General features: G+C 38.9%; 2 protein-coding genes across 2 annotated transcripts; one reads left to right on the forward strand and one right to left on the reverse strand.

The window, feature by feature from the left end:
- The first annotated feature begins 16094 nt into the window (after positions 1 to 16094).
- LOC114287046 (U-box domain-containing protein kinase family protein) lies at positions 16095 to 23426 on the forward strand. The gene is made up of 8 exons (XM_028230318.2): positions 16095 to 16906; positions 16993 to 17105; positions 17198 to 17325; positions 17410 to 17833; positions 18852 to 18992; positions 19089 to 19631; positions 19772 to 20491; positions 23119 to 23426. The coding sequence occupies exons 1-8, from the start codon at positions 16741 to 16743 to the stop codon at positions 23323 to 23325; spliced, it is 2442 nt and encodes an 813-aa protein (XP_028086119.2). The 5' UTR covers positions 16095 to 16740; the 3' UTR covers positions 23326 to 23426.
- Positions 23427 to 26283: 2857 nt separating this feature from the next.
- On the reverse strand, positions 26284 to 44875 carry LOC114287057 (Xanthine/uracil permease family protein). Its single transcript, XM_028230324.2, has 10 exons — positions 41541 to 44875; positions 40192 to 40289; positions 39905 to 40075; positions 39407 to 39507; positions 38157 to 38292; positions 37957 to 38007; positions 36775 to 37062; positions 32260 to 32494; positions 27751 to 28031; positions 26284 to 26805 (listed from the first exon to the last, which is right to left on the reverse strand). The coding sequence occupies exons 1-10, from the start codon at positions 42214 to 42216 to the stop codon at positions 26587 to 26589; spliced, it is 2256 nt and encodes a 751-aa protein (XP_028086125.2). The 5' UTR covers positions 42217 to 44875; the 3' UTR covers positions 26284 to 26586.
- Positions 44876 to 72089: the final 27214 nt, after the last annotated feature.

A 72089-nucleotide genomic window follows, 5' to 3' on the forward strand; every position in this document is an offset into this window, starting at 1 on the left:
ACTGAGTTTAGAGACTTAGTAAAACTAACCTATAAGGTGTCTAGGTATGAAGCATTACTAGAGGAAGAACAAGATCGAAGTAATGCATCATACAAGCCGTATTATAGAGATCCTAATTATGAGATTGATGCAGCAGTGATTGTAGGAAAAGAACTTGTGATCTGTGAGGCATTAATTCATAAAGACACAACAATAGACCAGCAGTTTAAAAAGAAAGACCTTCATAGGAAATACTTTTTCGATTTAACGAAGGTAGATGACATTTTTCATAATTTGTTTGCGGCAAACTTCCTGAAGTTACCAAAAGGAGTCAAAATTCCGTCTCCAAAGGAACTTAAAGGAAAAGTGTATTGTAAATGGCATAATTCTTGGTCTTACTCAACTAAAAACTGCATTGTTTTTCGAGACAGGATCCAGGAGCAGATTCGAAAGGGGAGTTTAAAATTTCCAGCTAAAGCAGAAAAGGCCATGGAGATTGACACTAATCCATTTCCAGAATTTGGAGAAGTGGCAGCCAATGTTATTGTGTCAGACTTCCAGAACTTATCCTTGAAAGAATTAGAAGAGGTCAATGTGCAAATGCATGTTGCCAGCCAAACTACTGTCAAGCAAGATGCTAGAAATTTACCAGCTTAAGCCCAAAATAGGTAGTCAGGGCCAGACAGTGGCCTTCACAGCCAGCTTCGAAGCTGGCTTCGAAGGAAGAAAGAGACAGTTCAACAACTGGGTTAGTGGGTTCATGGGTACCTGGAGTTCTAAATTGGTTTGTCATGCAAAACAAACCTAGGGAAATGTTTACCCAAAGAAATGTTGTTGGAGACCAAGGTAGAATGGTTAAACCTCTTTTGGTGGCTCCAACTAATTGGGTGTTACTTAAGTATCCAAAAACAAAAGAACCAAATATGGTCCTAGTGATTCCTAGGTCCCAAATGAGGAAGATCCAGCGAAGGTACACTCAGTACCAGAAGGATCTGAAAGAAAGTGGAGAAAGCTCTTCATTGGTCCAGTCAAAGGGCCAGACAGAGGGAAAGAAAAGTCCAAAGTCAGATCATAGTCCAAACTCGACTCCTCAAGACAAAAAAAGTTGCAATAGAGAGCAGTTGGCAAAAGTTCACTCCGAACTAAAAGCCAAAGAAAGATCCAGTTTAGCAGGATTAGAAAGGGCTTTGATGGAAAGTGATAGTGAGACAGAGGGAGAAGTTGGCCTAGGCCAAAGGAAGAAAATGGTTGAGGAGGAAATGTTCGAAGTCTTGATGTCTGAACAGACATTTTTGGTCGAAAAACCAGCAGAAACAGACTATTCGAAGAAAGTTACTAGTACTGAAGTGCTAGAATGTAGCATGGAAGATGCTTCTGAAGTTATTGAACCAGTTGGCCAGGAAAAGAAGCAGGTACAGGCAGTCGTCCAATTTGGCTCGTTTCCTCCTGTGTCAGTGAATATGGTGCATATACTACCACAGGAGTTTCAAGTTGAAAATTAAAACCAAGGTCAGGAGATTGACCTAATTCCAGTTTCTAGTAAAGACTCACAAGTGAGTATGGTGCAAGACGAATCCGAAGTGGCCACACCAATGGAAACTGGAGATGAGAGTGAGGAAGAGGTGAGTATTAACCTCTCATACCATTTCCAGTATCCCACGACATCCATGACACAGCATGTCAAACCCTTGTATATCAAGGCCTTCTTCGATGGGATACAAATGAACCAGGTATTGGTGGATAATGGGGCAGCAGTAAACCTGCTTCCAAAATCTTCTTTGAAGAAACTAGGAAAAAGGAACTCCAAATTAATCCCAACTAGTACAACCATTGTTGGTTTCGCTGGAGACAAAAAGATTGCTCAGGGCATTTTACCCATCAACCTGAGTGTGGGAACCAGGGACTGCATGACGGCATTCTTCGTTATCGACAGCAATGCTAAGTATAATGCTCTACTTGGTAGGGATTGGATTCACACCAATAAATGTGTGCCTTCCTCTCTACATCAGAAGATCATGATGGCTTTGTGCAATGGAGAGACAGAGGAGATCAATGCAGGCCCTCAACCCTTCATAGCTTGTGCAGATTTTGCAGAAACCAAATTGTATACTGAAGGAGTGGCACCACTTAGTGTACTGAGAAAACTTGATGGATCAGCCGAAGTGATGGCTGATGAGGAATTAGCACACTTGAAACACTTAGTCCAAGAAAGTGCTGATGAAGAGTTTGTCGCCAAAGATGACCATGATGCCTGGTTGTAGGCAAAAGAAATCAAAAAAGAAGCATCGGTGAGTCCTCAGATGCAAGACCCTTTAAAAAAAGTGAACTTAGGGGAATGTTCTATACAACAGCCCACCTATATAAGTGCTTGATTAAATGCTCTTAGCAGAGACCAGTTGTTGGTGGTTTTAAAGAGATATAAAGATTGTTTTGCATGGTTTTATAATGAACTATCAGGATTGGATAGGTCATTAGTAGAACATAGGCTCCCTATGAGGCCTAATTTCAAGCCATACAAGCAAAAACCAAGAAAGATGAGTCCTGAAGTGATTCAGAAGATTAAGGAGGAAATTCTTAGGCTCCTCAAGGCAGACTTTATTAGGACAACCAGGTATATTGAATGGTTATCCAACATTATGCCTGTAGTTAAAAAGAATGGTAAAATGAGGGTATGTATCGATTTCAGAAACCTGAATTTAGCAACCCCAAAAGATGAGTATCCTATGCCCATAGTAGATTGTTGGTAGACAGTTCAGCAGGGTATCAAATTTTATCAATGATGGATGGGCATTCTGGTTATAACCAAATCTGCATTGCAGAAGAGGATATCCACAAGACAGCATTCAGATGTCCTGGGAATATTGGTACCTTCGAATGGGTTAAAATGCCATTTGGCTTGAAGAATGTTGGGGCCACATATCAAAGGGCTATGAACACTATCTTTCATGATCTCATTGGAGGATATTTAGAGTGTTACATTGATGACATTGTGGTAAAGTCCCAATCCATGGAGAAACATTTGTTTCACTTGGAAGCAGCCTTTGAAAGAATGAGAAAGTTTAAGTTAAAACTTAATCCTCTCAAATGTGCTTTTGGCATATCAACTGGAAACTTCTTGGGCTATGTAGTACACAAGAAAGGAATACAGATTGATTAGAACAAAGCCAAAGCTATCATTGAAGCCAGACCTTCATCAAGTAAGAAAGAAGTACAAAAATTCCTTGGGCAGGTTAATTTTCTTCGAAGATTTATTTCTAATACTGCAGGAAAAACTAAAGTATTTTCTTCCTTATTAAGGTTAAAGGATGAAGAGGAATTTGTGTGGACAGCAAAGCATCAAACTGCTTTCGAAGGAATCAAAGCCTACTTGGCCAACCCTCCAGTGCTGATGCCACCAAAGGGCGATAAGCCCTTGAAGTTGTATATAGCTGCAGCAGAAGATTCACTAGGAGTTTTCTTAGCCCAAGACAATGAAGAAGGCAAAGAGCAAGCAGTTTATTACCTTAGTAGGTTTCTAAATTCTTGTAAATGTAAATATTCAGCTGTAGAAAAGCTGTGCCTTGCATTGTATTTTACTAAAATGAAATTAAGATACTATCTTTTGTCTACAACTGTCTTGGTAATTGCAACCAAAGATTTAGTTAAATATATGTTACCTAGACCTATGTTGAGGGGAAGAATTGGCAAATTGGTACTAGCTTTATTAGAATTTCATCTAGAATATGTCCCCCAAAAGGCAATAAAAGGACAAGTTTTAGCTAATTTCTTGGTAGACCATCCATGTCAAACAGAAAGCCAAGAGATAATGGAACTTGGTATGGTTAGTGTTGAACCATGGCAAATGTGATTCGATGGATCAAAACCCAATGGTCTAACTGGAATTGGTGTGGTAATTAAGTCACTACAAGGGGTAGAAACCACACATGGTTTCAGGGTGGATGAAATTACTTATTCCAATAATCAAGCTGAATATGAAGCTTTAATAATGGGATTGGAATACTTATTGGATTACAAGCTCGTGTAGTTGACATATTTGGAGATTTTCAATTGGTAGTTAACCAGGTGAAAGGGATTTTCAAATGTCAAAGTGTAAGCATGTTGCCATACTATGTTGTTGCATTACATTTGCTTTCTCAATTTCAGATAGCAAATGGAACTTATGTCCCAAGATTCTTGAATAACAAAGCTAATGATGTGGCTCAAAAAGCTTCGAATTTCAAGAGAAATGATAACACTCAAATGAACATAAGTCAAACAACATATCAAAATGTAATACCACCCTTAAATAAAAGGAATGTGGTCTTAGAAGTCAATCATAATGACTTGCAAGAACAAGATTGGAGGCATCCAATAATGCAGTATCTAGCTGGCCCATCTTTGAAAGCCAACAGAAAAATCAAATTGCAATATATGCAATACATAATGTATGGTAATGCTTTCTACAAAAGTGGGGCATGTGGGTTATTATTGGAATGTTTAGGTCCAAAGAAAGCATTGACAGCCATGACTGAGGTTCATGAAGGCATCTGTGGTGCTCATCAGCCTGGTGTGAAGATGAGATGGCTGCTTCGAAGACATTCTTACTATTAGCCAACCATCCTTAAGGATTGCATAGAATATGCTAAAGGTTGCCAGACATGCCAGAAGCATGGCGCAATAAGACATGTACCCATAACTAATCTGCATGCGGTTGTGAAGCCTTGGCCGTTTAGAGGATGGGCTATGGATATGATAGGGAAAATGCACCCACCCTCTTCGAAGCATCATTGTTTCATCTTAGTGGCCACAGATTACTTCACTAAGTGGGTCGAAGCTAAGCCGTATAAGGTTATAGACCAGACTGAAGTTATTGGATTCCATAAAGATATGATCCGCAGATTTGGCATCCCACAGACTATAACTGTTGACAATGAAACTGTATTTGATGGGAAGATGATAAAGTCTTTTGTGGCAGAATTTGGAATTAGTCTTATTAATTCTACCCCTTATTATGCACAAGCCAATGGTCAGGTAGAATCATCCAATAAATCTATGAAGAAAGGAATACAGAAAGTTGTGGAAGACAATTTCAGGGATTGGCATAACTTACTGTTGGATGTACTAATGGGCTTGCAGGACTTCTCCAAGATCAAGTACAGGAGTTACTCCTTATGCCTTAGTATATGGGCATAATGCAGTATTACCTGTAGAAATTAACATCAAGTCCTTAAGTGTGAGAGGTCAGGATAAGTTAGTTCTTGAGCAGTATCATCAAAGTATGTGCTTGGAATTAGAGAACATAGATGATGTTAGAATTCTGGCATTAAATAACATTCTTTTCCAAAAGAAGAAAGCAACCAAAAACTATAATAAGAAAGTCAAGCACATTAGCTTTGATGAAGGTGATTTGGTATGGAAGACAATACTCCTAATAGGGATTAAAAGCCACAAGTTTGGCAAGTGGTCACCTAACTGGGAAGGACCATATCAAGTTCATAGAGTCTTGCCTTCGGGAGCATATCATTTGAAAATTTTGAATGGATATGAACATCCCAAAAAGATTAATGACAGATATTTGAAGCCTTATCATCCAACCGTGTGGGAAACACAAGGAATAAAATAAGTGCTAAATGAAAAGAACATGAAAACACTCAAATGATAAACAAGGATTTTATTTCATAATGAGTTGAATACATGTAGCCATAGATTGGACCAAAAGTCAGTACAATGTTTCAGTTGTTCCTTTACAATAGATTTTCTACTCTTAAGAGATGGGAACAACTGAATGGCTGTAGCCATCTCCTGTTTTCGATCAGCCAGTCCTTGATTAGTGATCTGCAGCTTAGTGGCAGTTCGATCTAAAGCCTGGTTAACTGCTGTTAACTCTTCCTCAAGTTGAGCTTTCTTCTCTAGTAGTTGAGCTCGAAATTGGGAGACAGAGGAATGTTGTTCTTTCAATTCTAACACTTCAGCATGTATTTGGGAAACAAAACTCTGGTCTCTCAGCAATTTTTCTTTTGCAGCTTTGGCAGCATGACAGATGTTGATGTAAAAATCAATGGTGGCTGCTGCCTGCGATAAATGACTTGAAATAGTCATGCTGGATTGCTCAACAACCTTTCAGCACTGGAGGAAGCCATTCTTGATTATAGGCCTTTGTAAGGCTTTGAAGGGGATCCTCGAGAAGAATGTCAGCAACTCCAAACAGCTATCCAAGTCTAATGTAGGCAAAGAAGTCTTACTAGTGGAGGAAGAGCTCCAAAAAAATTCTAAAAAAGAATCAGCTAGGACTAATGGCTCAGCTTCATTATTAGCTGGTGGAGTGGTGGAAGGCATGTCAAAAAGACTAGCTAGCCTAGCCTCGAAGATGTCCACCTCATCTGTTGACATGAAAGGTACAGAAAGAACTCTGGTAGGAGAAAGAAGTGGCTGCATAGGAATAGGAGAAGAAAGTGAAGTATCCCTAGCAGTCTCCATAGTTTTGGCTACTAGTAGGTCAAGAGAAGAGGAACTGGAGCTAGGTAGAGATAATTGACAAGGAATTGAAGAGCTACCAGTACCTTCTCTATAGGAATCAGCCATCATTGAAGATGAAGTAGTACCTGGAATTTCCTTAGCAGGAGAAGGAGCAGCAAGGCTTCAAGGGAGAGGAAATTGAGTAGAGTTGAAAAATAAATGAGGAAAGTATGGAGTTAAGCCAAAAGAAAGGGATGTAGGAATGCTTGGCCTCAAAAAATGTATGAAAAATATAGGACCAAGGGATGGAAGTATTGCTTGAATTGGCTTTACAATTCGAGGTCTTTCAACTTCAAATGAGATTGAAGGAGTCCTTATTGAAGGGGGAGGTAGAGTAGTTGTTGCTGCAAAAGAAGAAATACAAAGTAATGTCAAGTCTCAGTATCAAGAATTTGAGAAAAGAGAATAGAAGCATGAAAGAAATTACTGGTTTCAGAAGTGGTGGCTATGATTGGGGAACTGCGAAGAGTATAATGTCCAGCGGCTTGTTGTTTTCTTGCAATTTCCCTTTGAAGTGCATCAGCAGCAGCAGCTTCATCCCTAGGCATTTGATGTTGCCTGCTCTTCCCAGCCCTCTGAAATACAATAAGTTCTTTGGAATGTTCTGCTTCCACTACTTTTGCAGATGCCTCGTAAATGGGGTCTCTAGTAAAATCAAACAGAGAGACAATCATTTTCTTCATTTTCTTCAAGGGTGTCTCTTATTCTTTTTCTATCCTTTTTTTTTTTTTCCTGTTTCCTCTTCTTCTACATGAACCTCAGGTGCCTCCTCTTCAGGATCAAGTAAAAGCTTTCTTTTCTTTTGTTGTTGTTGTTTGCTCTTGAGAAGGTTTAAAGCTTGGACTTTTTGGGGAAAATCTCTCTGTGAGGCACCCGCACCACCTACACCAAAAGAAGAGCTATAAGTAAGGACAAGAGCATCATAAAGGAGGAGAAAAGAAAGGAAACAGGGGTACATACTTTTCTTCGAGGCAACTCGAGTAACTCTAGAAGGAGTTGAGACAGCAGGAACAGACTTTGTGGTGACAGGGGCAAGAACTGAAGTGGCAGGAGCAGTGGAAGAGGTAACAACTCTAGCCCCTTTGGACTTGGTTTAAGGTACATGCAATACCATTAACAGATCTTGAGGAGGAATGGCCAAATGTACCTCCATATTGGCCATCCACCAGTTCTTGCACCTTTTCAATATGTTGCCTTGAGGTATGAAGATGAAGTACTTGGAAGTTACTTCTTCCAATCTAGATCTTCGAACCTTCAGATCCCTGCTGGTTAGGCTTAAATTGGTTTGGCTGTAGAGAGGTATTAGGACCCCTTGTGAGAAGCCAAATTGCCTAGCAAATTGGGTAGGACAATAGGGCTCAGCAATGCATTTGTAAGCTCTGGGGTTCATAGTCCCAATGAATAATTCTCTGAGAATCAGAATAGAGGCCCACATGTTTTTGTGTTGGGGTGTAGAGTAGGACCTATCACTCAAAAAGGTCCTTAACCAGGATGGGCCAATGTTGGTAGGTTCAAAAGGATGGAAGCTGTGAGAAGAAGGGGAAGCTGGGAGTTGGTGAAAGAAAGAAAAGTAAAAAGCAAAGTTGGAAGGATAGAGTGAAACATTGGCTAACTTCATGCCATGGGTAGTAGGGTTTGGTTCCAAAAACTTTAGGCATTTAGATTGTAACTTTGTAAAATATGCAAAAAGCTAAAGTTGAAGTATCCAAAATGGACCTCCCTGATTGGCATCCAAGTGTTTTTCACAAAAAAGGGAAACAAGCTCTATAAACATGACCTAGAACATATGGAGCTAAGGCCACATTTTTTTGTAAGACAAGAGCTTTGGCAAGAGGGACAAATTCAGGCATGATCTTTTAAGAAGAGGTGTAGAAGAGGAACTTGCAAAGCCAATATAATATAAAAGAAAAGAATTTCCTATCAATCACAGGGCCCTCTCTTTTATTCTCAGCCTTGACAAAGTCACTATAGGATGAGTTAAGAAAGGGGAGGGAAAAAGGGGTTATGAGGTCAGGATAATCTGGACCAATGGGGGTAACAGTAGGGGACAATCCTAATAAATGGCAAATGTCAAGAACAGTAGGAGCCATCGTCCCATATCTGAATTGAAAGAAATTAAAAGCAGAATTCTAAAAGCAAAGGGCATTAGGTATTAAAAAAGGGTCCTCCGAAATGGTGAACCTAGATAATTAGAGGACGTCGAAGAGGAAAAGCTCTTGAAGATCCAGAGTCCTATCAGGGATGACCCGATCATACCATTCCTTCCACTCTAGTCTCACCGTGGGCCAGCAGTGATAGGGGCAGCTCACCCTCCAGTTTCTCCAGTCAAGACCACCTTCGTAAAGGAGACAATGATCTTCTAGACGTGGATACAGAGCTGGAAGCTCAGTAGGAATCTCTTTGAAGATGGGCCCAAGCACATACTCTTGCTGCTCATGACGACAAGAGATGAAGATGCGTCCGTCAATGGCACTTTTCCCACCAGCCTTGTACTTCTTACATTCTTCATCAATGATCCTTTTCAAGGCTACAGATGGACTCACACGCTCCACAACCGGTATTTTCAAGGAAGAAGAAGCCATTAATGGAGAATTTTTTCAGAAAACAAAGTTAGGAAAAAGAGTAAAAGGAAAGAGAAAGCCAACAGAAGATGAAGGGTTTGTGTGTTAGGAAAACGAGTGAATTCAAAACACTAAATAAAAAGGGTTTTTAAACCTTTGGGTCTGAAAATATACCCGATCGTGGAATTCATAAAGAAGTACTAAAGGTACGGATGTGAAAAGTTTCCTTCAATATTGATAGTTATGGAGAGAAACGCATCTCAAATACTGATGTCAGCTTCGAAATAAAATATTTGGCTTCGAAGCCAAATTTTGGCACCAAAATCAGATAACAAACGGCTTCGAAGGCAGGAAGTTGACTTCGAAGCACATTCCACACCCAAGGATGCAAGAATGCTCAAGTATTTGTTTACTTCAAAAGGATTAAAGACCTGTTTTTAGGTTTCTTAGTGAGAGTAAAATCCTTCGAAGGAAAACTTGAGATACCTTAAGGTTAGAAATTATTTGTTCTAAGTTTCAAACCAATAGTTGGTTTAATAATATACAGAAGAAATCACTTTTTTAGAATAAAACAATGCAATCCTTAAAAGAGGTTTCCATATTTTGAAAAATGTAGACTGTTTGTTTGAAACAAAATTAGTTGATTTGAAATTACTTGATTGTATTAACCATATGTTGGGGAATTGAATATGATCAAATCAAGTTTTAAAGGGCAAAGTTGCTTAATTCGAAGCTGATAGTTGAAGAATCATGATAGGCCTAGGGTCGGTATGTGAGGCGATGATTGTTTTCTTAAAATGAAGACTTCACACTTTGGAAGAGTTTGAGCTGGGATGGAGTTAAAGCACATCAACCATACAGATAAGTTTACAATTGGAGTGGTAAATCAGAATCTGACAAATGAAATTCGGAAAACCCAGTTTTATTGATAAGTGTTGTTTACACAGAGATTCATTTGATTACATTCTCAATTTCGTAGTAATATGGAATGGACAAAGTTACAAGGTTATGGAATTTAATCCAACAAAATTCAATAAATGAATACTCTTTTCCTACTCTATCCTCTATCTTGTCCAGGTTTGGTTTATCTAATTGGTAGGCCCTTAATTGAGAAGTGAGTTGTTGGGCTTTCACTTCAAATTCTATTTGTTTTAGGGCTTTATCTGTGGCGTCCATCTCCTCTTCTTCATGCACTTCGTTCATTGCAACATCCTCGCCATGCTCAAAATCCTGGCTCTTGAAGGGCTCATATTCATCAAGGAGGTTCTCTGCCTCATACTGAACCTGAATTCGAGCAGAGAAGGCTTTATCCAGAACTTCACTAGTAATGGAAGCCTGGAAGTACCAGTTGAGCAGGAGAGGAAGTTGGTTTAAAAAGGTATAAAGCTCTATTTGGGCCACAAGGTTGAGAAGATGACTTTGAGACATAATATCACAAACCCATAGAAAGTTTTTGTGGGGAATGTCATCTCGAAAGACTTCAAAGGATATATGGAAAAAAGCAGCAAGCAAGGTCTGAGCCCTAAATTGCTGATAAGGAGTTGGAGACACTGGGGCCTGGTAAGGGGTGAAGTATTGGCCCTCAGAGAGAGTAAGCCTCAATTCATCAATCCAATTTGGATTGGAAGGCAGAGGGGGAGCAGTTGGAGGTTCTCTGATCGAATCTAGGAATTTAGGTCTGGCCACACATTCTAGCCAATCGGAGATATAAAGTTTTACTTTTTTGGCTAAAAACGCAGGACTGATCCCTAAAGCTTCATCAGGACGTTGAACACTTCGAACCATTCGAGATGGCAAGGTAGAAGTATACAATGCTGAAAGCAGATTGTCCTCAAGACTGCGCATACGGTCAATAGGAATATATGGATATACTACAAAACTGCGTTTGGAATGAGGAATTTCAAGAGGGTCATCGAATTTTGGGAATCGGTGATGAATACGTTCCCTCGTCTGAGGTTGAGTAGGGGTAGGCCAAGTTCTCCAACCAGAGGTCATGGAAGAAGAAGAAGCAGCAGCTTTATCCCATGCGGAAGGCTTTTTTGCAGAACAAGAGCTTCCGATATCCATGATTGCAAATTTGTGTTCCAAAGAATCGTAAGCAGTAGATTCTTGGTTCGAAGGTCGGCAATTTGCGAAAACTTCCATAACTTGTATAAATTGAGGTGGATAAAAGTGGCTAATCAATGCATGAAGGTTCTTTCGAGGACGAACAACATCATCAAATAACTCTTCGTATGCTTGATTAATGTAAGAAAAGACTGGCTTGGCCATAAAAGATGTATCAATCTTTTCGAATACTGAAATAGTGGGGGTGTTCAATGATTAGAAGAGAATTTAATGCAAATGTTTCATTGATGAATGACGGTTGCATTTCTAAAAAATGCAAAGCCTATGCACGTTCTAAGACGTGGGTAAAATATCTTGATCCACTAATATCACCAAGTATTGGGTATATTAGTGCGGGGGGGGCAATATTGGCTACATATTTTGTATAACCCAATCACAGTTCGACACGTGGCAGGATGAGGACAATACGGGAAGACAATTCGAATCTTCAATCGTAATCACACACGTGGCATTTAGTATTGGTTATTGTGGATCTGCATAGCACTAGATCAGCAAAGAGATGCAAAATGACGTGGCTTTAACGGTTACTCATATTTAAATTCAAAATCATGAGGGAAGCCTAACTGCAGATAAGGCATAGTGGAGCTAACTATAAGGCAACATGATCAGCGATCATGGAGAGATGATTCGACGATTAGAAATATATTTTGACGGTTGTCATTGAGAAGTATAAATAGCAGAGAAGGCCCCAGAAAGAAGCCCAGACTCAGATCCAAAGAACCATTTTTTATCTACTTTATTTTCCTTCCAGTTTTTACATTTCTTGTTCTTTACATTTCTTGTTCTTTACATTTCTGTACTTCAAATTCTTGCACTGCACTTCGTTCATAAGAGTAGTTTCAAGTAGTGTGTTGCTGTAACCCTCTACGAGGCTGATTTGGATCTTTGTAAGTCTTTCATTTTACTTAATGAAATGTTACAATTGTTCTTCATATTAATTATTGTTTGCTTAATTCTCCTAAACAAAGCTACCAGTAAAAGTTCTCTTCATTGAGGCCGAAAAAATTAAAACACAATCGTCTGATAATTGGTTGGCAATTAATATTTTATAAGGACTGATTGATCCTTACTGGCACGTTCAAAATTATAATAATAACCTTCGAAAGCCAAAAAATTAATAGATCCCTAGCATTACTCATTTTTTTTTTTTTAAATTCGATATCAATTTTCTCCTTGTAAGAGTTGAAGCTACAACTTTACAAATTAATTTTATAATTTAACTGCAATCAACCTTAACTCCTAAATAAAGTATCAATTATAAAACATGTGTTACGCGTATTCGTGGTTTTAAAGTCAATAATAACGTGCCAATCTTAAAAAAAAGTCAACAATAAGGTGGAATGCGTTGAGTTTAGGTTTATTTTTTTTCAATTAGATGATGTCCAACAAATATGAACATATCCATATTTGGTTGTTCATTTTGTCACATAGTACACGTTCATCAATTGACTATTGTGCTATTGACCCGTTTGAATAGCGCGTGATTTCGAAAGAAAAAGAAAAGAAAATAAAAGAAAAGAATCACATTTTAAATTCCTTGTTTAAATATTTTAAGGCTTCGTTTGATTAGGAAAAAAATTTGATAAAATGTGAAGGTAAAAGAAAATGAAGTGAAAGAAAAGAAATGGCAAAAAAAAAAAATTTCTTTCAAGCATTTGATTAAGATGAAAATTTTGTAAGAAAATATAGAAAAAATTAGTTATAGATAACTCACACATTCAATTTTTCTTGTATTTTCTTATTTTTTTTGTAAGAAATAAAAAATTAGTTATAATGTTAATATGAGTTGTACAAGAAAATTAATTTTCTTATACATTCCACCACTTTCACGCTAAACAAATTCATAGAATTAATTTTTTTTTTTTCTTCTTTTTTTTACTTTTGACCTATTTCATTCTAAGCAAACTAAGCCAGTAGAAGACTAACAACTTTAGTTGGAAATAATTTTTTCTTATATCCTTTAATTGGAAATTTGATCATAAGCCCCTCCTAACTTTCTTTTCTTATTAAAAGGACAAAAAAAAAAAAAAAAAAAAAAAAAGGCATTTTTAAAATCCTCTCATAATTATAAAGTCCTGTATGAATGACAAAATTTATTATTTAAATAGTTTAGTTGATCATTATACCCTCTCTTTTCTCTCTTTCTTTTACAGTACTCTCTCTTTCTCTCTCTCTCTCTCTACCAACTCGATAGTTGTTCATTGCCTCTAGCATCATCATTGTTTGTCAGCGTTGCTTATCCTTACCGTCGTCACCACCTCGATAGTTGTTTATCGCCTCCAGCATCATCATTGTTTGTTAGCGTTACTCATCCTTACCGTTGGTCAACGACTACCATTTTTACCGTCAACCACCACCATATCAAATTTGATACCTACGAACTCAGATTTGAAATCAAGAACTTTAGATCTAAGATAAATGAACTTAAATTTGATAGAAAAATGAGAAATCAAGATATTACAATAAAAAAACTAAGAAATTTTTGTTTGTTTGTTTGTTCATATATCTAAAAGTAAAATTTAACTATAATTCATTCATTTAGTACGTTCTTTGTTTTTTGTAATAATAAAATTTTACTTTGGTTAACGACATGCTGATCTGCATAAAGACAGTAAAAATGTACTCTAAAATACATTGCGAGGATGGATTTACAGGAGAGGGTTGTGTCATGAATTAGAATAAAATTTTACTGTTCGAAAAACAAAGTATCATAAGAAGAAGAGAGAGATATGGAGACATAGTTAAAAAACGAGCATCATGAGAAGGAAAAGAAGAAGAAGAAGAGAGAGAGAGAGAGAGAGAGGGAGAGGGAGAGACAGAGACAGAGAGAGAGAGAGTAAATGATCTCAGATTTGAGGTTCGTGAATCGTAGTGAATGGTTATTTTCTGGCAACAACGATTGTTAATGATCTTAGATCTAAAGTTGTGGATGCAATGAGTGACGGTGGAGATGAAGATGGTAGAGAAAAAGTTCCATAGTGAGCGGTGGTAGCGGCGGTGGTGTCGGTGACGAGCAATGATGGTAAGAGAACAAAATAGAGAGAAGAGAGATTGAGATGAGAAAGAGTGTTTGATTACAGATCCTATATATATATATATATATATATATAAGGGTATTATAGTAAAAGAAACAAATTTTAAAATACTAGGGGTTTTTGAAATGATCCATATAATTTTTGTTATTTTGAAAGTCAAGTTAGAGAGTGAGGGGTCTGTTACCAAATCTTTTTTTTTATTATTATTATTTATTATTAATCTCTTTAAAATTTAATAAATTTGAAAATAAAGAAAACTAAGTTAGTAGTTTTCATTTGGGAATTCTTGATATGTGTTTGGTTTATGAATTTAGGAAGGGATTTGAAAAGGAAAAGAAAAAATGTGTGTGAAATTAGATGATATATATATATATATATTATTTATATTTCATCTACCTTTTTTCTTTCCCAATCCCTCTCCAAATTTTTGAACCAAATACAACTTTAGAGTGTACTCTATGCACATTGCTATGCATTTTTTAATATATGTTAAGTATTTTTGTGACAATATTGTCACCTAATTTCTTGGTAGAGTTACAACAATTTCTTGTTCAACAATGAAGTTACACATTTTCTAATAATATTATGCATTTTTGTGAGTGTTAAATATTTTGCAGTTAAAAAGTATTTTGATGAAACTATATATAACACTATCGCAAAAATGCATAATATTACTACAAAATACATATTTCATTTTTGAACAACAAATTCTCATAATTTAATAAAAAAATTATGTAATATTTGTTACAAAAATACATAATTTCTATAATAATAATAAAAAATTTAATTAGGTGCATATATTACTTCTGTATAAAACTTTATTTTATATATCTTTCTCAAGCAAAAGAAGAAAATAATTCACTCAGTTCTTTTCACTTCTCTCATAAATTATTCAGGTACATTTACACACAAATCATAATTTATGAACTTATATTCCATTAAATCGTAACTAAAATTTTTTAGATTTTCAAGTCTCATTAAATTTTTAATATTCGGAATTACCCTTCAAAGAAAGATTATTCATCATTTATGATTATCTATAAATGAATTTGATGATTTGACATTTATTTTGATTTTCAAAACTTTAAAACATAAACTTTCAAATCGAAAAAATTTAAGAAAAATTATGTGTGAAAAAAAAAAAAACTAATTTTTTTTTGAAAAAATTAAAAAAACTGAATAATTTTTTTGTGCAAAATTGAAAATTTTATATCTATAAAGGAGCATGACAATGGAACATTGATGTGCAAAATTTAAAAAAAAAAAAAAAAAAACCTTTAAAAATGAAAAAAACTGATAAAGTTCTCAGTTTAAAACTAGAAAAAATTGATAATGTTCTCGGTTTTATTAGATAGTTTAATCAAACTAATAGGTAGAAAGACAAAAACGTTTAATCTCACTTTTTTTTTTCCTCAGTTAGTGAAACAATTATCTGGAACATTACTATGCAAAATTAATAATGTTCTTAATTTTAAAAATTAAAAAAAAATGATAATATTCTCAATTTTACTAGATAAGACTTATTGGTTCAAAATTTTTTAAATAAAACTTAAACTATCATAATATTTATAAATAAGACTTTTAAATAACTAATTTATTATTCAAACAAGGAAGAGTGATACCAGTCTGAGGCTCCCTTCTTTTCTTTTCTCGCCAATCTTTTTTTTTTTTTGGTTATTCTTTTCTTTTCTACTTGGCCACACAGAAAACATTCAGTTTATACACACAGTTGCAATTGTCCAAACAGCAATGATAGAGACTCCCTTTGTGGAGTACCTCACAACCCCCTTTGTGATCCATACCATTCATGATGTGGACCCCACACATACATGAGTGAGCCCCACACGTTATGAATGGTGTAGATCAATAAGTAGGTTGTAAGGGTCCTCCACAAAAAGGGTCGGACTCATTTTTCTTGTCCAAAACAAAACAAGGTGTCTCAGTCTTACAGAGTCCACCCAAGAGAAAGGTATATCCTGGGTTGATCCAGGTATCTAAATTCATAGGACGTTGCGCCATCCTATCTCAATTAACATTTAAACGAGCAAGGTTTGAAAGAAACATTCAAGAAAGAAAATACCAAAGAAAATTCAAACCAACAAATCAAATCACTTGAAACCAGTGGTAAAGAAGGATCCAGCTAGCTAACTTGCCTTGGCATCACCGCTCAGCCTTATATAAAAAAGTCCAAAACTTGGCCGTCCAAATCCTAATGCATAAACAAACAAATAAAGCCAAACAGTCCTTCGCTGTCCCACTTTTGAAAAAACCTCACAGGCAAACAGCACTTTAACAGTCCTTTTTTGACAAACCACCCGTTTAACAAATTCAACCCAGTTTACAAGCTTTTTCACACTTCATTCTTTAAATAACACCCGAATTCAAGGTTTAAGGTTTTTTACTTAGCTCAACAAAGGTTGACTTTTGAGTCACTTTGGGGTGCTGGGTCTGGCCTAAGATTCATCTTTCTCACAAATTTTCCGGGAAAATTTAAGGTTTGTGATAGGGGGATGTGAGCTAGCTAGTGGTTCCAGCTTTAGGTAATGGGTACCAGTCAAACAGAGAAGGTTTATGTTGCCATTGGGACTGATCAGAAAGAAGGGTATGCAACCCTTGAATGGGCACTTAGAAAGTGGTCTTCCCAATCAGTCTCCATAGTAATTCTCCATGCTGATAACAACAAATCGAAAGATTTTGTTTACACACCATGTAAGTCATACTCATATATCATTTAATTCCTTAAATTTCTTAAAAGTGTTCATTTGCTCATGAGGAGTTTCATTTGTGTGTTGCAGTTGGAAAACTCCCTGCAAGCTATGTGAGTGATGAGAAATTGGAAGTTCTTAGGAAGATCAAAGAAGGGGAAAATGATAACTTTCTATCTGAGTACAAAGCTTTATGTGGCAAGGTGTGTGTGTGTTCTGAGTTCTTCTTTAATTGCTACATCTATTTATAATACTTGCAAAAAAAAAAAGTTAAATGTCTCTCATATTTCCACAGATTAAAGTTGAAGTTTTGAAAATTGAGAAACATGATGAGCCTCTCCATAAGCTCTTAGTGGAATTGATATCGGGGATTCGGATAACCAAATTGGTCGTGGGGTTTACATTCATGAAGTCCTCATCATGGTAACACACATATTTCTCATCTCTTAATAATTCATATCAATTCTTTTATTGGACTATGGTTTTTAATTTTTAATAATTGTTTAGGAAATCTCGCGGCGCAATCAGTGGATCCTTTTATGTTCACCGGCACAAACCCGAGTTTTGTGAGTTGTTCATTGTGTGTGGTGGGAAATTGCTTTTTCTAAGGGAAGACAATAATGAAGGATTTATAGAGGATGATCAAGGAGTCATCGTTGCTAAGTTTAAAGAAAAGGGTAGTTTCAGAGGTTGGTTAGGGAAAAAGTTGAATGAAAATGGAAATAATGAGAAATTTCATGGTAGCCCATCACCAGTTTCATCTTCAACAAGAAATGGTTTCTCAGATCAATGGGAAAATTGTGTGCAAGAGATTGAAAGTTACTTCAATCAATTGTTGTCTTCAAATTCTGATGAAGAAGGGTTAGAGGTAGAGAATGACACCTTGCGGAATAGTCAAAGAGAGCCAGAGAAAGATATTCCTGAAATTGTGGTAAGTTTTGCTATTATATGGATATTGTTTTGAATTGTGTGGCCACAAACAGTCTTGCTAAATTTTAGAGTTGTTAGGTAACTAATGATGCTTTTGTTCAACAAGTCCACTTAGATTGCTTCTCCCAATGAATTTGCATTCTTTTTTTTCTTTTTCTTTTTTTTATCCAATTTTTTTTTTTGACTTGAGTGGCATATGATAATGATAGAATGCTACATTTGGCCTGTTTGGATGCAAGGCTGCCAAATGCATTGCCAATCCTATCTGCCAAATAACAAAAAACAAAAAAGAAGAAAATGTGGGGGAGTTCATATCTTGTTCTTATTTGCATCCTTCATTTTCTGAAACTGGGCTAATTTATAAGGGTAGGAATTGCCGACACAACACTAATTGGACACGAATTTGGTGGGTTAGGATCGACTAGTCCTCAACTTGAACACAAAATTGACACAATTCGATAAATCCAAAATGTCAAACTTGTGTAACACTAAATTTGACACAATTAACCAATTTAATCTAATTGTTTTATTAATACTAACCTCATTCTATCCAATATTATTATATTTCTCTCAATACATTTGCTCAAATGCACTAATGTCAATTCCTATTTCTTATATGTTATCTTAATATATTTTTCCCTTAATTTAATCAAAACCATTGATTGAAGTCTTTATTATATGTTAAACATATAAATTGCGTTATTCATGTCATATTCAGGTTTACACAATTATAAATAGATTGTGATCGAGTTAGTGTTAGGATAGTTGAAACAATTCGTTAAACATATCAAGTTAGTATTGAGATGCCTTTCAAAAAAAAAAAAAAAAGTTAGTATTGAGATGATTCGAACAGAAATCATATATTAAACGACACAAATTACACAAGGCGCAACATGATCCCACCGTAAGCTCATTAGTAAACCAAATTTCCAACTCTGAAAATTACCCTTTTTTGTGCCTTAAATAACAACTAGCCAAAGTTACTGTTGTTACTCTGCTTAAACACACCCACTTATCAGAGTGATGCAGACAAAATTGAAAGGCTGAAGATTAAAATTACAAGCGCCCAAAATGTGATCCAGTTGAAGAGAAAAGAAGCTAAGGCCAATGTTGAAAGACATGCTAGAGCTGAATGGGCTATTTGCTTATGCACACGCCGGGTAATAATAATCTCATAAAAATTTAGCATTTCGATTCAATTCTTAACAAGGAAAGAAAATGTAATCATATGAACGAAACCGATGTTGGTTTTGTAGGCAGAAGAGATTGAAGCTCAAATAAATGAAGAGATTGACACGAGAACTGATCTAAAGAAAGAGCTAGACACTACAAAAGAAGAAGTATGTGAAATTGGGACTGAAGTTGAGGACAAGAAGAGTAAGCTCAAGTCAATGCTGGAACTCCAACGCGAACTCTCCAACAAACTCCAACTGTCTTCTCTTGCCAAAACACGTGCTGAAGCACAACTAGAGAAGGCGGTGACTGCCAGAGCAGAGATGGTTCGTGAGATTGAGGAGTTGAGGCGGCAAAGAGATGTTTTGCAACGTAGAATTGAGTTCTGTAGGGAAAAGGATGCAATAGGTATGGCTACGAGGTTGGGTGAATTGGGATTCAATGTCTGTAGAGAGTTCACGGCTGATGAGATTAGAGCTGCCACGGATGATTTCTCAGAGCATTTGAGGTTGAAATCAGCAGGTGATTGGACTAATGTGTATCGAGGTCGGATCAACCATATAATAGTAGCAATCAAAGTGTATAACTCTGTCAATGGACTCTCTCAAGAAGCATTCGAGGCTAAGGTAATGCAAATTTTTACTAAAAAGTGCACAGAATGCAGTGTTGGTATCACTGTATTCACCATTGCACTATTTGATTAAAACCACCTACTAACTGGTTTTTCGTGCTCATTTAAATGAGTTTTATATGGATTTTTATGCAGGTGAAGCTCCTTAGCCAAATGCGACATCCGCATATTGTCGCCATGATCGGCTATTGCTCAGAGCTAAGATGCATTGCATTCGAATACATGTCAAATGGCTGCCTAAGGGATGTATTGTTCTCAGTCAGCAGGAGCTCTAGAAGGAGAAACCGGAGTCTCAATTGGCATACTCGAGTACGTGTTGCAGCCCAAGTTTGCTCGGCCCTGGGCTTCCTTCACTCGGCCCAGCCCAGGTCCATTTCACACGGAAACCTCAACCCCTCCAAAATCCTCCTGGATCGAAACCTTGTTGCAAAAATCCATGGGCTTAGGCCCAGTTGGTGTCATGGTGAAGTTGAGGTTAAGTCAGATATGAAGGCTTTTGGGAATCTAGTGTTGCAACTTCTAACCGGGAGGAATTGGGCCGGGCTTGTTGAAGAGGAAATATTGATTGACCGAGCAGCTCTTACTGAGGTTTTGGATGACTTGGCTGGAGAATGGCCACCGGATTTAGCTGTGGAACTTGCCAAGATAGCAATGAGATGTTTGTCTGCTAACAAAGGGCTGGACACAGAGTTGTCGATGGCGATGGTGATGAGAGAGATTGAAAAGGTAAGGAAAAAGGCTGACGATTTAGTGGCGGCAAACGGAGAAGGTGTGGTGGCCATTGAAGGAGGAGGAGGTGCCAATGTAGAAGACTCAATTGATGTACCAAGTGTGTTTCTCTGCCCTATATTTCAGGTTGGCATCTAATATCCCATTTCTATTCTTTTTATGAATAAGTTTAGGAACTGGTTACAAAATCGGATACATAATGTTTTTGAACAAACAAGATTTTACAAGAGTTTTTCTAATAAATTTTGTAAAATCTTATTTATTCATATGTATTCTGTATTCTATTTTGTATTTAATTTATGTGTTCATAATAAACCTGTTCTTTATTTATAGTCAACAAAAGGTGAGACTTAACTTGGGCAACTAACATAGGATCTTTAGCATAGTAACAAATTTAGGAAAATCGAAAATTATTTGGCACTGAAATAATTCATGTGAGGGAGTTATTCAGAAGAATATTGATAATAATAGTTTGGGGAAGAATTTAAGAATTATTTAAATAAAATAAAATAAAATAAAATTATAAATGTGTATTGAAAAACATATAAAAAGAATGAGTTATTATTCAATGATTATCTAAAATAATTCAAAAAATTTAGAAAGTCTGTAAAGAACCATTTAGAAGATTTGGGGGGAAAATCTAAAATTATTGATATTTTAGGGATTCATTTGTCTGATGAAAATGGGGGAATAAATTGGGAAATTTTCAAAAAAATAAAGGGTGCTTAGGCTAAAACTTTAAATTTGAATTTTTTTTGTCCATAGGTTTAGTTGCTAAAACACTTTGTCTATAAGGACAAATTAGTGTAAAAAGACCAAACTATCCATATATATATATATATATGTATGTTATACGATCATTCATAAACTCTATTTTTCAGCTGGGAAATTAGTGAAATATCTCTTTCCAGCTTTGTGTAGTAGGAGAGGACCAAGATATTTTTTTAATTAGCTAAGGTCTCTCGTTGAAATTTCTCTGTGATCATACTAGAAAAATTTTAAAATTTCATATCAAAGAAATTTTAAAATTTCTCTGTAAAAATTGAAATTTCTTTGTGTTGGGGTTAAAATTTTTTTGAGTCAGACGAAATTTCTTTAAGTTTAATTTTCTCTATAAAAATATTAAGGAATCTTAACTACTATGAAAATATTGTATATCTTTTATCTTATAAAATCTTAATGTCAGAGACCTTAAAAAATTTTCCCTTTTTTAGCCTCCCCTCTCTATCTCTACTTAACTATTGTGACAAAGTCGCTGCCGCTACCGCTCGCCTTCGCTGCTCGCCTCCCATCCCTTTCTCACGGCCGCTCCACTACTGCCTCCGTCGCTTCCTTTTGCATTCCCTCCCTCTATCACGGTAGTGGTTTTTAGACATCCTCTCTCTCTCTCTCTCTCTCTCTCTACTTATGACAACCATCGACGACACCACACCTCTGTTGCAAAACTCAGAGGAGCTGCTAACACCACACCTCCGTTCGTTGATCTGGACTAGTTGTCTCTCTCCCTTTCGCACTAGTGCCTTCGTCTCTGCAGTCGCCGATCTCCTCTACCGTCATAGAATTGTCTCTTGATTTTGATCTCAAGATTGACATCCATCAATCTCACCATTCGAATCCGACTTTTTTACTTCAGAACCCTTGAACCTTTTATTGCTTCCATCTTCCCAAACTCGATTCAAATCCACACTCCAAGTGTAAACCTTCGACGCTCGAGTTCAACCTAGCGAACCACCGAACTCATACTGAGTCTGTAATGTGAAAGCTAACTCGCAGTTCATGTTCTATATTCAAAATCCAAACCACAAGGCATACACAAATCGAGCTATATATCTAAAACAACAAAGAAAACTATATTGATTCAAGAACTCTACAAGATTATTATTAAAGCCTCAAATTGCACATCTTTACACACACACACACACACACACATATATATAGAGAGAGAGTTGTGGTTAGAAATTGAAAATGGATTGTTCGGAAAAGGATTCGATAAGCTTGAATTGTTGTGAAAAGGTTGAAGCGTGTCTGTGAAAGATTAGAGAGAGAGAGGGATTATTTGTTGATCAGCAGATCAGTATGTTTGCATCTGTTCAATTGTTGATCAACAGATCAGTGTGTTTGCATCTTTTTCCTCTTCAATCTTTCTTATTTCAAATTTCTATGGTTTTGGATCCATTGTTTATTAATCTGATGATTTCAATGAGAACACCAAGTCTTCAATGGAGGTCTCTGATGAGCAATTAGCTAGATCTGAATCCGAAAGTGAAAGGTTTCTTTGCTGATGATCTGCTGTTTGAACAGATAAAAAAAGAAAATTTCAACAAATAAAAAAATTTCAACATATAAGAATTTCAACAGATAAACAATTTGAACAAATAAAAAAATTTGAACAGATAGAAATTTCAATAATAAAAAATTTGAACAGATAGGAATTTCAACAGATAAAAATAATTTTAACAGATAGTCAATGAAAAGTCAAACAGATAAAAAAAGTCCAAGGATAAAATTAAAAACAAAATATTCTCCTGAATTTCTCACCAAAATATTGCACAAAGCATGGACCTCCCATTAGCAAAAAAAAAAAAAAAAGAAAAAATCCCTTTGACCTAATACCTTGTACCCTCCTCCTTATATTGGATTTACCACTAAGTAACCCAAAAATAAAATGGGAGAATTCTTTTGTTACTAATTTTTCAGTTCCTGACCATATATTTTATAATAGTTGGTAGTTGATGTTGGATTATTGAGTGCAGGATGTGATGAAAAATCCACAGTTGGCGGCCGATGGATTTTCATACGAGCAAGAAGCGATCGAAGAATGGCTAAGGATGGGGCACGACACATCGCCCATGACAAATTTAAAGCTTAAGCATAAAATACTGACCCCTAATCACACCCTCCGTGCCTTAATCCAAGACTGGCATAATAAGAGATCCATTCCCCTTTCCTTAAACACATAATAATAAAGCTTCATTTATTTTTAAAAATCACAATATCTCACAACAACCTCTGTAATTCTTTTATTACATATTCTAAAGAAAATCATTCCCATTTTGTGTTATCCAGTGGAACTTGTGTGTTTATACCACTACTAAAGAAAGGGCCTTTTGAGTCGATTTTTTGAGTCGGCAAATTTTACCGTCGCAAAAGGTAACCTTTTTGAGACGGCACAGAGTTATCGACTCAAATACCAAACCTTTAGAGTCGGCACTGTTGGCCGACACAAAAAATTAATATTTGATAGCATTACTTGAGTCGGTTCAATTTACCGACACAAAAGATAGACCTTTTGAGTTGGCATAGACTTTTTGCGTCGGCAAATTTGTGCCGACGTAAAAAATTATACCTTTTTGTGTCGGCAATTGATGCCGTAGCAAAAAAAAATTTTTATAGCCAAGATATATATATATATATATATTTACTTGATTATATTTAATAAATATATTTATTTATACATATACTTTTATATTAATATTGAGTGTATATACTATAAATAATATATATCTCATTTAATATTTAAAAGAGGTATGGTGGTGAAGTGGACTTAGTGCGGTGACTTCAGGTTAAATCGTCCAAATGGAGTGTGTTCGAAACTTGGGAGCCTCAATGAGAAAATTATGGGTTAAATTTTTTTAAAACATTTAACCACTTTTTGAGTCGGCAATCTACCGACTCAAAAACTTTTTGCAACCCCACCATTTTCGTCCCTTGAGTTGCCGTCGCAAAAAGTTTTTGCATCTGCAAATACGATATTTGCGACGGCACGCTGCCGACTCAAAAGCCCTGTTTTCTAGTAGTGTACTTAGTTACTATAGTTTTAACATCTATCCTTTTGCTGCGCTAACTTCTTGAAATGCCAACTTTTAAGCTACATGTCAAATGTATGGTGTAATCAGTTCAGTTCAATTTGGCCGGTGGTTGGGAAAATTTTAGTTTCGAATTGCATCGAATCATTTATACTGTGTTTGGCTTGAGGATTTAGGGAGGGACTTGGAAAGGGAAAAGGAAAAGGTGTGTGAAATTATGTGAAATATAGACATGTTTTATTCACATTTCACTAATCTTTTCCATTTTCGTTTCCAAATCCCTCTCCAAATCCCCCAACCAAACACAGCATTAGTTTTGTGGGTTGAGAAACTGAAACCGAACATATGCTATGGTTTGGTTTTTGTAAGTTTATGATTTAATGTAAAGATGGGATTCAAACAAGATCTTAAAAATACTTGAAAATAAATTCAGAAAAATGATAGGAATTGTTCTACCATTCCTAACTTTCGTTGCAAAACAAATAAAAACATTAATTATTTATCTTCTAATGTTCAAAATATTAAAATTTAAAAGAATTTTTTTTTTAAATACAATATTTTAATCAATTAAATGTAAAATTTTCAAAACTAAAATAAATTGACCAAAAGTCTCAGAGCAGTTGAATCGGTTCAATAGGTTTTCTTAACCCCTGGTCAAATGTGTGGTAAAAAAATTATGTATAATAACTTTCTTGATGGAATTTCTACACTTTTATTTTAGAGTTAAATACATGAACATCCCTCCCTCCACTGTTATCATTTTTACTTCTTAAATTCAAAATCATATATTGAGACACGTCACTAACAAAATTGAATCTCTTAGAAAAAGAAGCATTTGTTTGATTTTTTTTTTTAATTTTATAATCAATATGTCTAAATATATGATTTTCAAATTGAATTGAGAAATAATATTAACAAATAGTTGAGGCTGCTTGTGTATTTAATTCTATTTTTTTCCTTATATTTTTGGAGAAATTTTTGAATAGGAAATGGATTCTCTCCCATTGGAGACCTAATTCGAATAGGAGAGTTAGGCTCGATAAGTCCACCTTGGTAGGCTAAACTATACATCTGGTAAAATTCGTTGAGTAGACATTCATATAAAAAAAAATAAAATTGATCAAAAATCAATAATTACATGATCGAATCATATCTGTCTTAAAAATAAATACATAACAAATGTAATTTTGAAAATAAACTATCTATTTTTATTATTATTTTTAAATACAAATGTGACCTGAACAAAGATTTAATCATCTTCATTTTTCACTTGGATGCTTTGTTTTATGAGATGTTATAAGATGAACGATTGGAGACTATAGATAGGCCTAAAAAGACCTCTCCAGTTGGATGCCCAAACTCAGAGAATCCATTCCCTTTTGAATAATTGTAAAACTTCAATTAAAGATTGTAAACATCAAGTCCCATGCATATGAGACAGAAAAGTTGGAATGACAGCATACCTAACAATTGATCGAAGTAGAAAGGGTGAGTTCCATTAATAGTCAGGATTTGTCTTATTTTAATTTTTGATTTTTTAATTGTAACATATTTGACCTTAAATTTTAAATTTTATTCTAAATAAAGACAATTGAAGATATCATTAGATTTTTCAAAGGTAAAATCATCAATTTGATAAAATATAAATTAATTTGACAACAATAAATGTCAAAAAAATATTTTTTATTTTTTAAAAATTATTTTTTATTCACTAAAGATAAAATTATATAAATTTGATAAATCTTTTAGAATTTATTTGTTTTTTTACTAAATTAATTTTTATTATGTGTTTAGATGATGATCATGTAAAATTAATTTTTAAAAATTAATCATGTAATTTTTATTAATTTTGATCAATTTTATCTTTAATAGATTGAAATAATTTTTAAAAAATTAAAAATATTTTTTTGACATTTATTTTTGTCAAATTAATTTATATTTTATTAAATTGACGACTTTGCCCTTAAAATTAAACAATGATATCTTCAATTGTCCTTATTTAAAACAAGATTCAAAATTCAAAGTTATGTGTCACAATTAAAAAACTATAGACTAAAATGACACAAGTCCCAACCCATAAAAGACTGTTAATGTAATTTTCCCAAGTAGAAATTCAAAAACACCAACCTATCTTTCCTGTTAAGGATGCAATGAATATTGATACAATTTGGGATCACCCATGTTTTGTTTCACTTACAAATGACAATGACAGCATATATAATGATTCATCAAATTTATTAACAAAACCAAAATAAACAAAATAAAAAATTGTAATAATAAGAATATCATCTATATGTATCTATCAGCTAAATTGAGCTGCACTGCTTCCAAGTTACCGTGCCACAACCCAGTGGGGCCTCTAAACAAAGCAAATCCTCAAATCTTTCATGCATCAGCAGCTCTATCCAAATGTCATTAGCTTAAACATCTTGCCCACTGGAAAAAACGAGCGACTCGTTTTGGCAAACTATAATCTGAAAGCAACGATGGATCCATGGATATGTCCTCAGCACTCGACCAAATGTACACCCCCCGTTCTTGCCGGCTACCTGGGACGGTGTTGTCTAGTACAAATGCCACCAATAGTGTCACCACCATGTTCAATGACAGAAGTCCGTTCATTGCAAAATCAAGCTGGTACTCATCCGGAAAGAAGTGAGAGGTCAGTTTTTACTAATCATGAAAGAAATGGAAAAACAAGAAGGTATGGATACGAATAATGAAATAAAGGGCTGAACTCATCATAAACACAGATACATGTATGCTCCGTCCAGTAATATTTGCATAATGACATGTTTAGTTAAAAAGCATCTTTACAATAATTTTCGTCAATGGTTTTTCTTTCACTTCTTCCAGTAGCATAAATGAATTGCAATTTGGTTGCCATTTTGTGAGGCCTTTCTTGGAAACTGAGACTGAACAAGAAAATTATGAGATTTCTATTTCTTCTATCACCCATTGTTGTGATGAAGTCCTTGTTTGTAAGCCGAAGATCAAAGAGAACCGGGGATTGAGTTGAGAGCTTGCCACCAATGTGGTGAACATGTGTGGTGAAGAAAAAAATCATCTAGTTTATTTCAAGAAATAGCCTCATTTTTATTTTTAGCAGCGGTCTCACTCAAAAGCAATGAAGTTTGAGCTATTAATCATTCATTAATCAAACCATGAAAACAGACCAACAACTGTCACGAGTATTAGATTGTTGACCACCAACTCATCTAAAAGCTTAAACTGTTAGAGACAGGAGCAACTTTATTATTTCTGTTTATATTATATTCTCAACACGCTCCTTCACGTGTGACCAGGTTCTCCATAATTATTAGTATTCGGTGAGGGTCGAACACATGATCTATTTGCCTGCTCTGATACCATTTTGAATTGCTAACCACCAAATCATCCAAAAGCTTATAGCATATTAGAAATGTTGACCACCAACTTATCTACAAATTTAAACTGTCAAAGAGAGGAACAACTTTATTATTTATGTCTACATTATATTCTCAACAATGGGTAACCCATCCCCCTACAAAATAAACAAAGAAGAAAAAAAAAATAATAATAATAATAACAATAACTTACTTGTTTACTGCCAATGTTGATTGGTCCATTTGATGCTGCTGCGTAAGGAACAAAATAGCTGGGAAGGATCATGCTGGTGTCAGGTTGATATTGTTGAAAATATGCGGGAATGGACAAACCAAGGAAGAGTGAAACACCAACTATTGTCATGTTTCGAAAACTCCCTGTTTGACAATACTGCAGCGTTGAGAGACCCAATGCCACAATCAGAGCCCAAATAAAGCAAAGAATGGCAGCAGCCAATGCTTGTGGAATAGAAGCAAGGATGGCACCCACTTTCCCTATAAAACATAGGTCAATAAATTAGTAACAATTTTTTAAAACTGATTCATGTATTTTATTTTTTTTATTTATTTATTTATTTTATTTTTTTTTGGGGGGGGGGGGGGGGGGGGGTGTGATAGGCAATGACTGTAGTCATAACTATCAAAAGAATAAGCAATGTGGAATATTTCATGAATGAAGATGTTCCAGAGTACTAGAACAACCAAATGCATATCATTTATGTAGACGTAACTCTATGCATATATAGATGTATGTATGTATATATATTACTAATGGTGGTGCTAACGTATTTTGGATAGTTTGATGATAGAGGAAAATGATTAGCGTTTCGGACAATTTGATGTAGAAGAAAAATTATTCTAACAGTTATTGGATGTGATAATTACTGGGTGGGAAGGGGTGTCAGTTACTGGGTGGGAAGGGGTATTAAAAACGTGACAGCATTCACATCAACTCAAGTGTACACTTTATATAATATATAATAGATAGAATAGATATCTTCTTCAACCATATTTCATAACTCCAAAATTTTACATGTTCAATACACGTGAACATGGTGACAATCAAATTCTTGGCAGACCTAATGCTTATGCACATTCTGCATGAAAACACAATAAATCAATCTGCACTCATAGAAGTGCAAGACTCAAATCATGTTAGAATTTCCCATCTTTACCTTCACCTACTCCACTACACACTCCACTTCACCTACCTCCACTTCACCACACACTCCACTTCACCTAACCCACTATCACCTCCACTACACCTACTACCACATTTTCTTCTATATATAGATTGTATAGGAATTGTAATTAATCAATCTTGTAATACATCAAAATATCAATCAATAATACAATCATTTCTTTTTATACATTAAATTTCTACATGGTATCAGAGCAAGGTTAAGAACCTATTCATTCTGCTTCACCGGCGGGCGGCAGCCTCGCCTTGGCCGCCCGCTGGACCTCTACACATACCTTGATCACTCTGCATGTGCTTCCTCCCCAGCTGCTGCTTGGAAACTTGGGTTATTCCCAAGTGCCTTAGCCTCACCAATGCTGAATCAAGAACATCTGGTGGTGAGCCCAAGTTTCCATCACACTACACTTGATCAGCTTCAACAGGTGGCTATTAGCACACTGTCATCTTCAGTCTGCCATGTAACCCAAACCTCAAGACCACCATGGAAACCAATCATCAACTCCGGCGAGGCACCCAGAACACGTCCCATGCATCTAGTCAACTCGAGCCAATCTGCGACGGCGTATAGAATTGGAATGCCTCTGATGCACACTCCAGCTTCTCTGGCCACTGCTCGAGCCAAACGGGTCTTCCCTGTACCCGGAGGTCTTCTCTGGTTTCACTTCCGACTCTGTTCTTCCGTCTCACCTCGAGCCTCGCTTCCGCAGGCTCAAGTCCTTACCAACAACAACCACAAAATCCATGTCTCCAACTCTTCTGCTGCATCGCCATCGATCTCTCTCCTCCTACGGAATCATCGGAGCGAGAGACAGTGAGGCAATTGGTCGTAAGCGCGTGCCGCGTCCTCGGCGGAATCGAAGGTCCCGAGCCAAACCCTAGCCTTCTTCCCCAGGGTCTCTTTCTCACACCGCGAACCCTAATCTCCTTCGCTGGGCTTCTCGATCCAGATCCGTTGGGTACTCCGGCAGTCATAGCTGGTTTCGCCGCCGTCGTCGGGGCGGCCTTGGCCGCCGCGGTTGCTCTGACTCTCCGCATGGCCGATGAGAGAGATCTCTCGAGAGATAAAGAAACACAAGAGAGAGACAGAGAGAGCGTGAGGAATTTTGGGAACTGTATACCATTTCTCATTGCTGAAGGCTTGAAGACCTACTTCATCTTACAAGATCACAGCGTATCCTGACCCATCTGTATGAGGTTTCACGCCCAGAATCAGATCAGGCCTCCCGAACTGTGGATTCTCTCTCTCTCCATTCCATGGACCCAACCTCATCATGTTGTACCCCACTCTTACTCTCTCCTTATTTCACTTTCCAACCCCACACCAGTGCACCTGCTTTCCCCTTTCATATATTATTATTATTATTCTTATTACCAAAAAAAAAAAAAAAAAAAAAAAAAAAAAAAAAATTTACCAAACCGTGGGCCAAGAAACCCACTCTTTCGTTTTGATTTCCAATATCTTCATCTTATTATTATTATTATTATTATTATTATTATTCCTTTTTTTTTTTATTTCTTTTTCTTTCACCTTAATTTTCATCTTTTTTCTATTATTATTTCTGTACACAAAAACAAAAAAACAACACAAAACACAGCCGAAGACGACTTGCACACCAAACTCCTTTTCTTTATGTCGGGGCTCACCCCGTTCACCATTTTACATCAAAAAAAAAAAAAAAAAAAAAAAAACAAACAAACCAACCACACCCACAGTGGGATTTTTCTTCTCTACTCTGCCGCCGGTCTCTTCTTCTTGCCTCCGTCCTGGGCGGCCCTTGCCGGTGTTGCCTCCGTGTTTTTTACTCCACTGGGCATGATCACTACTCCCTGCTCCTCCACTGCAGCATATGGCAGCCCTCCAAATCGGCACATCACGGTGGCCTTCCGCTTCAGCTCCTTGTTTTCTGCCCTTAGCACGCTTATCTCTGCTCGCGCATCCTTATACATGCGTTGGAGCAGAGCCAGCTGGGAGTTTAAATGCTGCACCTCATTTGTCCTACTCTGCAGCCGGTTCGACAAGTTTGTGACCGCCGTCATGCTTTCCACACATGCCTTCAGAGTATACTGATTGGCCTCCACATCCGACTGCACTGCCATTCTTTGCTCCACCGACCGCATCGGAAAGTTCAACGGAGCAAACTCCGGGGCGCTTGGTTGAGTTTCCAGTGCAACCGCACCAGTTGTCTCTCTTGTTGACTCATTGAGGTCGGGAAAGAGAGTGAGCAGACTCCGGGAAGATGAAGCCATTTTCTGGGCCACAGAGTATTACAGAGTATCTCTCTCAGAAATCTCTCTCAGACAACAGAGTGTTACGGACTATCTCTCTCAGCAAAACGAAGAAGAGTTTTTGTTTTTTCAGAGGTTTTTCGCAGCTTTTCTCTGCCTCAGCCTCAGCCTCTGTCTTATAGCCGAGGCAGCCACGCGCATCGCGCGCCTCTTGCCACCAGCCGACAAACGGGCACGCAAGCCAAGGCGCCCACGTGCCTCGCCATCATGTCCGGCACACCTTTTTATGGATTGGGCACGCCTTTTGATGGCACGCCTTTTGAAAAATTGAGCGCACCTTTTGAGGATGCGATTTTTTATGGGTCCGACAAGACTCTGTAAACTGTCCCGACATTGATTCCGGTTAGCTCCTTTATGGGTCCGACAAGACTCTGTAAACTGTCCCGACATTGATTCCGGTTAGCTCCTTTATGGGTCCGACAAGACTCTGTAACCTGTCCCGACATAGATTCCGGTTAGTTTCTACAAGGGTCCGACAAGACTCTGTAAACTGTCCCGACATTGATTCCGGTTAGTTTCTACAAGGGTCCAGCAAGACTCCGTAAACTGTCACAACATTGTCTTCTACAACGGTCCGACATGACCCCATAAACTGTCTTCTACAACGGTCCGACATGACCCCATAAACTGTCTTCTACAAACGGTCCGACATGACCCCATAAACTGTCTTCTACAACGGTCCGACATGACCCCATAAACTGTCTTCTACAATGGTCCGACATGACCCCATAAACTGTCCTCTACATGGTTATGACACCACCATACAGTGTCCTCTACAACGTTATGACACCACCATCCAGTGTCCTCTACCACGTTATGGCACCACCTTTCAGTGTCTTCCCCAACGGTCTGACACGACCATACAGTGTCTCCTATCTTTATTTTATTTTTATGTATTTTCTTGTTTTGTTACTCTCTCCAAACTCAAGTTGGTTAGTTTCTCTCCTCCTTGAGTTTGCGGGGGGCTGTTAGAATTTCCCATCTTTACCTTCACCTACTCCACTACACACTCCACTTCACCTACCTCCACTTCACCACACACTCCACTTCACCTAACCCACTATCACCTCCACTACACCTACTACCACATTTTCTTCTATATATAGATTGTATAGGAATTGTAATTAATCAATCTTGTAATACATCAAAATATCAATCAATAATACAATCATTTCTTTTTATACATTAAATTTCTACAAATCATATTTTGTGTCTGATTATCCAAATTGCTATTACCTATGAATGAGAAGAAGATCAAGAAAGCTGCTCCGATTTCCACGACCCTTCGACTTGCTACTTTTGTTACATTGATGGTGTGCACATTTTCAGTCAAGGTTGTTGAACCAGTACCTGTGCCCCAAAGTCCAGCCAGTGCACTGCAGAAACCTTCCATTCCAATTCCTCTACTGACAATACCTGGGGTAGGAGCTTTTGAATTAATTCGCATGGATGTAGTGTGATAGGTCCCAACCTGATAAGGTGCAACATTTTTGTCAGATTTTCCTTTTTAAAAAATAATAAATAGATAATTGACCTTCATTCAGTGCCCTGGTCTAAACACGGTTAATTGGTTGTTTCAACATCCCAGAAACCACTTGCCTCTGTTTAACTTTGTCAACCACAAGAAACACCCTTATGTTAGAAGGGTGTTCCATATTTTGACAGGAGGTGCAAAGTAACTTTCTTGCCCGTTAATTCTCATAATTTGTGCCTAAGAAACATGGACACAAACACACCAACAACATGGAAATTTTCAAAACTTGTAGGATATAACACGTGGGGAGCATGTAAAAAATATATAATTTTATATATTTACCGTATGACATATATAAGGATAAAGAATTATTATATGTTATATATGAATATTCAATTCAAAGATAAGAAATTTTAAAGTCTAAAGGAAGAGAATAGATATAAATTTATAGTGCTTTTCTTTTTATCATTAGATTCTAAGTTTTTTATTCAAACTAGTAAAATGTTTGTGTGTCTAAGTGATAGACACATGTAAACCCCAAGTGTCCGAAGTGTGTTCATATCTGCGAAATTTTTAAAAATAGCATAACACGTTTGGACGTACGTAGGACAAGTGTCGGAAAGTGTCTGACGATTGTTGTTTTGTGTCAGTGGCTGACAATGTGTCCAACACGACATTGCCACTTTCTTAGAAGTGTTTACGCTTCTTAGGAAATGCTCCTCCCTATTGTCATTATTTTGTGCCATGAGGAATTCTGGCCATTTGCATAAATCTAAGAAGTACGGACACGAACACATAAGTGGACATGGGACATGGTGATTTCAAAAGAATGGGGACAAACACACAGTGAAGACACGACTATAAAAAATAATTTATTTGCTATATAGATTAATATTACATCCACAAATAATCAAAATTAACAAAAACTAAAACTAATTTAATATTAAAAATAAAAATAAAAACTCCACTTTTAAGTTAACTCGTATTGTTTATGTTTATTAGTTATTTAAATATATAAAAAAAAAGTAATAAACATTCAACATCCAACATCCATTAAAAGAACTAAAGCCCTGTTTGATTCCAGGATTTAAAAAGTAGGATTTGATATTATATATTGTGGGGTCCACATTGTTAGAATATATAATATATTATGTTAGTATAATATTATGTATATTATTATGTTTAGCTTTAGCTTTAATAATTAGTATAGCTTTAGCTTTCATAATTAGTGTAGCATTAGCTTTATGCTTTCGGTGGCTCTCTCTCCAATGTATCACAGGCTATAAGAAGAGAGCTAGGCTCCCTTTGTAAATCAATCTATGAAATACACATTTCATTTATTCACTTGTTCTCTATCTCTATCAATTTATCTTACATGGTATCAGAGCTAGGTTAAGAACCTAGTAATTTTCGTTCCACCGGCGGGCGGCAATCTCGCCTTGGCCGCCCGCCGGACAAACCCAAAATTCCCTAATTTCTTCTTCAATGGCAGATTCTTCAACAACACTTCACCACCGCAGCACCAGATCCGATCACAACCGTTGGATCCCACTTTTCCTCTCATCAATCCAAACCCTTCTCTAGGACACCACTCATCACCCACACACCACCCATGCACACACGGTTTAGGGAGAGGGAGAAGAAACCATTAAGAGACACCCAAGCACATACCCACACGGCTCTCTCTCACCTCTCTCTAGCTGGGTCTCTCACGAGACACACCCATCACACACCCAACACATGGCATAACACAAACCCAGCACACACACACACACATACAGCACACACACATATGTAACCATGCTCACACATATGCATGGCAGCTCTCTCCCTCTCGGCAACTCTCTCTTCCGGCTCTCTCTCACATGGGCTCTCTTCTCTCTCGTATGCAAAAGCTCTCTCTCTCTGCTGGGCTCTCTTCTCTCTCAAAATTCAAAAGAAGACATCCAGCTCTCTCACTTTACACCCACTCTTATCCTTTCTTTTTATTTTAATATTGCCCACCGACTCTTCTTTTATTTAAACACAAAACCACTCTTATTTGTTTTTTATTCCATTCTCCCCACACACACAGCTCCCAACACACCCAGCCTCCTCTGATTTTTACTTTATTTTATTTTATATATATATATATATATATGTTTATCCTACCCCACCAGGCCTCAGAAATCACCTATGATTTTTCTTATCTTTTTTTATTTCCTTCTCCACAAAAACCAAACCAACCACCAAAAAAAAAAAAAAAAAAAAAAAAAAAAAAAAACCAAAACAAAACACAGATTCAACACCACCTCACTGATTTTTCTGCTCCACCAACCTTGTACCATTCTTGCCATCCAGCTTGCACAAACACCCTTGTTTTATTCTTATCAGGGATCCACCCCGCTCACCGTTCTACATCACACACAAAAAAAAAAAAAAAAAAAAACCTTTCTACCATTTTTCTTATTATTATTATTATTATTATTATTATTATTATTATTATTATTTTTTTATCACATCTCCACTCTGTGTTGAGCTGCTCTGCTCCACTTTTTCAATCACTTTGTTTCAACCTCAAATAGGTTTTTATCTTCACACCTCTTTGAGTTTGAGGGGGGGTTATACCTATATCATGGTGAGCATGGTTACACACCATGCGAACCACCCAAACTGGTGAGCATGGTTATACACCATGGGAACCACCCAAGCCACCCCATGGCGCACTCCCTAAGTCGCCCCCTTGGTGCACCACCAATCTTCTACAACGGTCCGGCATGACCCCGTAAACTGTCCCGACATCGGTCCGGCATGACCCCGTAAACTGTCCCGACATTGATTCCGGTTAGCTTCTACATCGGTCCGGCATGACCTCGTAAACTGTCCTGCTACAACGGTCTGACATGACCATAGAGTGTCTTCACCAACAGTCCGACACGACCATACAGTGTCTACTATCCTCTTTTATTTTATGTCTTAATTTATCTTCATGTTTTGTTCCTTTCCAAACTCAAGTTGGTTTTACCTATCCTCCTTGAGTTTGAGGGGGGATGTTAGAATATATAATATATTATGTTAGTATAATATTATGTATATTATTATGTTTAGCTTTAGCTTTAATAATTAGTATAGCTTTAGCTTTCATAATTAGTGTAGCATTAGCTTTATGCTTTCGGTGGCTCTCTCTCCAATGTATCACAGGCTATAAGAAGAGAGCTAGGCTCCCTTTGTAAATCAATCTATGAAATACACATTTCATTTATTCACTTGTTCTCTATCTCTATCAATTTATCTTACACACATATCCCATGTTTTCAATTTTTTTTAAAAAGGATATAATATACTATGGGATTGTATATCTCCCAAAATTGAAAGATATACAATACCACCATCTCCCCATTATATCATATCCCCTAAGTTGGGATATGATTTAAAAAGTCCAATTTACCCTCGTCTATCTAATATAATATAATTTAATATCATATAATATAATTTTTGAATTTAATATAATATAATTATTGAATTTAATAATTATCTAATTTAATTTAATATTATTGAATTTAATATAATATAATATAATTTAATATAATTTTTGAATTTAATATAATATAATTATTGAATTTAATATAATATAATTTTTATTTATTTATTTATCATTATCAGGTTGACATTAATATAATATAATTTCTTTTTTGTTTGGAAAAATTATTGAATTTAATATGAATCTTTAATTTGTTCCAATAAAAAATAATATGACTTTTTAATTTGTTTATTTGCATCAGTTCCAATATGGGTATTTAAAATATATTATGAGGGCAATCTTGAAAATTACTTGTTTATATCCCACAATATATATTGTAAAACAAATATGGATAATATATATCCAGTTTCATATATCAAGTCAACAGACATGAATTGGGGGATATATTATTCAATACATATATCATATTCATTATATATCCTGATTAAATCCTACATCATATTATATCCTCCATTTTATATCCAATGAAACAACCAGGGCCTAAAGAAGAGGGGAAAAGAAATTAGTTGGCGTGTCTCCTGAAAATTAATTAATTAAATAAAGTGGCATGCCACATGGCATGTCCCTGCCGTGTCCGGTATGTGTGGCATGTCACCACTGTGTCCAGTATGTGTCCCCATGTCCGACACACTACGGCACTTGTTTTAAAGTGTTAGTGCTTTATAGGCAAGAACAATGAGACTGTAGAGGAGGTGTAAATTTGACGTGACGGCATTTTCTTGTATTTTTGGTCCATGCAACTATATATATTACTCACCGAATCAACCGATGCAACCAGTGACACAATGATCATGATAAATGAAGTCCTCAAACGGAAGATGGGGGCACCCCACTGCATAGGATATGGGATTCTGACCCATGCCGCAGTTCTCATGGCATTCGAAACATCGGTCCTACAATGCTTCATCGTATATGCATGCTTTCTGCAAGCATCAATTAAGATGTTGGAACTGGGTATGTCGGGACTGCAGCCCTTGTAATTGTATGCCCCACCAGCTGTCAAGAAGAATGCATATGCCCATATAATAATAACACTCAAGGGGACCTGCAAAGCTTCATAATGTTGGCAAGACTGAATAGAGAATAGTATCTATATTTATCAAACAAGATTAAGAAAAAAAAAAAAAAAAATCTCTAGATATATTCTGATACTGAAAGCAGTGGCTTAATGGAAACAATGACAATATCACTTGGGGGGAGGTGGATATTGTGGGTTTCAGGGCAAAGGGGTGAATGGTTGTGTGAATCGCTTCTTAAAAACGCATTGGTTTTATGTTTTGGGAGATTTCAAGATTGGTGACAGAGCTTTGATTAATTACTGGGGGTAAGAAAGTTTATGAACCTTTTGATGAAGACGACTCCCAGTTTGTTTAAATTGATTCTCAAGAAAGGACTGAGAACATGACTCATTATATGCCAAGAAATGTTTACAGGGATATTTTACAATTGCAAACCTTCATAGTTTCAGGGAAGCTGTGCCAGATTGATAAATTCTTGCAGATTTAGGCAACTGAGAATAGCTTTGGCTAGATCTTGAGAATTTCCAACAAGTGGGAAGTTTGTGATCGTATAGGGAACCCAATAATTTTCGTTAATCCATTTCACTGGGTAGGTAGTATCACTTGACAGGGAGGATAAAAGGCTTGATGACAAGGAGGACTACCCTATGCATATTTTTCTGGTGAAAGAGAATTATAATTTTTTTGCTGGTGGGTAATGGAACCAAAGCATATGTGCAAATTCAAAATTTTCCATATACAGATAGTAGTCCGTTTGAAGTTGCTATAATCTTGATGAGGGGGTAAAAATATAGGATACAGTGGGATGGGGAGAGTTTCAGCAGTAACTTCATTATCTTGTGAACCATGCAGGAAAGAATAGAAAGGAAAAAGAAAAGTGAATTGTAAAGAACCAACAAATTGAAAGCTAAAATACATACCGCATAAATTTGAAATATTCGGTGTCCAGAAATAGATATCCCTCGAAGGTACTAACAAAAAAAGAAAAAAGTGTAATGTTGGTAAGTAGTTTGGACTAGAACAGGCTAACTCTTCATAGGACTAACAAATACTATCTTATACCCATGCCTATTAAACATTTAACTAAAACCACATTTGAAATGTTTAAGAGGTTGCTTACTAAGGTGAAAATAAGAACCAATAGTATCTGGGGAAGGCTGATTTCCACACAACTACCAGCTTGAGGAAAACCATAGCTGAAAAATGCTAAGCCCACTGCAGCAACTGTGGGTGCAACCACAACCGGGTTTATCAACCTGCAATACAACACCAACCAGATAAGAAAGATCGACTCAGAGTAGGTGTCCATCCAACCCCACATCTGAGAACATAAATGCATGTGCCTATGAAACATGGACACTTCAACTTATTTGTTGTAGCAATGTCTGACATGTGTCGTACACTGACATGCCTCCGACAGGCCGGGGCCTGGGATATGTATCAGACAAGCCACATGGCTTGTCCTATTTTTTAATTATTTCTCCTCCACTTAGACAATTGGCAGAAACGTCACAAACACAGGTATCCTCCTGCAGCTAGACACACCACAATATACAATTATCTTGCCGTGAGCTGTAATAACAACCTTAAAAATTCATTATCACCATTATGTAAACATTGCTTATGTTAATCATGACTGTGTGCTCAAATAAATAACTGAGCGATTCTGAAAATCTCATATTCAGAAATTTACATAACCAATATTTTTGTAAAGACACACACACATATATATGACCTTGAATTTATACTTTTTTAACAAGTACTATTATCCTAAATTCATATAACCAATATTTTTGCTGCAATCAATTAAGTTCAAGTTGTTGTCCTGTTCTGTTGCAATTAATTGGTCTTCATTAGGATTTTCTAGAATATAATAGCCTGGAACAATAGAACCAAACCAATTTACTATGATTCAGTGTCGGTTTGGTTACACAGCTTCAACAGTCCAGTTCCAGTTCCCAATTTTCTAGACTGGTTTGCTCCCAGGTCCGTCCTGAAATTGGACCAATCTAGTCTGCAAACACCCCTATCAAGAACAAACTCGATGATTTAAAAGAACACATATTTCCTAATTAAATTTCCATTTTTCATAACCATATTTTCATATATATCCTGACAGAGCTAGCTAACCACTTGAACCCATACAAATATACAAAAGTGCAGCTTAAATGAAGTTCAGAGAAGAATTTCTAGTAAATTAGGGTTCTTTTACAGCATTATAATTATATATATATATATATAAAGAGAAAGGTAATTATAGTCAGAATAGCATCAGGACAGAAAGATTTACAAGCAAAAGGGCGTGTTATTCCCACGAAATGGATCAACTTTGCAAAGAAAGATAAAAAAACATGCAATCCCTTTAGTTACCTTACAAAAAGAGACATTAAACCACTAAATCCCAAGATGCTGTGGAAAATTGAACCGACAATTATAGCCCCTTGTAGTTCCCTCATTATGTGCCTAAATTTCTGCACTTTACCGAACATGCATCAGTAACTGTTTCTACAAATAAGTTCTATGGAAAAAAATAAAATAGTGGACAAAAATTCATAAATAACATTTGGGGTGCTACTTATACCCCAAGAAACTTGAATGTGCAAAAGAGCAAGCTCGCTCAACAGAAGAGATCTTGGGACAAGTATATTAATTGCAAGTCTCATCCTAATTTAGCAGTACTCACTTTCTTTCACTTGGTTTTTTTTTTTTTTTTTTTTCTTCTTCTTCTCTAAAATACAGAAATTACTGAGCTTTCTGCCGAAGTAATTACACTTCAAATATCCTGCAATTTTTCTCCCCAATTCCTTTATGTGTAAGGCACTAGTAACAAAACCAAGTAAATGAAACTATTGAATATGGTGAACTTACATGCTCAGTAAGATTTCGAAACTCCTCAGAGTTCATGATGACTAATGCTGGTGCCAAATACACAAATGAACTCCCCTGAACAAGCGGAAGCCGTGTACCAAAGTATGAGTGCAGTATTGTGGTAATGCCAGACACCAACAGCATTGTGGAAATTACAGTAGCAGTGTCCTTCTGTCAATATCATCATATGGAAAAGAAAGAAACTTGATTATACAGATAGCTAAACAAAGTGTTGTCTCTTAACCCAAATTGCACTCAAAGAGAGAGAATTAAGAACAGATGCTTACATCAGTACCTCCCATGGCAGGTACAATGATCAAGGGGATGAAAATAACGGAACCAGCCAATGATAAATAGTGCTGCAAACTGTAATATATAAGTGGTACTGCAGTTTGAGAAACCAAAAGAATCACCAGTAAATTAATGACAGATCAGAGGCAAATTAGAACTTCAACAAAATTCAGAAACGAGAGAACTTCAACCCAGGAAAAAAAAAAAAGTTTTAGAATAAACATCATAATGTTTGATCTTTAGACAGGCATTTGGCAACCTTAGGTGCAGCAATAAAAGTTAAAGCAATATAAGCTAATAGAGTTTTACATTCATATTATATAAATAGCTTATGTCAAGCTCTTTAAAACTTGTCCAGCCATGTTCAGTATTAGGATTGTTGTCGAAAAGAACTTCCAATTGGACTTCTTTTTTCTTTTTTTTTTCTTTCTAAACAGGAATTAAATTTGAAAATAAACCAGGCTTATTAATGCCCAACTCAATCAAGAACAGGTTATTTCTGAACCCCCAGAGGGCAAGGAATAAAGAATAATCTTAGAGAGGCTCACAGGAATGGAAGATTGACATTTTTCAGGAAGGGTGTCTACCATAGGCCTTTGTTGAGACCGAGCTCCCCTGAAGCGAATTTCAATGAGGTACAATTTTTGTTACAAGTTTAATGAGGTTCATTTCTTCTATATTTTCCTTTTCTTTCTTGATTCTGAGTGTGCATGTATGTGCCTATAGTACGAGCATCTTATGTCACAAATTTTACGAATTTTTACATAATATAACAATAATGTCACTTCTTAAAATGTTGTCCTTCAGTAGTTCTTGGATATGAAATACTTGCAAAACAAAAGATGAAAGAAGAAAAGTAATACAGCTCGCCAATCGCATTATTGAGCAACCATTTTCACTATGTTCAGCTCTACCAAGATCCAATTACTCAGAGACCGGTTTGGCCCAATGGTCTTGTAGCCACACCTTAGGGTGCAGTGAGGGGAAGGTCAGAGTTCGAGTTGATGGAGCAGCAGCGACCCCTTTAGTTGTAAATTGTATCTAACTTTACTAACAAACTAATACCCTACAATCTTGGCCACAAAAAAAATCCAATTACTCAATTGTTTGAGTTAATAATATTTTTATCAATTAACAATTTATATGCTGTCTTGTTATGTTAATTTACAAATTTCCCTTTTCTACTTCATTACTCAACTACATCATAACTTAACAATTTCTCCCTTTGTGCCAAACACATTAACAATAATTCGTAAAATTGCAGACATTGAAGAAAATATAAGATCAAATGAAGGAACTATTAAGAAACCAATCAATGAATTCACAGGAAGAAATTCATACTAACCTAAACCCGGATTTTCTCTCGGCCTAAACTTCATTGTAGACGACGAACTCCATCCTCCATGACCAGGTTCTTCACCTTCTGGGTACACTTCAATTCCCACATCACTTTCCACAATTCCACTGTCTTTCTTTGGCTCAGCCACATTAGTAGTAGTAGTAGCCGGAACTTGATGCCCATTATCATTTACAACCCCATTGGCATTCCTGTTCAAACCAGCCATTCTCTCTTCATCTTTAGCCTCCAAACCAGGCTCACCACCAAGTCTCCTCCTCTGATTCTCGCCTCTCAACCCCAAAGCACCATCACTTCCATTTTTGTGCAATCCATGCCCAGACCCCAAAACTGGTTCGATTTCAATTCCTCTATTCCTAGTCCGCCCCAGAACTGGATCAATTTCGATCTTTGGGGAGGACGACCCGTTTTTATCAAGACCTCTCTCCAAATCAAACTCGGTACTGTCAATCTTGTCATTCTGACCCCTCTGGCTTACACTAGTACCACTCTCTCCAGAGAAATTAGAGACAAAACCAGTCCTTTTGGCCCAAGATTTCAACTCCCTCGGATCGTGACCTTTCCGTGGTACAAATGGATCTAGCTTGGGAAGCACCGAACCAAGCTTCAGACCCTTTTGTGATTTCGCCTTCTCTGGGGCTTTCGAACTCGACCCACCTTCCATTCCAGCTTTTTCTCAAATGGGTACTAACTTTCCAAGAAAAATAACCGACAAAATGGCGGAAAACAAACCAACCCCACCCCCCCTTATGTATTGTCCTTGAACAAGAACCAGATGAGAGAGAATTCTAGAGAGAGAGAGAGAGAGAGAGTAGAAGCAAAGGAAGAGTGGGATAAGATAGGCGTCAATGAAGAGTGTAGAGCACAATGGATGCACTGTAATGTAATGAGCTAGTGGTGACTTGGTGGAGTGTAGTGGTAGGAGTGAGGTGATGGTGATGTAGCAGCATCTCTCCATTGTTGTTGCTTTCGCTGTTGAAATAACAGAAATGCCCCCATTATTGCCCGTTGAGATTTGAGATTAAAGCTGACGAGAGAGGGCAACTCTGTCATTCTCTCACTGTCGACTTCCTTAGGTTTCACGTATCATTCACCCAAAAAAAATCTTCTACATGATGGACCTTGGAACTCACTGAGTGGACTCGGTTTGTTTTATGTTATTGAGCTCAATTTTTCAACTGTCAAATTTTTGGGTTTAGTTCATATTGTTTCTGTTATTGTAAAATATATTTTTTGTTGTAGAATATTAATTAATATATACTTTTAAATACAATTTCAGAAAATTTATTTTTTTAAATAATTAATTAATTTCACTAAAAAAATAAATAATTAATTTTTCAGATAATTGTTAATATAACAAACAAATAAAAAATAAAAATTGTGACTGTGTGATGAGAGTAGAGTGGGAACTTGAACATAATTAGGAGATAGCTTCGACGCTCAGCAATAGACAGGGCATGATGATGATAATTTGGTGGAAGAGACAATTAAGGGGACCCATAAACATTGATTACAGAAAGAAATTCAAAAAGTGAGATTTATACCATCGCACTCACTTGGACTTTTTAGCTACAAAATTTATTAGAATTATTAAGAACTTTTTTGGTTTGAAGCTCTAGACAGAAGTTTCTTTATCAACTTTGAGACTTGGAGGGAGATAAGAGATTCCTCCACCAACTGATACTACTCTACTGTAGCACAATCTTCAATTCTTCCAATTTAAAATAGAGAGAGGCTTCTCCCCATTTATTAGAATACATTGTCGGATCTATAAGATTTATTACGGATCTTATTTTTATAATTCGAATCGTTGAATGTATAAAACTCGTTGAGTATTTCATTCCTGCAAAAAAATTACACTGATCAAATATCGGTAGGCACTTGATCGGAGTACATTTTTGTCAATAGTAAATATGATTTAAAAAAAAATGTTAACAAAAATATGTTCTGGTCAAGGACTACCAAATATCCTATCAATATAATTTTTTGTAGGCATGAAGTATTCAACGAACTCTATATATTAATCGGTTCGGATTATCGGGAACTCATGGTAGGCTCTACGAGCCTGACAGTACGCTCTAGAACTTCTACGGTTTTCTATTATATGGAAATACAATTTAATTTAATTGCTTTATTTTTATATTTTTTTAGTTTTGTAAAAATACAATTTCTAAACAAGCCATGATGTTGGATTAGGTCGATCAAATCTTAAATTAATTAATTTTTAGTTGCTAAACTTTTTAATTTTTACTAAGTTTTATTTTATTTTGTAAAATTAGAAACAAAAATTAAAAATCTCTTTCCTCTTAGAAAAAATTAAACTACAGAATACATTACGTTACCAACCTGTCATCATCGCCATTGATGTGGGCATGTCAACTACCTTCCCCTTTATGAGTGAGTATGGGCATGCAAGAGGATTAGAGATGGTGGTATGTGGAGGGATTAGGATCCTCTCTTTTATTTCTCTCCTTAACTTCTTATTTGTTGGACTATTGAGCCCATTTTTGACAACAGGAGTGTAAATGACTATGGGCCAGTGGGAGAGGCCGCGAGGGGTAGTGATAATAAGAGCCCGTTTGGAAAGGGAGGGTTTGGATATTTTTTAGTTAAAATAGTTAAAAAAAATAAAATAGGTTTTTTATTTTAATCAGACAAAATATTACATTCAATGTATAATCATTATATTCTTTCTCTCACAAAAAAACTAAAATCACTTCTCAAACGAGACTTTTTCCAAATGAGACTTTTTAACCCCATGCTAAAATAGTCAAAAAGTTAACCCACATCCCAAACGAATCCTAAGATGAATTAGTTAGTCTTTTTTTTCTCTCTCCGTTTTTTTAAATAATTAAATTGTTATAAGAATGTGATAATTGTGAGAAGTTACATTTGCACCCAACACAAATTTTACTTGCTGCTAATAGTTTTGTGCCCTGAGCTAAGCTTTAAGTTTCAAAATTTTGTTTGGTTCAAACTTTTTGAAAAAAAAATTTAAAATTATTTTTTCTCCCCTACACATCAATCAATCAATCACTTTTTTCTCTGTTTTTTCATTTTCAATCACTTTTTCTCTTACACACATTTACTCATCTATAACAAAATATCAAATCATTCTAAACTCTCAAACTCCAAACTACTTTCAAAAGAGAATGGCTTCCCTCCAGTCCGTGATCGAACTGGAGGATATTATTGGGCCCATCGCGGGTCTCATTTTGATAATCTGAACCGTTCAATGTGTAGAACTTGTCGAGTACTATATGTCTGTAAAAAATCACTTTGATCGGATATCGATAGCTATGTGATCAAATTAGATTTTTGTAAGTCGATTATTTTTCACCGTCCATTTCTTTTCATACAAAACTAATTTGATCACATAACGATCAATATCCGATCAACGCGATTTTTTTCAAATATATAGTACTCGACGAGTTCTACACATTGAACGGTTCGGATTATCGAAACGAGACTGTGGCGGGCCCCTACGGACTCAATAGTACCCTCAAATCCGTGATTGGATTGGAGGGGAATCATTTTCAAAATATACAACTAAACAAACCAAAAAAAATTTAAACTCTCTCTAAATTTTTTTTAAAAAATTATCTCAAAACACAAATCAAAAACACCTATAATAATGCTTGGGTTGACAAAGTGGAGTCCATCTTATACAGGTTTACTTTTAGCACCAAGAGTACTACATTAAAGAAGTTGAAATTTAATTTTTATGTATAATTTAAAGAATTGAGGCATAAAATTTAAATGATCAGATGGGATGGTAGTGATTTATCGGTAGTGACAACAAAAGTGGTGATTATGGATGGTGACTATCGCATAATAGTGGTCATCGAAATTCATGGTATGTGTATGGGGAACAAATATCCATTGTTGTCCGTACTCTTTGTATCCAAGTTGCGTTTCACTCCGATCGACTTGAGAAAACAATGATGGTGAGCTACCCGGCAGTGCACTGTCGGAAAACCCTTTGACGATCAAGTTAGCACATAGGGAAAGAGAGAAAAGAGAGAAGGCAAAGTGGTAGGTGAGTTGTGATCATAAGATGTCATAGACCTGAGTATGGGGGCGCAGCACCGTTTATATACCTTCTGCGCGCGCCTTTGCGTCTATTCACCTTTGGACGCGTGGACCTGCTCTCCTCTCCCATTCTTCAACGTGTCAGCGCAAATACAACTATACACCACCTAACAAAACCGCCAAATAGCATTAGCGCGAACGAACAACATAGCGCCACTCCATCACTCCACGACCATGTTACTTCTGAGATGTGCAATGCTCTAAACTGAGCTACGCCTAACTCAGCGCCACATTGTCACACCACGACCGTGCTAATTGTTCGGTTTCATTAAAGAATCTCACTGCGGCTTTGTCGTCCTCAGTTATGACCTAGCTCCTGCTCGGTCGAACTGATCTGCAGAAGACCTAACCCGTCTAACTCAATGAGCAAATAAAGTTAACCAGGCTGACAGCCCGATGTTACCCCGGCTAAATCAGACTAAGGCCTTGACCAAGCGCACTCCCACTTGCTTGGCCCAACTTGTCACGACCCAAACCCGGCCCTATGGGTTTAGTACCGTAACCGGCCAGTAATCCGAGATTACCGAAGGCCTACAGAACAGTAGAATAATAAAACAGAGTACAGGGCCTAGCGGAAGCCAATACAGTAAATGAATAGTGTCCATTGAGCTGTGTCAGTCTGTATGCCAAAAAGATTTTTCATTCGTTCACATATACAACAGTACAGTCTATACAAAATTTACAGTCACAGCACAGGGACCTAATCCCTGATAACAGTACGGTTAGCAGTTAACAGTCTATACAGTAATCCGAACAGTATGGAGACAGACGGGAAAAACAAGACACCCCAAAGCCATAGTATGGCAACTCGGAACCTCTCAGTGAGGCACAAAGGCTGGCTTGACAAAACTGGAGTCTAACCCACGCTCCTAGCTCCGATCTGGTGGCTGAGCACCTACATATATATATAAATAGTGAGCTAAAGCCCAGTGAATAGCATAATGCGTAAAGGGGTTATGAATGAAATGTCCTTACAGTAATGAAATCAGTTCATTAATCAATACTTCAGTCTTTCAGTCAGAACAGTTATTCAGTCATATGTGGTACATCCATTAGCATAGCAGTAAACAGTAGGTCTTAAAGATCGGGCAGTAATGATGGCCATCAATCAGTAAACAGTAGTGGTTCCACGAGGGAACCGACAGAGATCTCTGTAACAGTAACAGTAAACAGTAGGTGCTAAGGATGCCACAATACAGTTCAGAAGATAGGGCATACATTCATTCAGTAAACAATATCAGTTCAGTAAACAGTACAGTTCAGTATTCAGAAGATAATCATTTGAACATATCTTTACACAATTGTTACTCACAGAGTTTGGGCTACAGTAAGCTAGAGTGTGTCTCCCCAGTCGCCAACCCTACACAGTTCACAGGTTGAACACACACTAAGCTACACAGTTGGGAAAGATAACAACTTAATCCCTAATTTGCCTCGGTGTGTTCTACATCTATATCCTCAATAAGATGCCTTAAACTAGGTCTAAGAATGCCTAGAATGGGATGAGGATGCAAAGATGTGATCAGAAAATAGTCTCAGAATTTTCAGAAAAACAGAGTCCCGCTCGAGCGCATGTTTCCCCGCTCGAGCGGACATGCAACAAAGGTACACGCTCGAGCGTAAACTTTCCCGCTCGAGCGTACTGTAAAAGTACTGGATGGGTGAAATCTCCGCTCGACGCCCGCTCGAGCTTGAGACATGACTCCGCTCGAGCGCCCATTCTTCCGCTCGAGCGGACTGTAAAACAGTGCAGAGATACTGGATGCTCGGATTCCACGCTCGAGCGGCACTTCCCCCGCTCGAGCGGAAGTGCAGAATCTGGGAATTCCAGATTGCACCTCCAAGCTCCAACTCACATTCAAATGCATCAAAACCAATCATCTTGGGCCCATTTTCTGGAAAACATTTATAAACACATAGAGTATCATAGTTCAAAGCTCAATTTTGAGAAATCAAGGCCCAAGGGTGCTTAATTCAAACTCAATTTCATGAACATGGAGAACATGCAAACATGCATGAATTCAAATCATTTTGAAGCTCCAATTTGATGCTCTAAGGAGCCAATTCTTTTCAAAACATGGTGAAATCATGGACTTAACATAATTATGAACATGCATGTACCCTTTTGCCATGAAGCAACTCAAACTCATCAATTCAAACATGCATACATGAAATGAGCTCTATATCAACATGTATGAACTAAAACAAGGCTTATCTCTACAATTAAACATGGACCATGCAAGAATCAACTTAAAGACAAACCAAAAGGATGAAATTCATACCTAGGTTCCTTAATTACTAGTCTTGAGGTTCAATCTAGCAATCCACACTTCAATTAGCAAGCAATTCTCAAGTTGAGCTCAATTCTCTCCTATCTCCTCTCTTGGTCGGCTATTGTAAGGAAAAGGGCTGAGGAAATGGTTTTTGATTCAAGTGTATGAGTGTATACAAGGCTCAAAGGTGTGTGAGATAGTGGCCCACTTAGTGGCAAGTTGGTAATTACGGCAAACTTTGCAATTAACTCGTTTTAATCTAATTTAATCATACCTAATCATTTTTCAGATAACTTTACTATAAAATCACATTAATTCTGACGATCATAAAACTTCAATCAATTCCGGATTCGGCCGCCGATAAGGCCTTCAATTAGCAGTTTAAACACAAAGACATGAACAGATAATTAATCAATCAAACAGATAGAATGTGCAACACAATAGATATACTTGGCTAATTCAGTTTCAATTTCAGTTAGTCGGTTCAGTACTTTTAATCAGTTCAAACATCAGTCATAATCAATTCAGTTTAACGGTAATCGATGGTTATTCGGTAATCAATCAGTCATTAATCGGTAAACAGTATGAGGGTTGTTACACAACTCAGCTCAACCCAAACTTGTTTGGCCCAACTTAGCTCGGTCATTATCTCGGCCCAATAACAATTTATGAAATCTCCCTCTCAATTGCCCCTTAATTTCGTCCGCGCCAGCGTGACCGGGATTACCTTCTCCAGCCAAGATAATTAATCTGCTCGGTTGTTATCTTCAACTTATTCGCCGTGCTAACTCCCTTGCTCGGCTACATTACTTGCTCGGTCGATATTCTGACTTTTCTGCCTGTCTCTTCAGTACTAACACCGGTCTTGTCACAGACACGTGTGCTCTGCTCATTAGCCTTGTGCATCCAACCCAGCCGTCACCTCGAATTCGAATTTTTGGCGCCTCTTCTTCCTTTATATGTATGTCACTTGCCCCTTCGTGTTTCTTCCCCCACTGTTCATCTTCTTCTCGAGCGATCCAGCGATCCATAGCACCCAGCCTTCGTCTCTCACTCACTCTACTGAGATTAGAGCATTCCCGCAAGCCTATTCTGCTCCGTCACCATCGCGGGGTCCCCGTCTCACGGATTCGAACCACAATCCGTGCCTTAACCTGTAAGTTTTCAACCCTTCACTATTCTTCATATGTTATTCATGCTTTTCTTGTGTGCTTGAATTGTGACTACCATAGTTGAGTCTAAGGCATGATAACAGTAGGTTTTAGGGCTTCGAATGAAGTTAGTCTAGGGTGTGATCACAAAACGCTGTTTTTGCCCCTTCGCCCTTGACACTGTTCATCATTTTCTGTGATGAACTTATGAGGATCTGGGACTGACCGGGCTATGAATCATCGCTTGATCCAAAATCATAAGTGAACCGAGCAAGTTCCTAGTTTATAGAACTTAGGTGAAAGTCGAGTTAAGAAAGCGCTGGGCTGCTCGACCGGGCTAATATCTGGTCCACTTTGAGCGACCAAGCTGTTGAGTTCACCCAATTAGGCCGAAGTGCTGTTGCGCCCGAAGTGATCGGGCTAAAGTCAAGCTAGTTTGCGCAACCGCGCTATCACTTACACTTGGCTTTTAACTGCAGAGTCCTATGGGACCAGACACCAACATAAGGGCTCTTCAAGACCGAGCAACCGCTATGCAAAATTTAATCAAACCAATTCTGTCGAGCTGAACAAGTTGGTCCTTCATGGGGCGCTACCGCTTCCTTGTAGACACGTCGGGCGCCCTTGCCGTGTTCCGCGAAGAGTACAGTGTCCCCGCCGACGTATACTTGGAGCTCGGTGAAGAGGGCATAAATCCGTGGGGTAGATTAGAATCTTGCCCCTTCACCATATTAGGCATGGTCGAGGGAGGGTTGCGCTTCCCGATGCAGCCCCTCATGTGCGAATTCTTGAGACGTACCGGGCTAGCTCCCATTCAAGTATCCACCAACACCTTCAGAATCATAAATGGCATGGCCAAGTTGAACCACCGACTCGGTTTAAATCCGGGCCTAGTCGAGATCTTGCATCAATACACGCTCGGTCGAACAAAAGATGGCTTCAACTATTACCTGAAAATAAGGTCGAGTAGGGAACGATTAGTGATCGGCACGCCGGACAAGGACATGAACGATGATGACTTTTTCTAGGTGTCCGGTAACTACGAAACAGCTAATATGCCCGGTTGGTACATCAGCAAGAACTTTGGTTCATCTTGTAAGCCCATCTTCCCAACTGATCTCTTTTACTAAAATTGTTCGTGTCAAGCTAATTACTTCTTTTTTGTTTTGCAGCTATCGAAGAATTACAAACCAACTACCAGTATCCCAACGAGGAGGCAATTAGGACCGTGCTGAGATACTAACACCAAGATTGCCAGGATCTCTTTGGTTACGTTCCCTCCTATCGTTACTCGGCTCTCTATAGGAGCAAGGTGACAGACTTCCTCTGGGCTCCGTCTCCTTCACCTGACCTAACCTTACTAGACGTCACCCTAATACGATTGACTAAGGAAGAAGAGATGGCAAAGCGGAGCCAGATTAAGAACGTAATCACCGCTACATCGACCAAGCCGAACGTTCCTCTAGTATCGTCCATTGGTCAAAATTTGGGGACCGTGATTGCCCTTGCTTCCACAGTTGTGCCTCTACTGAGACTCGCCGAGCTAGCAAGCGAGCTCGATCAACCGACCCATCTGCCAAGCTTGTGGCCAAGTTAAGCACCGAGCAAATGATTCAGGAAGCCGAGCCAACTCCACCATGGAAGTCGGAGTTCAAACACTGGGGCAAGGAGATTCCAGCAACGGCATCTGTCAAGGGACATAACGAGTACCTCTTGGCCTTCGACTTGTCAAAGGCTTTGAAGCTGCCAAACGATGTGTCCAGGAGCAATTATGTTCCTGACACCCGGCTCGTGAAATCAGCTGTCAAGTTCATGATGAGGGTACGTTTCGAAATCTTACCAAGTTCGTGCTCGGTTAATCTTTTTATTTCGGCTAACACCATTCTTACTTCTTACAGGCCATCCAAAAACAACATATGGTCATGGACCGCATTGTCAACCTACGCCACAAGGTTACTAAGCTAAAAAATGTCGATAAAAACATCTCTGCTGAGCTTGGCCAGGCTAAGGCCTCTCTTGAAACTGCCAATGCTAATAATGCCAGACTCCTTGGCCAGCTTGGTAGGACCGAGCAAGAGAGGGACGCTTTGAAGGCCCAGCTAGAAGCTGAAAAACAAGCAAAGCAGGCCGCCGTGGATGAGGCAAACAATCTCAGTTTCAAGGAGGCTGAAGACAACTATATCAAACAAGTAGAAGCTACCAAGGGTATCTACTTCAAGTCTGGTTGGAAGGCTGCTTGTGAAAAATTGGGCCAAGTATCTGAGACCGAGATGTTCACCTCTCCCCCTCCCGCCTTCCTGCTCGCCTATCTGATACCCTACGCCAATGAAGTCTTCAACTCTTTGCAAGAGGAGGCGGAAGAAGAGGCCGATGATGAGGTCGTTCAGAAAGAGCCCGGCGACAAAGAAAATGTTGCAGTGGTTGACCTAGAAGCCACGACGGAGGGGGCCGAGGATGAGTTTGCTGACCTCTCCCCATTAACGTATCTGTTAGTTCTCTAGCTTTTTTATTTCAATTAATGAAAGTTTTTTTAGAGACTTGTCTCGTATATCTTTGCAATGTATGTTATCTTCCTTGAAATCGTACAATGCGTACCGGACAACTCTGTTGCCAAGCTAAATAAGCTCGGCTTCAATTCTAGAGTTGAATAGATCACCAACTCATTTGACCGGGCGAGCTCACCCCAGTTAAAAGAGTGGAGTTGAGCACTTCATCAACTCTGTTGCCAAGCTACATCATCTCGGCTTTAATTTTAGAGTTAAACAGATCACTAACTCATTCGACTGGACGAGATCACCCCGATTAAAAGAGCGAAGTTGAGAACTTCATCAATTCTGTTGGCCGACTTTAATTCTAGAGTTGAACAGATCGCCAACTCATTCGACCGGACAAGATCACCCCGGTTAAAAGAGCGGAAGTGAAAACTTCGTCAACTCTATTGGCCGAGCTAAATCTCCTCGGTTAAAAGAGCAGAGTTGAGAGCTTCGTCAACCCTGTTACCGAGCCAAATCAGATTGGCTAGAAGAGTAGAATTGAGAACTTCATCAACTCTGTTGCCGAGCTAAATCATCTCGACTTCAATTCTAGAGTTAAATAGATCACCAACTCATTTGACTGAGCAATATCACTTCAGTTAAAAGAACAAAGTTGAGAACTTCATCAACTCTGTTGCCGAGCTAAATCATCTTGGCTAATGACAGCTACCCCTTGTTCATTACACAACCCTATAATCAAACAAATTGACTGCGTACAGTAACTCTTTGCTATGACGTTCAAATTGAAATTACAAGGTGACAAGAAGAATTACATTGTTAAATCGAGGGGAATGTTTGCCTATTTTCCAAAAATTACATTGAAAAATGGAAACTAAAAATAAAACAACCTCAAATTGGCTACGTTCCATGGTCGTGGTACAGCTTTGCCATCCAAGTCTTCCAAATGATATGCCTTTTTGCCTGCTAGATCGGTGATCTTGTAAGGACCTTCCCAGTTTACCCCCCAATTTTCTTCGCCCAGCACCAGGGTATTGCCCATTACCTTCCTCAAGACCCAGTCCCCAACTTTGAATGGTCTGGGGTGAACCGTCTTGCTATACTTCTAAGATAGTTCTTGTTGATATGCTGCGACATGGATCAGGGCATTTTCTCGGCGTTCTTCTGCGAGGTCCAATTCTAAGGCAATGGCTTCGGCGTTCAGGTCGAGCTCAAAATTTTCGATGCAGACTGTAGGCATTCCGATCTCCAATGGGATAACTACCTCCATACCATATGCCAAAGCAAACGGTGTCTCTTCGGTCGAGCGTTTGGGTGTTGTTCAGTAAGCCCAGAGAATATTTGGCAGTTCCTCGACCCACTTTCCTTTGCCTTTCTCCAATCTCTTCTTTAGCCTATCCAAAATGGTTTTATTTGATGCTTCAGCTTGACCGTTAGACTAAGGGTAGGCTGGGGTGAAATTATAGAATTCTATCTTTAGCTCCTCACAGAATCCTTTGAACAACCGTCCATCAAATTGAGTGCTATTGTCAGAGATCAAAGCCTTAGGGACACCGAACCGTGTTACCACATTCTACCAAACAAATTTCTTCACATCCTTTTCCTTAATTGTCGCCAAGGGCTCGGCTTCAACCTACTTGGTAAAATAGTCCGTCACCGCTATAAAGAACTTACATTTGCCCGGCGCGGTGGGGAGTGTTCCTACTATGTTAAGCCCCCACATTGCGAAAGGCCAAGGATTCGTGAGGGGGGGAGGAGTTCTCTAGCCAGTTGGTGAATTTGGTAGGCGAACTTCTAGCATTTCTTGCATTTTCTGACATATTTCTACGCATCTGCCTGCATGCACGACTACCAGTATCCTTGCAAAATAGCACGGTAGGCTAAAGATCTCCCCCTGATATGACTTCCGCACATACCTTCGTGGATCTCGTAAAGGAAAGCATCAACGCTGTTTGGATGAACACACTTGAGGTATGGACCGGTGAATGACTTCTTATATAAAGCGCTAGATGGAGAAAGCCAAAACTGCTCAGACTTCACCCGAACTTTGTGTGCTTCTTTTTTGTCGATCGGCAAGATCCGTTCTTTAAGGAAAAGGATGATGGGGTCCATTCAAGAAGGACCATGCTCAATGCAGAATACTTCCGTCTACTCCGAGTCTTTAATGCTGGGTCTTGGGAGGAACTCAATCAGGAGAGGGCTGGGAGTTGATTTGTTGACCATGGAAGCTAGGCCGACCAACTCATCTGCTCAGCCATTATCTTCACGGCCAATTTGTTGGACTCTTATTGCTTGGAATTTCTTGATGCGTTCTCTCACTAAGGCTTGTTATTTGGCCATGCTGTTATCTTTGGCATCATACTCTCCAGACACTTGGTTCACAATGAGTCGGCAGTCGCTGTAGAACATCAGCTCGGATGCGTGCAATTGGAGCGCGCTTTTTAGTCCAGCTTGCAGTGCTTCGTACTTAGCCTCGTTGTTTGATGTTGGAAAGATAGAATGTTCAATAATTAGTTTGTCCGGAGAGATCAAGACTATTCCCAGCCTGAATCCATGCTTGTTTGAGGCGTCATCTACTAATAGTTTCCACATTTCGCCGATGAAAAACTTCCAACATTCTGCAGGGTCTTGTGACGTTTTGAGATTCAAGCGGTCAAAGTTGCTTAGTTGCTCGGCTACTTCTGCGACAAGCATGCCTTCATCAGAGTTATTTGGCTGCTCAACTACTTCCGCGACAAGCGTGCCTTCATCAGAGTTATTTGGCTGCTGGACTACTTCCACGACAAGTATGCCTTCATCTCCCCTTGGCAATGCGGGGTTGGATTCCATAAGTTACCTGGTCGCTCCTAAATCCAACGGCGCATTGCTTGGCTAGCGTGGGTCTTCAAGTGACGGGTCTGTAGTCAGGCGCGCAATTTCCTCATCGCCTTCGATGATTAGTTGAATGAGAGGCCGTGCGATTTCCGTCATGCCTCCCTCCTTTAGCCCGGTTGAACTGGTAAGATCCACCGGGCATACCAGGTGAATTCCAAGCGAGAATTCTGCTACGAAGTCGGCCAATGCTTAGGCTTTAATGGCGGTCCGGGGTTGAAACTTGACGTCGAATTGCCCCAACTTGACTGCCCATTTCAAAATGTGGTTGGAGAAGTCTGCCAGCTCAAATAAGGCTTTCAAAGGGAACTCAGTCAGCACCACGATCGTATGAGTGTGGAAGTAATGAGCCAATTTTCGAGAGGCCATCATTAATGCCAAGGCGAGTTTTTCCAAAGGCAAGTATCTCGTCTCCGCCCGGAGCAAGGTTTTGCTTACGTAGAAGATCAGTAAATGTTGGGTGCCTTCTGCCCAGACAAACACCGCACTAACAGCATGTTGGGAAACGGCTAGGTAAAGGTAGAGGTCTTCGCCATGCTTCGATGTGACCAATAGTGCAGCGGAAGACAGATATGTCTTCAGCTCGGTTAAGGCTCTATCACATTCTTCGTCCCATGAAAACTTGGACATTAAGGAATGGAAGAAAGGGCGGCAACGATCTAATGACCAGCTTATGAATTGGTTAAGTGCAGTTGCCATACCGGTAAGATGTTGTACGTCTTTGTCAAGTTGGGCTGTTTCAATTCCTGTATGGCTCTGATTTGTGAGGGGTCTGCCTCGATGCCTCAGTTGGTGACTAGGAAATCCAAGAATTTTCTTGACCCCACGCTGAAGGCACACTTCGACGCATTCAAGCGTAGCTTGTGTTGTTTAAGAATGGCGAACATCTCTGCTAGGTCAGTCAAGTGGTCGGCTTGATGCTTGCTTTTGACCACCATGTCATCGATGTAAGCCTTTAACATGCGGCTAAGCAGAGGAGCGAACATTTTGGTCCCCATTCTTTGGAAGGTCGCCCCGGCGTTTTTCAAGCCAAAAGGCATGACTCTATAGCAGAACAGTCCCCTCGATGTTTTGAAAGAGGTAATCTCCCTGTCGAGCTCATGCATGGCGATCTGGTGATAACCGCGATATGCATCTAAGAAACTGAGTCGGTTGTGTTCGGCTGTAAGATCCACCAGCTGGTCGATTCTGGGCAAAAGAAAACTGTCTTTAGGGCAAGCTCGATTGACCGTCTTGTAGTCAACGCATACTCGCCATTTCTCATTCTTCTTGGGTACCATGATCGTGTTAGAAACCCATCGAGGATAGTGCACTTCCTAGATTACCCTAGCTTCGAGCAAGTTTTTGACCTCCTCTGCCACTACCTCGACGTGATGAAGGGCTGATCTCCTCGTTTTTTGAATGACATGCCGAGCGTCTGGGAAGACATTAAGTTGGTTGGATCGACGCGAGGCATGTCGTAAGGCGTCCATGCAAACACTTTAATATTCGCCACCAAGAACTCCACCATCTCCAGCCGTTCTTGTGTGGTCAAGCTGGATCCCAACATGAAGGACTTGTCTGGATTATCTTCGCTGATCCACACTTTCACCAAATCTTCAATGCCTTTTCTTCGGCCCTAGTGCCCACATCATCTAGGATGCTTTGATCTTCTGGGCCTTCGATCATTTGTACGAAGCCTTTGGCTGCTTGGCTCTCATTTATGGCCACGAAACACTGTTTAGTCATGACCTGATCGCCCAAAATCTCTTCGATCACCTCCGTAGCAGAGGGGAAGCGCATAACTTGGTAGTAGGTCGACGCCACTGCCTGCATGGCGTGAAACCATCCCCTACGTACGATCAAATTATATGTGGAGGGCGCCTATAACACCCAGAAGTCCACTTGCTTGACTGCGGATCCGGCTTTGACCGGAAGGATTATCTTTCCCAAGGGCCACTCCAGTTGTGAGTTGAAACCAACTAGTGGCGAAGTTGCCGGAGCTAGATCTGTATCTCTGAGCTTGAGCTGCTTGAAGGCGTCACAGTACATGATCTCAACAGAGCTACCTTAGTCAATCAAAATACGCTTAACATCAAAGTCCTTAATGCGAAGGGTGGCCACCAAAGCGTCATTGTGCGGTGTTTGAATGCGCTCAAGATCCCTACTTGAGAAGCTGAGCACATTTTTCTCCTTGGTCTTGCCTCTTTTGACTGCGGGCTGGACTAAAAGGACTTCCCTCATATGTTTTGCTTTTTTGATCATCCTTTGGAGCTCGCAAACTTGCGCTGGCTCAACGATACCATGGATCACATTGACCACGCCTTGGGGGGGGTGCCTCTAGGGTGGCCAAACCACTTGGCTCAGCCGGAGCATGGTGTGTGACCTTGACGCCCCTGTTGATGTAACGGTCCAAGTGACCAGCGACAACCAACTCCTTCAAGTATTGTTTCAGGGGCAAACTGTCACGACCCAAACCCACCCCTATGGGTTTAGCACCGCAACCAGCCCGTAAAACGTGATTACTGAAGGCCTGCTTAACAGTAATAACAGTAATACAGAGTACAGGGACTGGCGGAAGCTAAAACAGTAAATGGAAGATGTCCAATGAGCTGTGACAGTCTGTATACAAAAAGACTTTACACAGATATTCACATTCAAAAACAAAACAGTATATACATACATATACAATCATTCGGGTTAGGGACCAAATCCCTACCATAACAGTACAGTACAAGTCTATACAGTCTATACAATACAGAGACAGGAAGGGGGAATCTAAAACACCCCGAAGTAGCCTTGGCTTGGACACACATGGAACCTCGCAGTGAGGCACGTTGGTTGGCTTGACAAAAATGGAGTTTAACCTACTGCTCCTAGCTCCATTCCGGTGCCTGGACACCTACATATATATATAAACAGTAAGCTAAAGCCCAGTGAATAACATATGCGTAAAGTGGTTAAGAATGAATGTCCTTTCAATATTTAAAACATTCATTTGAACAGTATATCAGTTATTCGATCATAGCAGTCATAAGTGGTACATCCAGTAGCAAACAGTACAGTAGGTCTTATCAAACTGAACAGTCAATTGATGGCCATCATATCAGTAAACAGTAGTGGTTCCAAACATGGGAATCGACAGAGATCTCTGTGACAGTAACAGTACGGTACAGTAACAATAAATTGCTATGGATGCCACGAATACAGTTCGCAATTAGGACAAGCATTCATTCAGTAGGACATATCATTTCAAAAGCAGTACAGTTGATCATTCAGAAAATATTCATGATTGAATATATCTTTACAATATTGTTACTCATAGAGTTCTGGGCTACAGATAGGCTAGTGAGCGTCCTCAGATGCCAACCCTACACAGTTACAGGATGAACACACACTAAGTTGCACGTTTGGGAAACAATAACTTAGTCCCTAACTTGACTCGGTGTGGTTCTATAGCATTATCCTCATTAAGATGCCTTAAACTAGGCCTAGGAATGCCTAGGATGGAATGAGGATGCAAAGATGCACTTTAAAACACTTTTCAGAATTTTCAGAAAACAGGGGTCTCGCTCGAGCGTGGCTTTCTACGCTCGAGCAGACATGCAGACAAAGGAGCTCCGCTCGAGCGTGACTTTCCTCGTTCGAGCAGACTGCAAAAGTATTAGATGCACGAAATTCATGCTCGACGGGTGCTCGACCCCCACTCGAGCGTGAGACACAAGTCCTCGCTCGAGCGTACATTCCCTCGCTCGAGCGGACTGTAAACATATACAAAGTACTAGTTACACGCATTTCACGCTCGAGCGTCACTTTACTCGCTCGAGCGGACTGCATGAACCCAGAGTGTACGCTCGAGTGTGGAGTTCCTCGCTTGAGCATGGATCCAAATTCTGGAATTTCTAGATTGAACCTATAAGCTCAAAATCAACTTTTAAAGCATCAAATCCGATCCTTTTGGGCTAATTTTTTGGAAAACACTTTAAAACTCATAATATGATATGTTTCAAAGATCAATTTGAGAAATCAAAACCCAAATGTAGTTCCATTTGAACACAATTTCAATAAACTTCAAGAACAAGACTCAAATGTAACATGCATGAGCTTATATAAACTTAAAGCTTCAAACACAAGATCAAATGAGCCAATCCTTCCAAAAACATGGTGAATTCAAGGATTATAACAATAATATGGACATGCATGCAATAATTTCCATGAAAACAACTCTAAACTTCAAGATATGCACATGCATGCATGATTTAAGCCTCAATTCAACTCATTAAGCCAATTCTAGACTCAACTCACTAAAATTCCATGAATCATGCAAGATATAATTCAAATGCAAGCTCAAGAAGATGGTTCTCCTACCTTAGACCTTGAATTTCAAGTGTAGAAGCTCAATTATGCAAGACTCCTTCAATTTCTCTTAAGTCTCCAAGCAATTTTGATGAACTCAAGTTTTCTCCTAACTCTCTCTCTCTCTAGTCGGTTTAGGCTCAGAAAATAGAGAACAATTGATGCATCAAATATGTAATAGGCTTCAAACATAAATTGATAAGTGGCCCACTATCATGGCACTAAGGTAAATAAGTCCAACTATTGCAATTTATCATTATTTAACCTAATTTAGTCATACCAAATCAATTTTCAATTAAATATACCATAAAATCACATTAATTCTAATTAACACAAAGCATTAATCAATTTCAGATTCGGCCGCCGATAAGGCCTTCAATTTACAGTTTAAATCATAAAACATGAACAAATCATTTAACGAGCAACAGATAGAAATGCATTTAAACTAATACACTAAATCAATTAGTTTAGAATTTCAGTCAATCAGTCAGTTAACATGCTTAATCATAGATTAGCACGAATCAGTGGTGAGGGTTGTCACAGTCTCCCCTCCTTACAAAGAGTTTGTTCCTCCAAACTCGAATTACCTTCATTTTTTGAAGAACACTGGATCCAGAGAGAACAGTTCAGGATATCTCTTGATCATATCGTCCTCCCTTTCCCAAGTGGCATATATGCCACCATGGTTTTGCCAGTCAACTTTCACTAACGGAATCTCTTTATTCCTCAACTTTTTGATCTGTCTGTTTACAATCTGAATAAGCCGTTCTTCATAGGTGTAGTCGTTACCTAACACTACACGGGTAGGCTCAATCACATGGAAGGGATCCCGAAGATAATCCCTCAACATTGAAATATGGAAGACATTGTATGCTCCATTTCAGGAGGAAGCGCTATTTGATACGCCACCCGATTAATTTTCTCAATAATCTCATACGGTCCGACATATCTCGGCGCTAACTTACCCTTAACTCCAAAACGAGTCTGGCCCTTCATCTGCGTCACTTTTACAAAAACATGATCACCTACTTCATACTCTCTGTCTCGCCTTCGGACATCCGCATAACTTTTCTGTCTGCTTTGTGCGGTTTTTAGTCTCTGTTGGATTAGTTTCACTTTTTCAGTAGTTTCTTGTACAATCTCGGGCCCAAGCAAAGGCCCATCTCCAACTTCTGCCCAGCAAATCAGAGATTGGCATTTTCTGCCATACAAAGCCTCGAAAGGCGCCATACCAATGCTCGAGTGAAAACTGTTGTTGTAGGCAAACTCAGCTAAAGGCAAATGGCTTTCGCAATTTCTTTGGAAATCAAGAACACACATTCTCAGTAAATCCTCTAGAGTCTGGATGGTTCTTTCTGACTGGCCATCTGTCTGAGGATAGTATGCACTACTCAGTCTCAGTTCAGTACCCAATGTTATTTGTAAGCTTTGCCAAAATCTCGATGTAAACTTCGAGTCCCTATCAGAAACAATGGACACAGGCACTCCATGCAATCTAACAATCTCATCAATATAGATTATAGCCAATTTGTCCGCATTATAAATTGTTTTGACAGGTAAGAAGTGAGCAGATTTAGTCAATCTATCAACAATAACCCAAATTGAGTCCATACCTTTACTGAAGCGAGGTAAACCAACAATAAAATCCATAGTGATATGTTCCCATTTCTACTCCGGTATCGGTAAGGGTTGCAGTAAGCCTGCGGGTCGTTGATGTTCAGCTTTGACTTGTTGGCAATGAAGGCATTTCGATACAAAATCAGCAATTTCTTTCTTCATTCCCGGCCACCAAAAATTCAGTTTCAAGTCTTGGTACATTTTCGTATTTCCTGGATGGATAGACAATTTCACTCGGTACACATAACCTTCCCTGAAATTTCAGCACATTATTCTCAAATTTGAAATCCGGCCTCGGTTTGGATTCCCGTTCTTCGATGATCTTCCTCAAGAAGTTTTCCTGTTGCTGTTTCTCTTTAATCTCTTCAATCAGTGCGGTTGAGCAGTAATAGCGGCTATTGTTCCACCTTGTTCATGTAAAACAATCTCAATTTCAAGTCTTTTAAGGTCACATAGCAATTCTTTCTGCCCGGTGAGTAAACAGGCTAAATTTTCGATCGATTTCCGACTCAGTGCATCGGCAATGGTGTTAGCTTTTCCTGGATGGTACAAAATTTGCAGGTTATAGTCTTTTATCAGTTCTAACCATCTCTGCTGCCTCATGTTCAGTTCTTTCTGTGTAAAGAAGTATTTCAAACTCTTGTGGTCTGTATACATCTCACATGTTGCCCCATAAAGGTAGTGACGCCAAATTTTCAGTGCAAACACTACTGCAGCAAGTTCTAAATCATGGGTCGGGTAGTTCCTTTCATGCGGTCTCAGTTGTCGGGAAGCATACGCAATCACTTTACCATTCTGCATTAAAACACATCCCAAACCCTTATAAGAAGCATCACTAAATATAGTATAACCATCCGTACCTGAGGGTAGGGTAAGAATCGGTGCAGTCACAAGTCAAGTCTTCAACTCTTGAAAGGCTGATTCCCTCTGATCGGTCTAGTCAAATGATATCCCCTTCTGAGTCAGCTGTGTCAGTGGTAGGGCAATTTTGGAGAAGTCTTTGACAAACCTTCTGTAATACTCGGCTAAGCCTAGAAAACTTCGAACATCGGTAACATTTGTCGGTCTAGGCCAATTCACTACTGCTTCAATTTTCTACGGATCGACTAAAATCCCATCCTTACTGATTACATGTCCCAAAAACATAACATTGTCAAGCCAGAATTCACATTTTGTCAGTTTAGCATACAGTTTCTGTTCTCTTAGGGTCTGCAAAGCAATTCTCAAATGATGTTCATGTTCTTCCGCGTTTTTGGAATAAATTAAAATGTCATCTATGAAAACAACTACAAATTCATCTAGGAACGGTTTGAAAATTCTGTTCATAAGATCCATAAATGCAGGAGGTGCATTGGTAACTCCGAAAGGCATAACCAAGAATTCATAATGTCCGTACCTCGTTCGAAAGACAGTTTTTTCAATGTCCCCTGTCTTGACTTTCAACTGGTGGTATCCAGATCTAAGGTCAATTTTGGAGAACACTTGGGCACCCTGTAACTGGTCAAATAAATCATCAATACGAGGCAATGGATATTTATTTTTGACTGTTACCTTGTTCAGTTCATAGTAGTCAATGCAAAGTCTCAATGAGCCGTCCTTCTTCTTTACAAACAAAACTGGAGTGCCCCATGGCGAAGTACTGGGCCTGATGAACTTCTTACCTAGCAACTCTTGTAGCTGAACTTTCAGTTCTTTCAATTTAGTCGGTGCCATTCTATAAGGAGCTTTCGATACTAGCTGTGTACCCGGAATCACATCAATGGTGAACTCAATCTTCCTATCAATCAAATCCCCTGGCAAATCATCTGGAAAAATATATGGGAATTCTCTGACTATAGGAATACTGTCCACATTAGTTTTATCATCAGTAGGTACAGTCAATACAGAACATAGATACCCTTTACACCCCTTTCTAATCAGTTTGAAAGCTTTCAATGATGAAATCAGATACGGGGGAGGTACTACTCCAACTCCGTTAAACACAAATTCAGGCAGTCCGGGTGGACGGAAAACAACTTGTTTTGTTACACAGTCTATGGTAGCATGATATTTCGTTAACCAATCCATTCCCAATATCACATCAAAATGATCATTATTCAATGGCAGTAAATCAATGTACAAATGAACATCCTCAACAATAATTTCACATGCAGGGTACATATAAGCACAAGTCATGGATCCTCCAACAGGTGCAGATACAGCTAACAGATAGTTCATAGGTTCCAGTGGTCTATTTAATTTTCACGAAAAAGCATGCGATACATATGAATGTGTAGACCCTAAATCAATCAGAGCATATGCATTTTGAGCACAAATTGAGAGTATACCTGACACAATGGTCTCGGTATTCTGTACATCTCCCGGTACGAGTGCGAACACTCGGCCTTGCCTCATAGGCTCTTTTCCAGTAGCTTTGGGGTTGGGTTTTGGTAGAGCAGTTGATGCTGCTGCACTTGGTGCAGCTTTACTATTGCCCTGAGGAGCAGAAGGGCAATCTTTGACCATGTGGCCCACCTTGCCACACCTGTAACAAGCACCTGAAGTTTTATAACAAACCCCTTTATGTTTCTTACCACATTTAGAACAGGGCGGTATGGAACCACTTCCCTGACTGGAACTGGTTGTTGACCCTGTATTTTGCTTTTTTATTCATTGAACTGTTTCGGCCTTTCTTAAACTTGAAGCCTCGTCTCTTACCATGCCACTCGGTCGTTGGTATTTCAGTTTGGTTCAGTGCCTCGATGTTCGGCTCAGCCATTATTGCTCGGTCATGAATATCCACATATTTCAATAACTTCAGAACGTTGATTCTGTCAAGAATTTCTACATTAAGGCCGCCTTCAAACTTCCTAGCCTTTATGTAATCAGTGTCAACCATGTGCGGTACATATCTGGCGAGTTCAGTAAACTTTGACTCATACTCAGCCATGGACATGATACCTTGTCTCAATTGTTCAAACTCGGTTACCTTACGGTCTCTGACACACTGTGGGAAGTATTTCTCAAAGAAGGCTCCCTTAAACTGAGCCCAATTCATAGCAATATTGGTGTCGCGGACCAGCATCCACCACCTTCTGGCCTCTTCTTGTAAGGTGAAGGTAGCCAGTAGCACTTTGTGTGCTTCAGAACACGGAAACACTTCAAATAATTTTTCAGTTTCTAGCACCCATGCTCAGCCTTCAATGGTTCAAGGCCTCCCTGAAATGATGGTGGTTTTATCTTACTGAACTTCTGCGTTAGAGCAATTATATCATCATTCATATTCAGTTCTGGCTGTACCGAAGGAGGTGGGGGCTGTTGGTTCTGTTGTTGTAGCCTTAAGGTCTCAGTCAACATTTCCACTGTTCTTTCGAGCCTTGTCATTCTGGCCTCAGATGATTCAGATTCATCAGTATTTCTTGCGTTATCCATTTCACTATAGACAAGTAGGGCAATTATAAACATAGACAGTTGCATACTTAACGTATTAACACACTAGCACATACATTCATGTCATGGCCACACACACTTATCAATGCTCATGCAATGCCCTATTCACTTTTCTAGGACATCCTATAGCTCATTTGGACACGTGTGTGCGGTATAACTCATGGTTTAATATCGCTCTGATACCACTCTGTCACGACCCAAACCCGCCCCTATGGGTTTAGCACCGTAATCGGCCAGTAAAACGTGATTACCGAAGGCCTGCTTAACAGTAATAACAGTAATACAGAGTACAGGGACTGGCGGAAGCCAAAACAGTAAATGAAAGATGTCCAATGAGCTGTGACAGTCTGTATACAAAAAGACTTTACACAGATATTCATATTCAAAAACAAAACAGTAAATACATACATATACAATCATTCGGGTTAGGGACCAAATCCCTACCATAACAGTACAGTACAAGTCTATACAGTCTATACAATACAGAGACAGGAAGGGGGAATCTAAAACACCTCGAAGTAGCCTTGGCGTGGACACACATGGAACCTCGCAGTGAGGCACGTTGGTTGGCTTGACAAAAAGGGAGTTTAACCCACTGCTCCTAGCTCCGTTCTGGTGCCTGAACACCTACATATATATATAAACAGTAAGCTAAAGCCCAATGAATAACATATGCATAAAGAGGTTAAGAATGAATGCCCTTTCAATATTTAAAACAGTCATTTGAACAGTATATCAGTTATTCGATCATAGCAGTCATAAGTGGTACATCCAGTTGTAGACGTCCCCGAACGTCCCAGGGGGGAATCCCGTTTTGTTCATTTGGGCTCACTACAGTTCAGGACTCAGTGTCACGATCCTGTATCTAATCTCGCACAGTGCAATGCAAGACCGATGAATCATCAAAGAGTCCAAATCCGGCAAATCGTTTTGAAAATTTGATTTTTAGAAAGAAGTGCCAAACATGGACTGCTTTGCCAGATACAGAGTCGCTGTAGATGTCCCCGAACGTCCTGGGAGGGAATCCCCATTTTGTTCATATGGGCTCACTACAGTTCAGGACTCAAATGTCACGGTCCTGTATCTAATCTCGCAAAGTGCAATGCAAGACCGATGAATTATCAAAGAGTCCAAATCCGACAAATCGTTTTTGAAAACAGATTTTTTTGAAAGAAGTACCAAACATGGACTGCTTTGCCAGATACAGAGTCGCCACCTAAATATTTTATTTTGGGGAATTTAGGAAATCCCGACTCGTTTGCCTAAGGCCACGCGTCTGTCATCACCAAAATTGCCTCGGCTCGAAAACTTGGGTACGATTGGTAAAGGTCACTTCGTGAGCACCCCCGCTCGCCCGATCAAAGATCGGCCTCTACTAACCATGATATCGAGTTTTAAAAACATTATGTGTTCTTATTCCGGTTATTAGCCTAGATTTACTACGTGATACACACAGCATACAAGTACAGATTGGATAGTCTGAATTGGAACAAAACACCCCATGTTTGCTTTTGAAACGGTTTACTACTCGCAAGTAGGCTAAAATGCGAATTTGCCACCCTCAGGTGGGTTTAGAAAACAAGATGATTTGTCACTCTCAAGTGGGCTTAAAACTCACAGTCAATGCATTATTCCAATTCATATAATCCAACCTTCACCCACAGGCATTCAGGTAGGTATATCACATAAGCAGTTAGCCTCATCGTAACCATGCTATCATGGCAGTCACTCACACACATGCAAGGATGCTAAAGCATAAACACTTATCAAGTACTCCGAGCCAAAGAAAGAAGTTAATTAGAACTCATGCATGAATCCTAACTATGTTAAGAATGCCTAATGCAACACATGCAAAAATGCAACTACAATAGGCTCGGCTATTCTAAGATGGCATATGAGATGCAACAATTGATACATGTATTCAACTTGTAATTGAAATACAATGCAGTTAGCATGATGCGCCGAGCTCGGTGCATGCAATACAGATGAATGAATGCAAACATGCAAATATATAGATGCTAATTGAAAAATGCCCTAATCTAACCATCATAAGCTGGTAAATAAAAGGGAGAAAGACGTGGGGTTGGAAGACATACATCACACACACACACTTATTACAATTGTGCCCTCGTTCGGAGGGTCCGAATAAATAATACACAACCGAATGAATCTAGCTAATTAAATATTACAAAAGCCTAATTAATTAACAATTTAACTAGGAAAGCGAATAAACTAGCATGTAAGCTATAAAATGGACTGCCTCAGCTCTTGTTCCGAATGATGAAAGATGCATGTATGCTCGCATTGCCTCGTCGGGAAATTCCTTGCGATGCCTCGCCTTGCCTTTGTTTGCAACTGATTTCAGAAACTTGCACAAAGCTCCAAGAGGCTGAAACTCCACTCTAGGAAGTTGTGGGAGGGCTGCCGACCAGCCCTTGGCTATGAAGACCACCCACCGACCACCTCTTGTGGGAGAAACCCAAAAGGGTGGTCGGCCTACCAGAAAAACTGGTCGGCCGACCACTTTTTGCCCCTGGATTCTGGTTTTCTGCAACACAAAGCAAGGGAGAGGTGTGGCAAGGTATTTTTAACAAATGTGTGCACGACCACTCTCCCTGTCATTGCATGAGCTCTAGGGAGTGTAGTCCTCGATCCTCGTGTCATCAATCACGCATCCCGATGCATGATGGCCGAGAAGTCGAATTGCACTACTTAGTATGGAATGAATACAAGTATGAACTCATGAAGCCAACAATTCCATCATGGGTGATCAAGAATGTCGGGGACCGAAAATTGAGGCACGTTTCATCACTTGGAGTATGAAACGTCCCTCGTTTTCTGTGTTTGGACTAACTCCTACTCCAAACACAATGCAACAAATGAGGCACGCACAATGCGACTAGCATGCAATCCTAAATGCAATGCAACCTAGTTATGCGGACATGCAAATGATGACATGCAAATATGTAACTAGCATACACAATGCTATGAAACAATGAAAGGCATACTCAATGCTTATGATGCTATATGGCATACGCAATGCACATGGACTATATGGCATGCACAATGCAACTAACAACCTAGCATACGTAATGCAAGGAATGACATGGCATACACAGTGCCAACAACAACATAACATGCACAACACATTGTAACATGGCATACACAATACAAGATGGACTTAAACCAATGTGAGTGGGCCTCAGCCACACTTTAATCAGTGGCCATACGATGAAAATGAGACAACCGAAATACATGCAGATGTGCACGAATGCAAATGACCGATCCTAAGGCATCAAATGCCACTCTACCAAAGCATGGCAAGGGATAAAGTATGGCATACAAACACACATGACACAGCTCTGAAATGGCATAAAAGATTATCCCAAAACATGCGAATATGTCACACAATGCATGCAAGATGACCCGGGTACCGAAACTAGTGAAGTGGGTTACACTAGAGGTACACAAAGCAATGCACCAATGGCAAAACCAACCCCAAACAGACCCTAGGCAGGTCTGAAACAGTGGGAAAATGGCCTAAAATGATGACTCAGAATGCAAAGAAATGGAGCTCATTCAATGGTCCGAAAACAAGGCATTCATGCACAACTCTCAAGCACACTTAAAGAGAAGAAAACATGAGGATATGGCATTCAAATAAGCTCTGAAATATGATGTATAATGGCCCCAAAACAAGAAAACATCTCAGTATATGCATGTAGTGGACCTCAAAACTCAAAGCTAAGCATGGACATTGAACTACAAGCGTGCAAAACAAGCATCATTCGACCATATGACCCAAAAACAGAGCTAAGGTAGTCCAAAATATGCACAAAATCAGTTTAAGGCATGGCCAAAAAGTGCTAAAATCAAGGGTCAACAAAGCATGCAAAGAAAGCTAGTGAACCATGAGTTGTACTACAACTATATGAAGCATATGAGAGCTCACCAAACCAGCCAAAAACAGAAGTATGCCATGCCAAAATATGCCCAAAAACTCACTGAAACTCAGTCAATGCATGTAAGAATGATAGGCTCCTTTGGAAGGCCATGCAAGGGGTTATTCTACACATGTATGATGGACACACAAAATGAAAAAACCACCTTTGGAAAGAGGTTATGAGGATCCTAAAACCCACCAAAAAGGTCCTGAAATTAGTCTAGGAAGCATACAAGTGAAAGCCCCTTTGAAAGGCCTTGAATAGGATTGTTCTACACATACATAATAGACACTTTATATGGAAAAATGGGCTCTGGACAGAGCCTATGCAGACCTTAAAACTCACCAAATAAGGCCTGAAATATGGCTTTGAAACATGCAAGTAGGAGCCCCTTTGGAAGGCCAACAAAGCTAGTAAACAAATCAAAGGGTGAGAGGGTCACCCCTCTCTGATTTTAGGGCTCAAAAACACATGTTAGCCACTAAAAATCTGCTGGATTTCAGTGTCCAAAAGGCCAAACCAAGGCCAACACAAATGCTCTAATGCATAGCTCAAAACATGAAGAAATGAAGCATGCAAGGGGAAGATGACCCCAAACAGAAAAAAAGTCTTAAACAAACATGTTTATAAGCTTAAAAAAAAAACTTTTCTCAATTTATGAAAATACCCAGAAATGCTTGCAAAGAGAGCTAAGATATGAAGCAAAATAATGCTACAAAGAGGGAAATAGAGACTTACCCCTGTAGAGAAGACCTCCAGCAACTTCTGGACCAAGGTAGGAGCTCTTCAACCTTTGAAAAATCATCTCCAAGGTGCTTAGATTGATAATAGAGGTGTTGCGCTTGGAGGTGTAGTGCAATGGGTGCAGGAACAATGAAGTTTGAAGCTTGAGGGAGAGAGATATGGAGGGAAGTGTATGTATGCTTGAGGCCAAAAATTCTGAACCTTGGCCAATGAAGAGGAGGGCCTCTCTTATAGAAGAAGAGGTCCAAGGCTTCTTGGAGAAGCCTCAAGCAAAGGGACCAAGCTTCTAAAAGAAGCTAAACCAAAAGGGTCAAGCTTCTTGAGGAAGCTAGACCAAAGGGGTCAAGCTTCCTCAAGAAGCTTGACAAAAAGGGCCAAAGCTTCCTTAAGAAGACAAACAAAAGGGTTAAATCTCGGAGGATGGGGCAAATGCCTCCCAGCTGGCACAGCTGTATGCAACTCAAGAAGGCCAAAAAGGAGATGGCTGGCCAACCAGTTCAAGTGGTCGGCCGACCACTTCCCCTGGTCGACCGACCAGGGGTCAAAAAGGTCAACAAGAAAAGGTGGTCGGCCATGCCAAAAAGGTGGCCTCCCAGGTGAATGCAACACAGTGGTGGTATGGGAGACTAGAAATTATGGCTCAAAAGTGAGGGAGACCAAGGGGTCAAAAGGGTCAAGCACCAAAGGTGGTCGGCCATACCAAATAGGTGGCCTCCCAGATGAATGCAACACAATGGTGGTATGGGAGACCAGAAATTATGGCCTAAAAGTGAGAGAGACCACCCCTCTAACAAGAAAATCGGACGGTGAAAAGAAAAGCGGTCTCCAAGAAGAAAAGGTGGTCTCCTACCATACTACCACATTTCTAATAATGAAACTAGGGTCCATGCCAAAAATGAACCCTAACCGATGCAAAACAAGGGTTCGGGGGCCAAAACACGCAGCCGGGGGCCCCGAAAACTGACTGTTAAGCGCCGGAAGTGGCGTGCGACCCCAAAGGTGGTCTCCTGGGCTACAGTGTCCCTCTAGGGAGAGGAAACAAGGTGTGTGCCAAAAATCAGAGCAAACAAAGGTAGTTAAGCGATCTCGAACCGAGGCACACAGCCGACGGCTTCGAAAATCGAAAACTGGTCTCCAAACGGGAATAGTGGCCTACGACCACAAAACATAGCCTACGGCCACTGAGAGATGGTCTTCAAGACCTCTCCCTCCCTTTGGGAAGAGAAAATAGGAAAAACAGGACCTGGTTCGCAAACCGAGACAAAGCACAAAAGAGTCTCGAAGTCCGGAAGCAAGGCTCTCAGCCGAGACTCTGCAACCTCAGAACGAGCACAATATGCATCATCGCCGAGCGCTCAATCGATGACGTCTGAGTCTTAAGGTCGGTCAAAAATAGGGTGTCTACAGTCGCCACCTAAATATTTTATTTTTGGGGAATTTAAGAAACCCTGACTCGTGCCTAAGGCCACGTGTCCGTCATCACCAAAGTTGCATCGGCTCGGGAACTTGGGTACGATTGAGGAAGGTCGGCTATGAGCACCCCCGCTCGCCCGATCAAAGATCGGCTACTACTAAACATGATATCTTGTTTTTGAAAACACATGTGTTCTTATTCCGGTTAATTAGCTAGAATTACTATGTGATGCGCACAGCAAAACAAGTATAGACTAGATCGCCTAATTTAGAACAAAGCATTACATATCCGTTTGTTCAGAAAAATGGTTTGAGTTTTGCTACTCGCAAGTAGGCTAAAATACGGATTTCAATGAATTGTCCCAATTCAAGCAATCCAATCTTCACCCACAGGCATTTAGGCAATTACATCACATACGCAAATAGCCTCATGGTAAGCATACTATCATGGCAACACTCACACACATGCAAGGATGCTAAAGTGTAAATGCTTACCTAGTACTCCAAACCAAAACAGAAACTAGTTAGTAATTAAATGCATGATCCTAGTTCATGTTAAGATGGCTAATGCAACACATGCAAAATGCAACTAGAAATAGGCTCGGTTATTCTAAGATGTCATGTGAAATGCAACTTGATACATGTATTCAAATTAGAATTGAAATATAATATAGTTAGCATGATGCGCCGAGCCCAGTGCATGCAATACGAATGAATGTGTGCAAACATGCTATCATAAGTATGCTAATTGAAACGTGCCCTAAAACTAACCATTGTAAGCGGTTAAATAATAGGGAGAAAGACGTGGGGTTGGAAGATATGCGTCACACACACGCACGCTTATTACACAATTTTCCCTCTCTCGGAGGGACCGAAAGAATAATACAAATTAACTAACTAACAAGCTAATTAATTATTACACAACACTTAATTAATTAAATGAATTAATTAAGCCAAGAAAGCAGTAAAGAGGCCTCGGGAAGAGGGATGAATGCATGCATGTTCGGTTTTGCTCAGAAATCCATCGCCATACTCATGCTGTCTCTGTTTACACTGCTCTGCACTTCTGAAAACTGCACAAGTCTCCAGGATGTTTTTGAACCACCTTTTGAGCACTGTGGAAGGTCACCGGCCAAAAGGCAAGGCCACCGGCCATGGAAAACTGGTCATCGACCATGTGTGAGGCTCTCGGCCAACAATTCATAGCCGGCCAGCACTGAAGATAGCCGACCGGCCATCTCTTCCTGCAGAATCCTGTTTTGCTGCAGCAGAAGGCAAACAGAGCATGGCAATGCATTTTCAAAGCAATGTTTGCACAACCACCCTCCTTATCATGTTTAAGACTCAAAGGAGTATGGTTTTCGACCCTCGGACCATCAATCACGCATTTCAATGCATGATGGCCAAAGAAGCCAAGTGTGCAACTCAATATGAAATGAAATGCACAAAACACATAAAGGGCCCCAACCTCTATCATGATTGATCAAGAGGCAAGAGATGCACACACAATGCAATGCAACCTAGGCAAGCAAGCAAGCATGCAAATAACTCAAGTGTGCAACAAATCTAATGCAACATGAGCATGTTAACATGCAATATGCAATAAGCATACAACCTAAACATATGGACATGTATAGCATGTAACAACATACAAAATGAAACAAGCATGCAACAACATGGTGAGATGGACTTACACTAACATGGGTAGCTCTCAAGCATGCCAAAATCAGTGGCCAAATGTGTTGGGATGGTGGCTCGGAATGCACAAAGATGAAGCTCATGCAATGGTCCATAAATGAGGCATACAAGCATAACTCTCAAACGCATTTAAAGAGTGATAAATGCATGTGTATGACCATGAAACATGGACTGAAATTACATTACAAATGATGCCAAATCATTGAAATAGGCCAAGTATGCATACTAAATGACTCAATACACAAAGCATACAAGCAAGATTGAACCAAAGCTATGCAAAACAAGTCATGGGAGACCAAGATAACCAAAATTAGACCTCAAGCATACCAAAACATGGATAAAATTTTCTTGAAGTCAAGCCAAAAGCATGCTAAAAAGACATGTCACAACATGACGCATGTTAGGCTATTTCATGGGATTGCATGGCAAGTGTATGGAGCATGCAAGGGCTAACCAAATCAAACCTAAACAAAGGTAT

The sequence above is a fragment of the Camellia sinensis genome, chromosome 1 (assembly GCF_055761805.1).
Source record: "Camellia sinensis isolate YWXY chromosome 1, ASM5576180v1, whole genome shotgun sequence".
In the NCBI taxonomy this organism is placed as follows: Eukaryota; Viridiplantae; Streptophyta; class Magnoliopsida; order Ericales; family Theaceae; genus Camellia; species Camellia sinensis.

What these genes read in the sequence shown, in the direction of transcription:
- LOC114287046 (XM_028230318.2), top strand. Translation starts at nt 16,741, where the DNA reads ATGGGTACCAGTCAAACAGAGAAGGTTTATGTTGCCATTGGGACTGAT. An exon ending in AGATTTTGTTTACACACCAT is followed by an intron (nt 16,907 to 16,992) that starts GTAAGTCATACT and finishes TGTGTGTTGCAG; the next exon opens with TTGGAAAACTCCCTGCAAGC. An exon ending in AAGAAGCATTCGAGGCTAAG is followed by an intron (nt 19,632 to 19,771) that starts GTAATGCAAATT and finishes ATTTTTATGCAG; the next exon opens with GTGAAGCTCCTTAGCCAAAT.
- LOC114287057 (XM_028230324.2), bottom strand. Translation starts at nt 42,216, where the DNA reads ATGGAAGGTGGGTCGAGTTCGAAAGCCCCAGAGAAGGCGAAATCACAA. An exon ending in TTCGAAATCTTACTGAGCAT is followed by an intron (nt 39,508 to 39,904) that starts GTAAGTTCACCA and finishes GGTAAAGTGCAG; the next exon opens with AAATTTAGGCACATAATGAG. An exon ending in TTAATGTCTCTTTTTGTAAG is followed by an intron (nt 38,293 to 39,406) that starts GTAACTAAAGGG and finishes GTTGTATTGCAG; the next exon opens with GTTGATAAACCCGGTTGTGG.